A 72,089-nucleotide genomic window follows, 5' to 3' on the forward strand; every position below is an offset into this window, starting at 1 on the left:
ATCTGCCTCAATTCATTCTAAACAGTAACTTCGACTTGTTTCGTGATTAAAATAAATAGAATTTAGCGAATAAAATCGCTATTCCTTTTATCACACGAATAGTTTCTCACTCATCGAAATACAATTTTATGTTGGAAGCCTCCGATACACCGATCACTGAAATGGGTCACTTCACCCGCAACAACCCAATACATCGTGTGTACGTTAGTATGTATAGATAAAATCTTCCCCTCGGCCACGTTCGCTCTGATACGTTTTCGCACATCACAATTTCTTGGCTCGCGGAGAGCCCGTCCCCGGTCACGTTCCACGACTGTGATGCTTCTCTCCTTTATTGTGTAGAATGAAAAGGAAAATGGTCGGGAGGGAACGATAGAATCGAAGGCCCATCGTTCCCCTTCTAGATCGTGATCGCGACGTGATTGCCGCTAATCGGAGTCACACGACCCTCCTTATCGGTTATGGTATAAATAAAATCGAATCGATTGAACACTATAAACACACGTATGTACAGGTATATATGATACTTTTTTTTTAAACGAGGTTTATAGACTCGACGAGATCGTTGCTTTTAAGATCGACTGTATTCTGATCGTATTTCCTCCTTGCGGTGATCTTGTTCAACTTGTTTCTCGTGGATTTTCTAGAAGTTATGTCAATAGTTTTGTATAGATCGTAGAACTTTCTATTCTTTGTTTTATTATTAACCTTGTAAGTAGGTGATATCAGCGAACATTTTGGGACTTAATTACTAGAAAATGAGTACAAATTGTGACTAGTAGGTATTCTTGGGCAACGTTTAGTAATATTTTAAGCTGTAACAAAATATTTTTTTGGATAATATATACAAAACAAAATTCTATTTACAGTTTATAGTATTAATAAGCATTAACCAAAAATACTAGTCACAATTTGTATTCATTTCCTTGTAATTAATTCTCAAAGAAAAGTTACATTTTCACCAAATCTGACTGCCTAATCCCCTAAATCAAAATGAATAAAATCAACTTGACGAAGGTGTTCTTGTAATAAATACCAGGAAAATTACGATACAGTTATAGTTACAAGAATAATTGGGCGAATAAATAGAGAAATAAATTGTTAATGGAAAAATGTTAACTCGTGTTACTCCATTAATATTTCTGAAAACCAAAGTCAACTTATGAATTAACAATTCATCACTCCAGTTTACGAGAATCAATCCCATCATGGCGTTTCGAACATTCTCGTTTAATCACTGCCCTTTTAAAATATTCCTGAATCCTGTCTCGTGAACAGCACTTCACGTCAATCGGGGGCTCGCATCCGGAATCCTTCGAACGAACCGAATGCATCTTCCATTCGTTTGCGTGACTACTGCTCTTTTGCTCGCCTCTCCAAGGATTTCAACGTACACAACTATCCCTACCTTCTTTTCTTCCATTTTCACGTCCCGAAGCAGCCCAGTATCTCCGTCTTTTCCGTATCCGGTCGTCTGTCCGTCTGCCTCGCACGACGCACAAATAATTCAAGTTGCTACTCCAAATAGAAATAGTTCAGGAGTGATGGTACAGAAAGGAGTAGGGGAGGGGAAACAATAAAGGGAAAAATGTGAACGAGATAAGAGCCGAAGAAAACGGCGAAACACGAATCAGACGAGCGAATTGAACGGTGGTAATTGAACGAAAATTTTAAGGATAACGACTGGAAAATCTCAGAAACAAGGTATTGTGTTGAGTCACGACTGTAGTTCTATAAATAGAAATTTTTGATATCAATAATTCTTCGTGTGTTAAGTTAAAGTATACATTATCTTTTAAGTATACTGAACAATATTTTTTACAAAAAAACAATCGAAAGAACTGAAAGTTCAAAAATTCTGGATTTTCATGTCAGTGCAAATTGTTTAGAGACTAAGAAAACATCAGATATCGTAAAAAAAAATCTTGCAACTCACATGAAGCAAGCTATTACAATCGTGTTCTCCTATTCCTTCATTTTTCACGTCAGAAAATTGCTGTCAAGACGTAATCGCGGCGCGTCAAATTTCTATCGGCTAATTTGAGACACGATCATCTTCCACGGGACAGGAAATAGTTCGAAAGAATCCCGATATCCCGACTAATTAATTATTCCAGTCCGTCCAACATTCTTCCATGCAAACTATTTGTTCGTTCGAACTGGACGACGTCTGGTAGGATCTGGGTTAAACTGTCCGAATGTAGATCGCGCGAGGTTCAGATCGAGGGTTTAATTAGGGAGCGTGTACCACTTTAGCCATCGCTAAATGTTTCCTATTGCAGCCGTAGGGCAGAAGACTCTGACATGCAGGACAATTCCCGGGCAGTCGATTACAAGCTGTAACGACAGAGTTTCGATCTTACTCGTCATATACGGTGAACTCACCTTCACGTTAAATTTATCACTTCCAGTTGACATTTCAATCATAAATAAACATTGGCAATATGAAAATTCTAATTTTTTAAAAATGTTTGTAGATTTGTAGGGGGCCTTAATAGAAGCATTAGCCAAATTTCGTTTTTTGCTAATATTTGGTTCTTTAGGGTGAAACCACCCCTTAATGTGTGTTTTCCTATTTCTCTGTATACCTTAAGAATTATAGTAGACATAAAAAAAAGTGTTATATACAATATTTCTGAAAACAAATATATACGAATTTTTTTAAATTTCATTGTTTTGTTTTGGAGAGCATACGAAGCCATTAAATTTTCATCTTAACAGTTGTTTTATATCTACTGTAATTTTCAAGATATACAGGAAATTAGGTAAAGACACATAAACATTCATGGGGTGGTTTCACCTTGAAGAACCGACTATCAGGAAGAACGAAAAATTTCCCGATGTTTTATTGAAGTCCCCTGCAAACCTGCAGAGTTTAAAAAAACATCAGAATTTTCAAGGTAATAACCGACGTTCCCTTGTCAATCGCACTGCAATTTTGGAAGAAATACGATCACAGCCTTAAATAACCCAGTTAAACAACCAAGAATCTCCGCGAAGTACTCACACAACACCCCATTCAACATTCCACCACCAACAATTCCTCTTGTTCCTTTTTAACACCTCGAAAAATCACTATCAATCATCGACGCAAGACATCAGAATCGCGTCATCGCCAATATTCACATCGCCAACGAGCATCTCTGCGCCGCCATCCGTCATCGACATCCGCGAGTCGTCGCCGCGACAAAGAACACTAGGAATAATCATGAAGAACGTTCACGCGCTCTAGAGCGTCCAGCTAAATTATACTGTACAAGTAATGGCCCACTTGGTAACGGCGATCTTTTTCACTCCTCTCGACGGAGAGGAGTTGATCGCGATACATCCCACCTAAGATCCCAAAGAGGATCGAAAAGAGGATCGTTCGTTCGGTCGAATCACCGAGTCCGTCGTCGAGGATACCGATCGATCGAAGAGAGGATATTTATTAAAGGTAAAAACGGGTTTCTGGGGTGCTAGCACGCGCTCGACTGCTCGGATCGATCGGTCCAGGATCATCCGTGATAGCCGTCCGTTTCCCCTGGTCGAACAACGGAAACCGACGTGTCCAGGTTAATCTCTCCCGCCGACAGCCACGCAGGTGTGGGCGTGCGTCTCTCGTCGTCGGCCACAATCGTCGCGTTTGTTCACCCGCGATGTTACGCGCCCGCGAAATTGAATCCAGATTGCTGGCGGACCCCTCGGCGCATGCTGAAACTGCCTGCAACAAATGAAACCAGCGGGTGTACGGTTTTTCGTGTGGACTCTCTGCTGCGGATTCCTCGTGTAAACGTAACGGGGGATTTTGATAGCTGGATATTTCGTTGGTGACGAGTTTGTCGGTGAGCTTCTATTAATCGAAAGTTTATGTGATATTTCAGGTAATTAGTAGTTCTAGCCGGAACGATATTAATTTTATTAACAATAATTATTTAGCCTTTATTAACTACAGGCGTATACTTTAGGAGATTTATGACTTGAAAGACGAAATAAAGTGTGTCTGCTACTACTGCACTAAATGCACTGATTTGTATATATGGATGGGGGTTTCTAAGCATAGTATGGGTTGTTGCATTTTGAAAGTACTCCCACTTTTGAGAGTAAACCACTTTCCCCGCCTACATAGATTAACGGTAACTAATGCTTTCCATTCACATGCATGCTTCACGAGTTAAAATGATTCTGTATATCGCAATAATACATAGGCCAGTCAGCAAGTAAGTTATACTCACCACCACCCACTAACTTTTACTTTAACACAACTTTTTTCTTTACCACCTCGTTAACAAAGTCTCGGATAACATTTTTGTTACGAAAAAACTTGTTACAAATCACCTCACGAATGACCCATTTTGTTATACCCTGTAGTTGTCGCCTCGACTCGTTGGATGAGGTATGGATATTCTAATCAGCAACTCGAACGTGAGAATTTCGTAGGATCGAGCAGCTCGGACATACACGCGACCACGCCACGGGAACCGAGTGCCCGAACTATTTCATAAACCGAAGTTTCGTGCGGTGTACCGCACGCCTCGAAAACACGCTGTCGAACAATTCCTAATTGGACAACTTAAACGCCAATAATAGCCGGGGTGGGGGGCTAATATTCCCTCGAACACACCCCGACACCGGCACTCCACGAAGGATACCACCGTTCGCCTGGCATAACTGTAGGGAAACACGACGAGCTATAGGGATTCGAGGCTCGTATGAGTGCAATAAAGGCGAAACAACGTATTAACAGTGAAAACGAAAGGGCACTGGAAATGAGATTCTTTTAGCGCCTGTAGACCCCCTTTCATTTCCACTTGACGATTATTTGTAGATGGAGTGGGGGTTCGAGTAACGACGTTTCAGAAAACAACCATCGGAGAACGGAATCGTCCCTTGGGTCGTTGCTGGCTAAACTCCCGCCGAAATAAAGAGAGGAATCGAGGGAGGAAGAGATACGGGGAAGAACCAGGAAATCCCTTATTCTCCCTCGGTCGGGTAAACGTGTATTAAACGTTCGACGGTTGCCAGAAATCGCCTGGCAAAATGAAAAATTCAAGCGGTAGGTGGAAGTATTATTATGAATTTCAAGGAACTTCGTTACCGCGAGAGACGTACTCTAAAATACGAGCCGGTATCTCGGTTCAATCTACCGCCCGACCCGAGATTGAGGCACCCTGGGGGATGTAACTTCGAATATGAATATATTGAACAGAAACGCGCGCCCGCCTGTGTGCACGGTGAATTGCCGGGAAACAGGGAGTGGGCGCGTTCCATTGTCGGGTTGAAGTGTATGAAAACGAGACGGGTGAATGTAACGTCGTAACGGTTCGGGGTTAATTTGAGTGCGACTGTCACGAGTATTCTTGTAACGAATGCAGGATCGCTGGATGGAGGAATGGGCGATGAACGTTTACGGGTTGAGATTCTGTAGAGTCGTTCAAATGATAAAGCGGAGTGTTTTTTATTTTGTGCGTGGGTGATGTTAACGGAGTACAGTAATTGTTCGATGAATGCGACACGAACGACGGGGTTATTACCTCCACTGGGAGGGACCCCTTCTTGAACCAATCAAGGTAGAGTAATCAGAAGCTAAGCAGAGGCTCGGATTTGTGTAAAAAAAGAACAAATTTTTGAGGGGATGATAACCTTTCCGCCTTGCCACGAATGCTCCGAAGTAGACCTACGTTCAGAATTTAATTAAATCAAGTGTATCGTGTATGGTAGTGTATTTATTGCAAGGCAGTATCTAATTCTAAATCTAATTTCTACTAACTGCGGAAATCGGAGGAAAGTTAATCTTGGGTATAAGGTTTGGGTATTTGGTAATAACACTTGGGAAACGTTTCTTATACGTCTTCTAAGACATCACCATAGCGTTTTTAAAATCTCTTTAAACGTTCCCAAAAAATACAGGGAATGTTAATTTTAAATATTCGGGAAACGTTCTGAGAATGTTGACACAGGACGTTCCACTTTGTAAATAGGACCTTCCTAGGACGTTTAAAGATCTTAACGAAGACCTAACGGGGACATATGGACCTTTTCGGCACATCCTTCGAATGTACAGAACGTCCGGTAATACTTATTAGAGATATGATCAGTCGACGTGTGTGTGTGGATGCGTGCAATGGACATTCGAACAGACACGGGTGTATACGCGCCACCGAAACGTCTCGTCGTCCCCTCCCACGCGTCCGACGAGTGCCACTACACAGTTTAAGTGTGTTCCATTTGAATATATTAATTATTCATTTAACAGAACGCGTTAGTCGTCGCACGCCTCGGTCTTCGTCGCTGGTCGGTGGCATCGATTCGCCTAAGTATTTCGGGCACGATTGAACGTCGATGTCGATTTATTACCTGAAGCCAGCGTGGACCCGATACCTCGCCGTAATGAGAACACCACGGATTCCAGGTTGCGTTGGATTATTGAATGCGTCATTACGGGGAGGATCGTCGACCGCTGGATGGCAACTCGATTATCCGCTCGGTTGTTCAATGGAAACCGCATGAATATACTAATTACAATCTACGAAGAAAAACAAATGGGACAATGTTGTAAAGCAGAATTGTAAATTTACACAAGGGCAGGGTGGGCGAGTAATTTTCAGGGGAAGCTCTCCGTGGGAGTGTTGGTTCGACAGTTTCTGTTTAGTATTTCGAAGAGGATATATCGATGCATTAATTTTTATTTGAAGAGATTTTTGGAATGTGTTTTGTATAGTTCTGGCGAGAATGGGAATAATTTTTCTATGAATGTCTGTGGATTCGGAGTACTGTGTAAGAAGTGCCCATTGTTTTTTAGTCGTGCGTTCATTTCTATGCTTATTGCACCGATCCTATATATCAAGTCCGCTCCGTTTGTGGAGTTTCATTGGATTCTATTGAATTCTAGGCAATCCCTGCACCCTCGTATTTTTATGAATAATAGAATATGAATATTTGTGAGGACGTATATGGTGTTTCTGGAATATGTAACTCATCGAAATTTGATATGTTTTATCGAAACTATTAGTAATGCCAGGAACGTTTCAGATGACTCTTGATAGGCTTCATAGAGGATTTCAGACATACGCCGTTTGTTCTTGTCTTTACGTATTACATGAAAAAATGTTTTACATAAAAATCCGCAGTCTAATGATAAGATTCTACAGGTATTTTGGAGATGTTGAGTACCATCTTTAAAAATAGAAGGATCTACAGGAAACTAATATGAATAGGAAGGACACACACAGACTTCGATTAATTACCTTCATATCAAAATTAACGACTCAATGTTCATCTGAAGTAGACTGAAAATTGTTCGATCATCTCAACTAAACCATCGCTCAAAACTTCATTAAACACCTCAATCCCATTGGTTACACCCAGGTCCAGTTACCAACCAGGGTCATCCGTAGTTCCATAACAAACGATTCACTCCCCTCCCGAATTCGACCGCAGGAATCGATACACGTCCTTCCTGAGCCCATCCACGGCACTCATTTATCACCAGCCTGTGCCCTGGCATCGGTATAAATCAAACGAAAACCCCTGGCTCGATCCCCGGCCGCACTTGAATACCGAAACTCCTTTTTAAAACCTAACGTTCGGAACAGTATCATCCCCCCATTCCAAAATTGACCAGATCCGTGGTCCACACGGAACAAAGGGCATTCTCGGCAGGCGAACATTCTCCAGAATGGGCCAATAAAATGATAATAAATTCCGATCCGCGGCACGAGGCGACGGCGAGAAAAAAAGAAGCTTCCACACACGCCCTCCAGCCGAGCGCCACTAACGGAAACGCGGAATCCCCAGGCGAGAGTGTCCCCGTAATAGATATTTAAATTCCGCGGCCTGCAAAACGCAACGGGTGTTGCGGCCAACCGGTGTCGTCCACCATCGATATTATTTCGTTTTCCACGGGCGTTGCGTCTGCACGCATAAATAAAACGCGAGGCTGCGACCGGAAATGGAAGCGCTGATGAAAAATGTTGCTATCTATTCTCTTTTTCTCTAAATTAACACTTTGATGTTGGATGATGTAGCAGTACGTCTTTTCGAAAACAAAAACCTAGAATGGTTGACATGGTAATACATTTTTTTCAAAAACAAAAATTGAGAACCGTTGATGTAGTATTACGTCTTTTCAAAAACGGAAACTGAGAACGGTTGACGTAGTAGTATGTCCTTTTCAATAATAAAACCTGAACTTTCAATAACAAAAATTTCAATTTGACTCAAATCTCTGTAAATTAGTCTACAAACCTCGATATTCGAATGATTCCCTATTCATGGTATGCAGTTGTTGAGGTTTCAAGGCCGATGCCGTTAACGATTATCCAAAATTTATTTCTACCCCCGTTATTCTGTATTTTCTGAAAAAAAAAGAGACTGGAAAATTTTGAAAATGGTATGTATCGAAGAGAAATAAGAAAAAATATCACTTTTTCCATGAACGTCAGCCCTTGTCCACGCAACGTCACCTCGGTTGCAGATTCTGCAAAAAATTTTGCGCCCGTCGTTCCACCGATCGCGGGATTGACGGATGGGAGTGGCGGGGAGAAAAAAAAAATAGGAGAAAATTGAAAATTCCGAGTCGTTCGCAGAGAAAATCGGATGACGAAGATGAAGCGCGACCGGACAATGGAGTTATAACTCTTCCCGCGAAGATTTATGGTGGTTTGACGAGTGGCCGTCAAGCCCCCATTACGACAACCGCTCCGGACCCGAGTCGGGTGGTTCCTTCGATATTTAAATTTCCCGCGTGGACGAGACCTCGAGTGAAATATTCGGTTTAATTCATTCGACCGGATGCTCGACGACACATGACCGTAATTCTCATGGCGTATGGATGGATCGTCGAAAAATTTCACCCACTTTTGGCAATTTCTCGCTTCGAAAATTGTTATGTATTTTAACAACGTCCGGCGAGTTGTGTGCCGCGATTAGGTACGCGTATTCGAATCATTGGCCAATTTTTTTAACAGAATTTCGACGATCAATGAGAATCAATTTCGGATCGTTTTTGATCTCTTTTCTTTTGGTATTCAAAACTATTTATATCAACTATGGATGTTGATTGTGAAAAAAGGAATTCCTTTGAGGCAATTTCAGATAAAGTTCAGATGAACAAAATTCAATGTGTCTCCAGTACGTGTTCAACCCACGCCGTCGTCATTGTATCAAATTTCACAAATCGTATCTATCTATGCACGTTCATTTGATTTAAAATTTCATTTACACAGATACAGGAAATCCTTTGTCATTCAGAGCCATTTTTTTTTTTTTCATAACGTTTGTTTCGTGGATCACCTCAACAACGTTTCAAACCAAATTTTTTCCATTCATTTTCCGCTGTTTCGAACGCAGTAAATGTTGCATCGTCGACGGGACGATTGAATTTCACTCGAGCAACATTTTTTCCCCACGCGCGATTTTTATCGCTGGATGGCTCACGTATCTGCAGATTACATAAATATTGACGCGCGACCGATCCATCCCCCGTAACCCCGACGTAGTTTTGTTTTATTTATATTTTCCTTCGGAACGCGATAAATCGTCGACGAGGTTGATACGCGGCTCGATGCAGTTACCGAATTAATGAGTCCGATGAATGCGCTTGTTGTTCCATCGATTCTCCATTTGCGGTCACTTTTTTGGACAACGGCCAACGCCCAGAGGCCGGTGGGCGGAGAGCAAGAGAAACAGAGAAATATAGAGAGAGAGAGAAAAAAAAGGAAATCGGGGCGTTCGAACGCGCATGAAAAACGCGTGGCTGTTCGTTAAGCCGATGAATCCGTACGTTCGCGCCTTTGGCCGAATTAATGGTGTCCTGCTGTTCGTTAAGTCGGTTAATTGCTCTTATAATAGGCATCGCATGAATAACCGTACAGACGGGAATAATTATTTCGATGGAGGATAAAAGGAATCGACAACGTTCTAATTTTGGTCAACGTGTTCCACGACAAACGATTTTAATATGCATTAAATAATATTTATATAAGGGTTTCCGTATTGAATGGTTATTTTTGCACTGATTATATAGAATCATTGTACTATTTTGGGCTAATTTTTTTTTAAGAACGACTCGAAATTTTATTTCAAATAATAAGTAAAAGAGCGCGGTAAATAGAGTTCTAAGTAAAGTAAAAACCACATTAATGTTTGTTACGCATTTTTCAGTACTGAATTTCACATAATCGTGCATGCATTAAATGCAGAAAATCCGCAGTCTAGTTAGAACTAACGAAAGCGTAGGTTAAAAAAATCACTAAGAAACCTTTAGTATCTTGTTACTGTAACATTACGATGAAATCTGACCCATGCAGTGTCCATTTCACAGAAAAATGGTCTTGTGTTCTATGATAATTTTCGTATATTCTTTCAGGACTTCACCTCGCGTATTTTCCTCCACTTTCAGGAATTCCAATTACAACTGCCCGATCTTTAACGCGGAAGATGGAATCAATTTCCATCAGGAATGTTAAAGATACGTCGTCATCGACGTACGACGGAAGCGGAGTTAAAAAGCTGTAATGAAATCCGAGCAAAAGGCGATTGAAGGTGCTCATTAAATCTGGATCCGTGATAGTCGGGGCTCAAAACGATGTAAGCGTAAAACGTGACGTCCGGTCGTTATTTTCTCGATAGTAAAAAGAAGGCCAACCCATGTTTTATCCAGGGGGGGTTTCGTCATCGCTATGACGACGCCCGGTTAAAGCGGATTGTCAGCTGCACGAGCGACGGCCGAGGGAACGGATAATGAAACTTCCGATCAAACGGGAGCTAATTTCTGTTATGTGCGGCGTGGAACTCTCCAATGTTCCACGTATCGATCGTTCCAGCTTTTTATGTCTGAACCGAAGAAGAAAAACTTATTTCACCTATCACCTATCCTCGAGAAGCGGAACTTTCGAATCGTGAGCAGAAAAAACAAATGTGGTCGACGCTGGTGTTCGGTTTGGGCTGCTTGACTTGTCGAGAACCGGAAACCTCGGAAAAGAAAACATTCTAATTATCCAGGCATGGGGGCACGCATCCGTTTTTTTTTTGCTTTTTTTGAGGCGCGTAGTTTTAAAAGAGAGCGTAATTTCCCGCTTTTGACTACAAGCGAAGCTGCCGAAGCAGCGATAACACGCGGGCACTCCGCTGCGTGTGTGGAGTAAATGAAAAAAGAAACTGGGAACCTTCCGACTTCCTACATTAATTAAGTTCAGGCGGTTACAACGCAATTGTAAAATTTTGAGCGTTTAAATTGGAGAGACCGGCACACGCGATTGCAAACATTGTGGGGGGAAAATCGACGGTGCTTCCGCTCGAACCTGACGGAGAATTTCCGCCGCGGGGTGGAATATTGTAAAATTCTGAAGAGAATCACGGAGTTCACGGGCGGAATTTTTGTGTTTGAGGGAAACTTTGAAAGGCGAACGGGAATTCAATGAATTTACGGAAAATGGAATTTTCAGAAAATAAATGTTCCCTTTTGTCGTAGAATCCTGGTCATTCAAGATTGTTCTATATTTGATATATTTAAGAATTACCATTTATTATAAAATGAATAATATAAAATAATAGTATTAAGTTTTTTTTCCTATTAATTGTACACTTCCTCGAATATTCAGTATATTTGTCACAAGAAACCCGAGTGTACAGATATATTTTTTTGACTCACTGAATGTACACCATGCCAAAGATAAAGAATCACCAACTTTCGACCGAAAAATTGTCGATATTTGATCGACTGTAACTTCGTTAAAAAATATCGTATAATAATCTACCTGGGCTCAGTTTACAGCGTGAATCCTTGTTTAAGTCGTGAACTCGATGATCACTTTTTGTTATAGAATGAAGTGAAAAACTAGAGATGCATTTGTTCTCTTTAAATTTCACAAATTCAAGGTATCCTACAGAGTTTGAAAAATGTTGTTTAGGGATGATCATTTAATAATCACTGATGGTACAATTAAGTCACAGATTCTGTAAACTCCTGGCGGGGGTAAAAATTACGGAAGCACATATTCCATACAGATGTTATTAAAACTTTTGTGTAAAACAATGTGGCTGCAAATCAGCTTAAAGTTAAAGCAAACGCTATGGGGATTGCAGCTGTTGAAACTCGACGATTGAAAGGGGATTTATAAGAGATTTAGAAGGTATACGGAGAAAATATCGCGAGTCAGCAACGAATTATGGAAAATAAATGAACGTTAAACTGCATGAAACGGTCCACATGTTGACGTCAAGGGAGAAACGTTTTTACAGTGAACAGTTTTATCTATCCCAGGGCTTTTGATCTTCTCCCCCCCCCCTCACCGTTAGGGCGAATCTAGCAGACAGCGCGAGTCAAAGTAGACCAGCCGCAGGATTTAATGAGGAATCCGCTTTGCGCACTCTTTGCCAGGGGTCCTCATAATTGCCACTTCGCCCCGCGTTAATTGACAGATTCATTTCGACCCTTTATCGCGATTATGAGAAATTGACTGTAGAAAACGGGGTTACTGTTAATGCCACGGCCATTTTGCCGTTCCCCGTTCCACGGTAACCGCGTTAAAATTACGGTCAAAACTTTCGAGGCGCGTGACTGCCGTCGATTTCGATGGTTTTCCATGCCTGGAAATGAACGTCGAACGTTTGTTTACGCGGATGTAATACCCAGTCCGAGCGGAAAATTACTTCTGTCAAGTTTCATTATTCGAGGTGGACCTGAGGTCTTCGAAACAAATGTGTTTATGATTTTTTTTTCTTCATCAAGAGGAAAGATCGAAGAACATAGCGATATTATAATTAATAGGTTATAGTGTGGTCGGTAATGCAAAAGACCAATCGATTTCATTTGTCAATAAAAACCGTACGAACTTTTGGTTTAATCCAATAAGTTGGACAGATTTCTTTCTTGCATTTCATTTGTTTTACTTCCAACATTTGTATATTTAAAAATTTCATTTAGTTTCATACTTTGAAAATTTCATTTAGAAAATTTTCTTGTTACAAAATGAAAGTTCAATTAACATCTATCTCCGAAATGGGAAGTTCAATGTATAATAGATTTTGCTTCGGGTAACTTAAAGTGTGTCCCAGAATCGCTTAAAGATCCGCAGAACTTCGAGGCTCAACAAAGAAACAAATCAACAGAATTCGTGTAACGCGGGAACGATAAGCAACGGATTTCTATGGAAACAATATTCACGTATTCCTGAGCACAATAGTAGAAGGATTAAGGAATACTCGGCCGCCGAGAATCGACGGTGAACGATGAAAATTTATGAATTTGCCTTAAAGCCGGTCTGCGTCTCTCGAGATACCGGGGCACGCTTCGTAATTGGATTAAACCGATGAATCACGGTTGTTAAACTGTTTACCAAGCGGATCAGTGTTCTTCTGCATTCCTTCGTCCTTGTTCGGTGTGCGTGGTAACCGGAGATTCCCTCGCGGAATTCAAATATCATGCCTGGATCCTCCACTCTGCTCTTGATATCCTTAGTTACAAAGTCTGTTTAACTGCGTCGCGACGCGGAATAACTGCGAACGTTTTAACAAACTGAAAACCTTTTGATCACGTTCACAATCCGACAGAGGAATACGAACGATGTATTTTCTCTCGCGTTAACAACAGCACGGTTAACTTTTACGTTTCGAAGTCCAATAGGGAAATAATAAAGTCGAACACAATAGAAGAAAAATAAGGACTCTGCTACAAATTTAGCTGATTAAATATTCGAAAAAAAAAAATATCACTGGAATGGAAAATGTTTTATATGGTTGAGCAGGAAGAGTGGTATAATCGGACAGAAGGTAATTCTAGTTGCAAAAATAAGTCGAAAATTTAGAATAAAATTTGTTCCTATAATGTTTCGTGTTTCAGACAACTGAATTTGGAAATCTGACACTGAACATTCAATATTTCATAAACTAATGGCCATACCTCCCTGTCAATATTTTAAACCCTCGAACAATCATCGAGAATTTACTGTACTATATTCCCAACCAAACACGATTTCTAATCATTCAGTTATCCGATCGTAAAAATTCTCTGAATTCGATCGTATAAGAAAGTTTTCTGCCTACAGCAGGTCGGACTCACTCGAAAATTCTAACCGAGGGAACCTTGCCCCTTTCCCGGGTGGGCGAACTCCAGAACAGGAATAAATCACGGGCCCGTTATCACAAGGTCCTTATCAGTGCCACCGAAGCAAGATCGTTAAACCAAGTCCGGAAATTATCCGATTCGACGTAAACTCGCGAACGAACTATGAAACCGTGCCGCCGGGCATATCCTTGCTCGTTATCACTCATTATTACGTTATTACCCGGTGCCGTTTTTCGTCCACGTTTCGTCGTCGAACGATTCTCCACACGATTCTACAGGGCGGATGGAAATATATCGCGGTGTATCGGTGGCCCGATACAAGCTGTGAATTAACCGATATTCATAATTCAAAGCTTTTATCGCGCTGGGAGGGATGGGGGTTGATCCCAGTATTGCGAGGGCAGAATTTCAGGATGGCAGCGCGTAGAAGGAAGCTGGGGGTGCCATGTGACGTGTTTCACGGAAACGATAGCTTATACCACGCGCAGCTTGCAACGCGGTATCTCACCTTCCGTGCTTTCATTATCAGTTACCATAGATCACCGCGGGCGAGCCCACCCCAATGACATCGCATCCGTTCCTGCGTTCATCCCTCATCGCAAAACATCGGCCAATGATCACGGATCTGTCCTTGTTGACTTCTCCCTCGCTCAAACAAGCGTTCGATGGACATTCGTGCGGATTGGATGAACTGTACTTGGATAGAAAATAGTGAAAGCGGTGATGGTTGACTGGAGGGAGTACTGTGTTTGTCCTTTTCCATTAGGAGACTGGGGGACGATGATAAAACTGAATTTGACAAGGAATACTCTGTGAAGTAACCGATACAGATCTTGACATGTTCAGTGAAAATGAAAATTATCGTCAGAGTCTCGCGCACGTGTGAACACCACCCCGTAATTTGTTCTCCATTAAAACGTCACCGTGCGCTTGCGGAAGTCGGCGAAAGATTTCGCATTAACCGGGAAACTTCGCACGACTTTCTTACGACTCGATCGGTACTCGAGCGGCTGTCTGGAAACTCATCTAAAACTAGGATTAGGGGTGTACCGATAAAAAACAAGAACAACAAAAAAACGACATAAACCGACCGTGGCGTGTAAGGAAAAACGACAGTTCGATTGCAGTAAAAAGCAAATAGGAGCTTGTAGACTTCAAACGCGTTTGAAAACCGTGGAACGAAAACTGAACAGGTCGACGGATCTCCTTGTGTCGCAAAAAAATTTTGTTCACATGACCTGGAAAAGACAATACCCGAAATAGAATGAACGGGACGGAGGCGAAGTGAATAAACAGAAATTACGAGTGTGTTGTGTGTGTGTCTGTGAAGGGAATCCAATGGAGAACGAAGTGGAAAATCCTCTGTGTAACTGGTGAAGGGAACTGAAAATGAACGGAGTTGAAAATAGAGGGTAAACTGGAAGGGTGGGTGGGATCATAAAGTGGTGAAAGAGCCGAGAGAGAAAGAGTCGGAGACTAAAGGGGAAGTGAACCAAAGAGCAGGCGAGGAAAGGGAATAGAGACAAAATTCCAAAAAGGTGGTCGAAATTACAGAACACACGAACAAAATGTGAAAAGGAGAGAAGAATTGATTGAACATAGAACTGTAAATAGAGTACCAATAATAAGACGAAAAAAAGAGCATAACACAGGAGAGAGAGTAGAGGAAGAACGGTTGTCAGATTCGAAGAGGATTGAACCGGTCCTCGATCGTCAGTTTCGCGTAACAGTGTGGCATTAATAATTACGGAGATCGACAACGTTCTCGTGGGAATTTCCGACTGATGTAATAATACTCCAGCAACGTACTAATCATAGTTTGTGGACGGTTTTATGCGAGCACCAGCCTGTTCGCGGTGAGTTTGCACCAGCACACGCACGGCGATACCGTGGGAATCATCGAATTCGACGGGATTTTCTTCGTTCACGTGTAAATCAGTCAATTTAAAGATTTGTAAATTTTCAAAAGTTTGTCATGTTTTTCCACCGAACTATTTCCAACGGTTTTACTGTTAAAGAGCATGAAATATACTTCTTATACCTTTTATATACTTTTTTAATGGTATTTACGCAGAAGGAACGGTTTGATAAATATTTACACGTTGCGGAATCCTCGGCGGAGAGAGAGAAAACAGTTTAGACTCGAGAAATTGACTCACCTTAGTATTGTCATCTGGTGAACACGTAGCTCATCGTTAAGTGAATTAGCCACAGGTTGAGAAACGCCCTAGAGACTCCGTTCCCGTCGTGTACCGCCGCAGGCAGCTCCCCTGAATCCACAGAAAAGACAGAAAAAAAAAACACGAATTGAATAACGTGGTAGCGTTTATATCAGTCTTTTTTCGTCACGATTAAAATGTCCCCTTTGCGACGTAAACTTCATCATTTTTACTAGAACGTAAATATATCTTACATTCACTGAGAATACAGTATGTTTCGGTGTGTCTGATCCCTACGGTTAAAATGGAATTAAATCGTCCTTCCTGTTTTTCCTTTATTTCATTTCAGGATCTTCATGCAAAAGCCAGGATCATAATTCTACGAGGAAAAGAATTACGGCCTGGTTTGCGAAATCAGGACATGAATATCGAACCTCGCGTTACAAACTACCCTCATAACTGTCCTAACCTATTCCACCCTGACCCTCCGCACATTCTTCTCCCTAATCCTTGCATAGAAATGACTGTACCCTACCGTTCTACACGATCTTAAATTCTATTTCAAACTTCGTACCTGTTGAAACGCCGCTAGGCGTGCAACTCCCACAATGTCACGCGATTACACCAAAATATTATAAGAAACATTCACTCAGGTAACACATCACTGCAATATGCGTTGAAAAGAAATTGACGTCAACTGATATTCTTACCTAATTATTAATACATAATGGTAATGTGGGATTCAGATGAGCTTCGTGAATCAAGACTGTCGAAGTGTAATATAAATTAAAATATATTTACCTAATTGTAAGTATAAAATAATATGCTTTGTCCAAGAATAATAACAATGATCCATTCCGCAATCCACTCTGTATAAAATTCACACTGCTTCTCTACAACTTACTGCTTCGCCACACGAAACTACACTGCCATTCTTCCATTCGACATATACCTAGGTCACTCGCTTCTCCCTCCCTTTTTCTCATACCCTTAAACCTAACAGATGTCACCGTTGCAGCGCCCACAGGTCATCGACGCCTCGAGTGCCATAAATTACCTGAACCTAAACAAAACACTACGCCCTTACAACAGGCATCTGTAGGCCTCCTTTTTGATAAAAATAAAATACTAACAAATAGATATTCCTTTCAACATACCAATTATTTGTCCACGAACACCTATCCAACTTCACCGAAAACCGTGCCAAATTCACAAAAAAAAATCTAGCTTTCCTTGCACCAAGTACTACAACAAAGAAATTCACGATAGTTCATCGAAAATCACCGAAGAGAAATTAACAAAACAGAAAGTTCACAATCATTCGTCAAGAATCACCAAAACAAACTGTAAACACAAATTAAACACACTTTCGACCCGAAAGAAAAGCACTCGCAACCCGTTCTATACGTCAACAGAAATTCAATTCCCTACCACATCGCTACATTCGATAAATCTGCAACAAAATAAAAAAAAAAATAAAATCAACCGTAAACTCTCACGGAAATCGCCGCAGACTTCCATTTATCGTCACATGTCACGAGGGTAGCAGGCACTTTAATCGCAACGCGGCCAACAACCGTCATCGATCGCGTTATCAAATCCAATCGATCGGTGGAGGGACAGCGTCGAAACAAATTCCCCGCGTAGGTCGCGCGATCAATCCGAGCCATGGAGGGCTCTCCTCGTCGTCGGTATCATAGAGTCGGGCCTGGTTCGTAAATCACACGGTCGTATATATTTTGTTTTCCAGCGTGGCCGGCGACAGGCTTGTAAACGCTCGCTTGGTAGCCCCGGAGCCAGCCAGCTCGCGCGCACGGTTGCTCGTGCCGGCGACAAGAACACATTTGTCATTTCATTAATGGTTGTTCCGTCTATAGGTTTTCTGTCAGGCGCACACCGCCGCAGCTTGACGTATTTTGGTGGCGTCCGTTTAATCGCACTTCGACCGAGTTACGTTTCCTAGATAATAGTTCCGAAAAGGGGAGGTGGATGGGGTGGGGCTTCTCCGTTGGCTTTCATGAAATTAGGCGGTCCTTATTAATGGCACTTCACGCGGCGGTGGCGGCGCCCGGGCCTATCCGTTCGCGCTTCTTCCTCTTGTATGTTCGTTCAACCGGAAAACGCATCCTTCAGACCCGACTTAAGTCCCGACGCGCGGGTTAACATCCGGCCACCGTGCAGCTAACGTTCTCTGCTAACGTTCGACGAGTTTCCACGATTCTTGCCTCGTCGACGTCGAACTTTCACGAGAATGGAGTGTGGTGACGCTCTTGCGCTTGTGTATTGTATCTCTACGAGATATAGCGAGTTCGTGAAAACAGCAGGTGTTTGGGCCCTTCACGTATTTTTAAGTATTTTGAGGGTAGTGTTGTTGGAGACCTAGATGTACATTTTTTGTCTTCTTAAATAGTTTTAATTAGACCTATGAAGAAAGAAATATTTCAAATTTGAGGAGGATTAAAAGTATTGTCAGACATATGGGAAAATAAAGTAAATAGGATTAAATAAGTACACGTTCAGTGGCTTGTAACCTCAAGGAACAATAACATAACCTAGTCAAAGGGTTATCGGAAGCGATAGGGGCTATTTAAGTGATTAGAGTTTTTAGAGATTTATTAAAAAAAAGGGCGTTATCTTCCGGCACCCCTAATAGAATTCTTTCGCACCGTGTATAGTCGTTCGTGAGATATCCAACTTACTATTAGCTGTGTCACCGTGATCAAGATCAGGATAATAGAAGATTGATCAAGATAAATAGAAATTTTCCTCCCAATTCTACCGATAAGTAGGTCGTAAGGAACCGTATAAATCTCTCCAGAAAGAAGTAACCAAAAGCATACCACGGTACACAAAAATAAAACTGTACCTAAAAACCGTATGTGTCACATTGTCCTTTTTAAGGAACTACATAACATATCGGAGACAAGCAACCGCGCGGATAAAAAGAGACTCAAGCACAGATTGGAATGGAACTTAATCACCGGTGTCGAGATTCCCGCTCGAAACAGCGATCCGGCCGCATTGTCGAGCATTCGAGGCTTGGCCCCTTCCCCGTGATTATCGATCATTCGATTCTTCCGTGGGGATCGACGTACGGCACGTCCTTCCGGTTCGACCGGTGAGATAGAAAACGTGCCTCTGGCCGGTGTCCAGGATAGCTGCGGAATTTGTCTCTCTTGATTCCCTTTTCCGGGGAGAAGCTTCTCTTCCACGACCTTTCCTTTCCTTCCACGGAATTTTTCAATTCGATGCGCCCCCCTCGGTGGTGTCGTCTCCTCTTTCATCGGTTCCCGCGACTTATCCTCCCCCTCACTTCCCTTTACACGTCTACTCAGTTTTCTTTTCTTCTCTGTGAAATTCTTCCTTCCGGCGTTTCATCGGCTGCTCCCTTTGATCTTTCAATTTTCCACGGCACCGTCTGGTCCTCGAATTCGCGATTTATCCGACCGATTTCCGTGACATTTGTTTGCCGCGGCACGTCTTTATTTACCTCGATTCCCGTCGCCCTCGGTTTCAATACTATATTTTTTGTTTGCTTTTTTCTTGTTTTGTTTCGGCATGATCCTTTCCATCCTTTCGATCGATTGGCCCATCCAGCTACTAGCCTTTCGTCGTCTTTAAATCTGTCACAGTGACCCCACACGGTTTCTTAAGATTTCCCTCGGACCGTTCCCGTCCTGACCCCGTTAGAAACTCCACAAGTTGACCTCTTTAAATTTGACCATCGTTGCTTGGTTGGGCGAATTTATACCTGGTTGTGGTCGATGATTAATTTTTCGTTGGATTATTGATTGATCTCGTGATCTGTTTGGTAGTCGTGGCACGAAAGGAAAGGTACGTACTTTGGGTACAGACCGAATCGATCGACCTAATTTTATTCTCGGCACCTATGATATGCGGCAGAGGTCGATACTTTCGTTATATGATAGATCACGTATTTGAAAATGGAGAAAATTGGAGAAATATGATGGTGCAAGCGGCATTGGAAATTCCATCTAATCGACCGAACTTTACGGTACCGCATCAGTGGAATTGAATATTTAAAGGTTAATGAACCGATTGCCGGCTAATTTCATAAAATTTCTACGGGAAAGTTTCAGTTTTCAATATATTCCTTTGACACGTTCTGATGTTGCGATTGATTAAAATGTCACATCTGAGAATGCTGTATCGTTTTTAAACATCCGTGTGGGACGCCTGTGTATTTTACATTTGATATTGTTCCGGATGGTGTACCATAGCATGTAATTATTTACACATATTATTTAAGTTTATCAGTTTGGAATTATTTAATTCTTCTTCAATTATATTTAATTCCATTATATCAGATGACTCTCCTTCATTTTTGATAACATTAGGTTGACTCATAAATAACTTGCGCTTCGCTTCTTTAAATTTATCTCAATTCAAGGTATTTTAACAATTAATATCAATCAATCTTCCTCATTACCTGTGAACTTAATTATTGGTGTCCAGTTTACCTGAATTCATTGACCATTGTTACTTAATTGCTTTTTAGTAACTCAGTGTCCTTCACAGAAGTTATTTGTTCAATTTTCTCACTTCCTGCATTTCTGTCCTTAATCTCCACTGCAATTTCTTTTACTTTTACGCGAGTTACTTTTATTTCAGTACTTGAAACAAATCTACCAAGTGGTAGGAGGTCCTTCTCCTACGTCACTTTTTCCCCTAGTGTAAGCAGAGTCTGCTCGCGAGAGTATATATGTATGAACGGTTTGCATAATATTCCAGAAAACAAGAAAGTCGTGCCGGGGTCACGGCAATTGGGTGCAATGAATGCCCCGCTAATCAATGGACAACAGCCCCCTGTTCATGGGAGCAATGTATTCGCAGCTTGCCGTCCCACCGGTTCGGCCCATTGTTATTTCGATTCGGCCCGGTTGGATACATTTCCTGCACGCAGTCGAGTGCGCACAGCGGGGGCCGACCGGTGAGTGCACGTAGCAGAACTTCCTATTGACCACTTCCTCCGCCGGAGTCAGGAATTCCAATTCCCAACCCTCGTAGCCGTGTGTTCGCAGCCGCAAACTGCGGATCGTCCAGCTCCCTTTTTCGAATCCGCGACCATCGTCTCACGCCTCGACACTTTTGCGTCCCAACCCCTTTCCTCCACCGCAACCATTTACCCTTAACTGCTGGTACGGAGAAATTTACCCTTCGCGCAGCTTTGTTTCCAACTACTTTGCCGGAATACTTTTCGAAACGTACATACCAGTGGGTTTCGTTTACCCAGCCGCGCGTTATGACTATTCTGTTGACTCCTCCTTTTCGGAGGATATTTGGTTAAAATCTCCCGTAGACTCAGCACGTGATTCTTCCTTCTAGTCGGCAAAGTTTGCACTCGTTTTTTTATTCCGTTTATGCGAGGGAGAGACTGGTAAGGCAATTCGTTTCTGGGTTGTTTACTGCGTTATGTAGGGGTGAAGGTGGAATAAGGTAGATTTCAGAGGTGAATTTTGCCAACGAAAATTACGGTGACCGCCGAAATTCAATTCTAGCTATTTTCATATACGTTATTTTGGTAGTGTCCTCTGTAAACGTTCCTCAGATTTCAGTGAAAATAACCCAGACCGAACATTCCGCCGCTTCTGGTTCCTCTTCAGACCCTTTTTTCCCTGATAAAGAGGACGGGATCCTCGTCGTCGACGTTCCATCATATCCTGGCCCGACGATAAACTCGTCAGAATGACGTCCACGAGGGTAAAAACGGAAGGTCCTGGGTCAAAAGGTCCGTTTCGGCTCGTACACGCGGCCACAGTCTTACCGTAGACGAAATCCTCGTTTCGGAATCACGCGGCGGAATTTACTATTGGTCACTTCCTGGCCTCGTAACTTCTGCCTGGGGAGCCGAGATACACAAGGAACACGGAGCCCTCCCGCTGCTATCGATTCCATTCGAACAGAATCCTCTTTCGAAACTCGAACTCAAGCACGCTGCACGCCCGCCGAGACAGAAGTTTCTGGCTTTCAGAGAGTTCTCCGGTACCTGTTCACACGGCCTGTTTTTTGTCGTTGTTTTCTACAGGTGTTTGTTCCACGGAAACAGAACTTCCCGTGTCTATAGTAGCCGTTAACATCGGTGTCGGATTAGGACGCTCGTCGCGATTAGAATGGCTTTGGGAGGGCGAACTATTTGACAAGTTCTAAAGTGCCTTGCAAAGTTACCTGTGTACTACCTGACACTGTCACTGACATTACGAAGCTTCCGTAGGATTGGAATCCTTGTTTTCTTGATCCTAAGATTGTATAAACCAGAGCTTATCAAAGTCTCGATATTTCTAACCTTGTCGAGTTTCCCGAAATTTAACCAAATTTATTTAATTTAAAGCTAGAACCACGATATTAACACATTTCTATTTCGATCGGTAAATCGGAAAATTTATAAATTAATTAAGATTTCTGCACGTTCGTATCGTAATAAAAATTGCAAGAGATCTGAGAAAATGTAATGTTATAATATTTTAATTATCGTTGTAAGGGTGTACTGAGAAATTATTTTGACTTGTTTGGTAGTTCTAGAATTAATACTTTTCTGTAAATATTAATCTTTTGTTGCCAGCCAAGCGATATCACCTAAATATGTTTAATGTACCAGTAAAAGTGTTAAGTGAGCTTTGTGGAATAATATTGGAGCTACTCTTGTAATCCCCAAGTCTGCAATTAAGTTATCTTACACCGGAGTTTAGATTCCATTATAAGATAATAAGTTTAGATTACAGATCAACTTTTCTTATTTCTTTTTTCTTGAAAATCTGCTCGACCTAATGGGGCCACGAACCAAGGAGAACGCGAGAATAAATCGTAGACGGAAAACACCCTGAAAGCCTGTCCACGAATCAAGCTCACCGCGATTTAATCAAGCGGGACACGAATTAGGGGGAAGGGTCGAATTATCGAGAGCCGGGTGTACTTTAATTAGACCCACCGTGTTCTCCAGCCTTTGATTTACTTCGTGGCGGAGGCCAAGAAAGAGAAATTAGTAGATTAAGTCGCGACGTCACGGGCTTGGCTTCCTTCGCCGTCGAAGGGATCCACCTCGAGGTTCGAACGTCACCACGGAAAATGGTCTGGAAAGCTCCTGGTGTTTCTCGTCACCTCGTGAAGTAAACCAGCGAACGGGTAGTCGTGATCGAAACTTCATCCAGCCCTGGTTTCTCCTTCGATTATCGAAATTCCACGAAACCGAGGCACGTAGAGACACTCACTTATCCGATGTCTGAAGAGTCGACGTGACACGGTCGTTGCATGTTTCATCGTGGATCCTGGACGTTGGTTGCACTCGATTGAGAATTTTGAATGAATAGAAACCATTCTACTTTTATATGTCACTTTACAATTAGACGTTTGGTAATTTAAAATGAAGGATATTTAAGATATAGGCGTCGAGCTAATTTCATTCATTGATTGCGGAAACAGTAGTAATTTAATTGGTTAAGTTAGAATCGTTTGAAGATGAGAAACGGAACTGTAATTGCGAATATCTTTCGATCTATGAGGTCGACAGTGATTCGAGTAAGGATAGGGTAGAAATCGTCCAAATCGTTCGCGGACACGAATACCAGTCGATTTAACCCTCTCCAGTTAATAATCCATCCGGTTCCCAAATGTCCAATCTGCGTCGTGGCTTCGAACGATCGTCTAACACGAGATTCGCGAACGTTTTAATCACGAATTTCCCGTGCAACAAATGGTTATCGAGTAAATTATGGAGTCGTTTCGGTCTATGCGAAGAAACGTAACAGATTCTGAATCAGTATCGAGTAATTACCGATCTTCTGCCTGGCAATAATTAATCTTCTTATGCGGTGCACGGTTGACTCGGCCTGAAATTGGTGTAATTCACTAATTCCATAAATTACACGAGGAGCTTTGAGCAATTAGGGTACGTTTGACGTTCAGCAAATTATAGACGCTGGTAATCCACGTTCTATTGTCTCGTTCCCGTCTTGTATACAAGTTACAGCCAGGCATGGGAGTAATTAAGATGATGTACGATTCATTGAGGTTCATTCAAGCCTTCCATGCGCTGCTCTCGCGAAATAATCGCTCCCCTTCAATACCGGGAAAATTTCAAGTTCCTCGGAAATGAAGCTTCAAGTTACAAAAATTTTATTCTACATTTTAGACTTATTTCCTTACGTATAATCACCCCCCCCCCCGGTTGTACCACCAGTTACAATGTATCAATATACAATCGTCTTCACCTAACAATGACACAATTTTCCATCGGTCACGTTTATTCTTCCCAGCGAAAGCTTCCAAGCATCCCTCAGAGGCGACAAATGGTCGCGACTCGAGGGTCCAAGATAATGCAGATTATCCAGGCACGGAAGGGGTTGGCACTCAGGGTGGGGATGTAATCTTTACGCGCGCAGCCTCGTCCCGCCGTTAGAGGGTCGTCGTTCCCGTCGACGACGCACGTTTCATGAAAATGGAAACGGTCTAATGTGACACGGCGCGGCGCGGAACGAGAAAACCAGACCACGGGAACAGGAAGAAGAACCCGCTTGAAGAGGCGCGCTGAGCCGTGTATAGGGGATGAAAGCGACGTCGACGGACCAGGGGATGAGGTGAGGGGTGGCGTTATCGTGCGGGCCAGTTTTTTCTGCCATTTGCAAGCGTTATCCACGGGAGCACGGTTCCGCGGGATCTTTGACTGTTCGTGACTGCGCGGCCTCTGGGGTTCTTCTAATGCCTCCTGACCCGGGGCACCGAGCAAACCCGCCATAAGAACACCGCTTCCACTCGGACGGGCGTAATAAGGTGCTCCTGGAAGATGGACGATCCCACGGCACGTTAGATCCCTTCTACAGATCCTCGAGACCGACTCGTGGCTAAGGCGAACACCCGAGGGAGGTTTTCTTTTGGGAACGGGGGAAAAAACTACGCGGCCACGGTGGAATGAATTTTGATCGAACAACGGAGGGGTAACGTCGCGTGTCGCGAGGCCGAGGAATACATATGGCGGTGTTGGATTAATGAGAAGCGATCCGAGTGACTTGTGTGGTGTCGATTATGAATCTTTCGATTTTTCTTTTTTCTTTTTTATCAACAGACAGATGTACACTTTATTATTGATTATTTCGAGCCCATTCAAGCTTCAGCAAATAATTTTATTTCTTCGTTGAACATTGCATAAAGATAACTAGATTTGTTTCAGTGAAACCCAAACCGGTAAAAATAAGTGGAGTTTGGAAAAATGTTGGGATCGGAAGCCCAATTTTATCCAGTCTCAGTCGATTCTAAAAACCGAGATTCCGGTTGTCGATAAACTCTTCCATTCTGATCTCAGTGGATCGGATCTCCATCGTTTACAATCTCAGAGGTCGGATCTTCGTTCGAGATTTCGGGGGGCAAAACACGAATTTTTCTGTTATTTCTCGGATTAGTTTCGCGACTGAGATTTCGTATCAAGGAATGTTTGTTATGTTTATTCAGGGTCCGTCCAGAATTTTAGAAGTCACTCGACACGATTTCGATGAAGGAATCGATAAGAAGCTGATGCCTCTGGAGACATTTTCAAGGGGTTTGTACGTGCTCCCTTCGGTCGTGGCAATCGATACCCGACCTCGCTGCGATGGAAAGACACGACGTGCACTTCGGACAGGGTTCTTTTATCTGCATACGGTACCGATCTGAAGTTTCGAGTCGCTTATTCGACAGGAAGTGAACTGGAATGATTGAACGAAGAAGATTGAAATGAACTTCGTGAGGAGTTTACTTATCTGATATTATTTTACTCAAGTCTGGAATAATGGTGATTTGGAGTTAAACGGTATTCAATTTTGTATGCCTTTGCTTCACGTCGAAGAGACAACAGTGTCCGTTCGTCAATATATTTAACATATTTTCTACCAGATATACACATACTGAAATTAAATTGCTAGGTACCGTGTTTCGAATCAATCTCAAAGGATCACGAAGTTCGCCAGATAATTTCACTACAGATTCCCTTCCACGTTCCAACTCACTGCGCGATATCCACGATGACTTCACAATCCCCAGGGATAGGCAGACTGAATTTGTAAGTCGGGAACTAAAGAAAGAGGTCAAAGTAATTCCATCACGGATTACCCTTCTAACGATCAGATTAATCTCACGTTATCCTTCGGTTCCTCCAGCGATGGTGGCCAGAAACGATTTGTAATTCCAACGAGAGTGAGGGACGGTAATTAAGAGCTGAGTCGCAGAAAAACAAGGAATCGAGACGTGGAAACGTTCGAGATCGTTCAAAATCATTAGACGGTCCTTTCCTATCATGACAGATCTTCGGGTATACATATATCAATGTATAAATACATGTACAGGGTGATAGAAAAAAAAAGGTTCATAACTTCTAGGGTAGATAGTGCTCGCCAAATCATAAAAAATAGTCCTAATAAACATAGGTTGAAAAATGATTATTTGCAGAGTTATAAACAATTTTTGTTTCGGTTAAAGTTAATGACTCTCGCTCAAGGAGTCATCTTACCGTATAGACACTAATAAAAATTCTCGAAAATCTTCTGTAACCAGAACAAGAAGAAATGATAAGATCATTTGGCCTATCTATCCTAGAAGTTACGCATTCTTTTTTTCTATCATCCAGTATATAAAAAAAAAACGGATGAAGAAGCCGGACGTCCCTACCGAGGGCATAAATGTCTGTTATGTCTAGGATCGCACAATCGAACGGAGGACGGGCGAACTTCTTTTCTGCGACGAAAAGCGGAAGGATTTCTGACGAAAAAGCGCTTTTTCGTGAGAGCTTTCAGCTCCTTTCATCCTGAAAACGTGAGCCCCGTTATAATGTCGCGACAGAACGGCACACGCTGGGTTCTCCTCCTCCTTCACCTCCTCTTCCCACTACCTCCTATGCTTTTCGGGATTCACGTGACTCCCGCTGATACGGAAGAACGTATTGTCGTTTCTTCTCGCGGACCTTCGATCTTTTCTCCTGTCACCCGTCGTCGCCGTCGTCGTCGTCGTTCTCGCGCTCGTCTTTTCTGCGGCCGTTTTTACGACGACGTTTATAGCCTTTGAATCGGTAAGTCGGCAGACGGTTCTTCTATACAAATTGCTTTTTACGATTCCGATAGGTCGCTATTAACGTCCGTCTTTCCGTATTTTTATGTGTCCAAGGATTAATGTACTGCGGACTAGTAAGAATAACAGAACTTTATAACTGTTGTTCACCTTATCACTTGTTCTGCAAACAAATTTCTCAGGATCTGTTACGGAATAGTGGATAATTCTGTTCAGGTATTTATACTGTTGCGCAGAAGTTTCGAATCGTTTTATAATTTTTCTTGAAATTCTTCCAGACATTTCCTTGAGACCCTAATTAACACTTCCGACAATAATTACAAAATTGCTTACATTTTGCTTGTACAATTTTTCTTGAAATTCTTCCAGAGATTTCCTTGAGACCCTAATTAACACTTCCGACAATAATTACAAAATCGCTTACATTTTGCTTGTACTGAACACGATTTATAACTACACGAGTTCATTTCTTTTATTATGATCAATCGTTGTCGAAAAACAGAGCATTAGTTCTTCCATAAGAATATCGTTTTGTATATTTTTATAATAATTGTCTGTAATTGTTGTCCAAGTAGGATAAAGCATTAATTTTCTCTGTAATATTTTCACTGCAATTAATAATTGTTTCCTTGTTTGCAACACTAATTTCTTCGTAAGTATAACGTTAAATTTTTGTCTCTAGAAAAATTCCTCGATATCCTGATAACCAGCCAAGAATAAAGAATTTCGAACCACTGCATGGCCGAGATGGCCCACCCTAATTGTAAGAGAAAAACTAGACACACGATAAATCGCGACCCCACCCCACGGAACTGGCCCATTTTTTACAAGAATCGCTTTTTATCATCTTCTCGAGCACTTTAATATACGATCGCGCGATTTAAATTAATGAATTTTTCAACGCGACCGCGCCACGGCAAGGACATTAATTTTCCCCCGCGATGGTATTCGACCGCTCGATGGTAATTAATATCCGTTCGCGTGAAATTTCATTCGCGGAAGTAATTTAATACCGTATCGGGTCGAATATCCGACGGGTCGCGGGAGTTAAGAAACAGAACGTAAGTATTAACGTCGATGATGGATCTTTCTTGGAAATATTAGCCTCGATAGAGAGCTCGTTGGAAAACGGCCTAGGAATGAAAGCTTCACTTCCTATCAATATTCCTGCATAGCTTCATTCGAGTGTAGATATTCGCGGACTAATTTGTGAAAACAAGAATCTAGTATTCTTTATGTACATGTGAAGTACATACAGTGTTATAAAAAGATTATCTCGTTATCTGGCAGAACCGAGCATAAATCCTAAACAATTGAAAAGAAAATAAACCCTTCTGTCTGTTTCTCCATAGATGCATTAAGCCCTCAAACTAGTAATAAAATTTACAAACAGAAGATCGATATGACACGAACAGCATCTACTTTGAATCTCAATATTCGTTTCCTTCATATGAAACAATCACAAGAACCCACCACGAAAACCCTTCCAACCATTCCTCGAGCCTTCGAACCACTCCGACACAGAACCTCGTGAACATCAATCTTCTTTCAGAACCTTCGTAAACACACTCCTTGCTTGCCTGATCTCCAGCTCGCTAGGGAAAAACCGTGTAAATTATTATAAAAAGGACAACTCACCGTTGAGCACGTGCACAGCGATGGTGGTGTTCGCTTTTCCTGGCACCACGCAGCTGTAGTTCCCCGCGTGTCTCGGGCTGGCCCTCTCGACGACCAGAGTGCTGACGATCACGAGGACATCCTTCCCGGCGGATAGTTCTGTGGTTCTGTTTTCGCTGAAATTAAGATACCTCGATTTCAACCCACATAAAATAGACTCTTGATAACTTTCCACAATTGGGGCTGTCGGAGAGGGAATTTCTGGGTAACGGAAATTTAACAAATGCCTTCGAATCGACGAAGGATTAGTAGTTTGGAATAATTGATTCTACTGTGTGTTTACTGTTAGTTGAATTTGAATGCAAGAATTCACTTTAATGTTGACTAATGAAAGATAACGTTTGCAGTGATAATGTATTATTACTTAGATTCTATTCCTTACTACAGGAGGAACAGGGTTTAGATTCTGATTTACTGAATTACTTGGGCCATTGGTGATTCTTATTTTTTAATTCAGAGAACACAAACGTAAAGAAACATGGCTACCGTGCCTTACTACTTAAATTAGAAATTTCTACAATTCTTGCTGATTTTTTAGCTAGTTATTTAAGGTATTAAAAAATTTAAATGTAGGCAGGGTTTTTGTTATGGCAGAATCTAAAACAGCTCTAATTCGATCTTTTCGAATCCCGAACGTTCGATTTGGAAATTCCGTTCTTTCGGGAACCAGGAACATTTGAATAACGTTTGGAATTACAAGTACGACATTAGAGAGATTTACCTAACGTCGTTGGTGAGCGTTTCATCCCCTCTGGTCCAAATAACGGTCTCCTTCAGAGATTCAAGCACATCCCTCGCCTCGCACCTGAGCTTGAGAGCACTTCCAGCCTTTAGGTGCCTTTCTTTAGGCACCACTCGACCGGAATCGTCGGTTATTGTCAACTCCGGGGCTGTAATGAAAAGTAATTTCTCTGTGAAACGCTCAAATTTCCGCGCATAACTTCCTTATTAAAATTTCTCCACACTAATAACAATAATAATAATCAATAGAGCAATCATTGCTACGAATCATTTAATGACCAGAGCATTCAATCGTTATTTCAAAATTACAAGATTTATGTATGTTGTTACACTGTTCTTACTTGTTACTTTAAAGTAAAAAATATCTATATTAAGGCGACCTATTTTTTAATTCTATTTTATTTTCAGAGAGAATACTTGAATTTCTACACTGAAAACCGTGAGATCCACTTCACATCGGTGAAACTACAAATCTCTGCTGACAGAAGTTACATATTAATCCTCAAAGACATCTGTTTCTAAATTTTTTTACTCTAAAAATATTTTCTTTTCATCCATATTGTCTACCATGAGAATTAGAATATTATTAAATTAATAGATAAATAAGAAGCCTGCTATTGCTTTTTAAAATTAAGAAAAAAGTTACGTATTCGCGGTCCCTGTTCTTAAGGCTTAACAAATTGTGATCAAATTTGACGATCTTTCAGAATGGGAATTAAAGGGTTAAAATTTCAGTCAGTTACGCTTCGAAGCATTTCAAGGAACACCACGATAAATCTTCCAAAAGTAGTCACAGCCGTTTATCCCGTTAAACTTCCCCCGTCAAAACGGGCGAATGGTCGTCCGTCGAGATAACGGTGTAAAATCACGTCAATTCGCATTCAATTGCTCCCCGACAAAATGCATTTATACTTGACGCTTGTAAAACCACGTCGACACGCTCAAAACTTCGTTCCAGTGGATTTACATAGTCTAATTAAACCGTCTCGTGAATCTTCCTGCGTGAAATAACAAAGAACGATCGACGAACCGGTACCAAAATCGGCTATCAGAACCGTTCTTCTATCCGAATGCCATTCTTTTGATATCCCAGAAAGATCGACGTAAACGTGACGATACATCGCGAAGGAAGCCAACAAATTGTCGAGGCCGAGCGGTATCTTTCGATGGAACGGAAACCGTTGGGGCTGACAAATGGGGCGCAGATAGGAGCGTATCGGCGCGTGATCACCCATACGAATTAGGATCCGAAAAAAGAAAGGTGTCGGGGACAGAGAGGCTTCGTCCCGCGAACGAAAATCGACGTCGAAAGATCGTCCGTGACCGGGAGCGCAAACAGGGTTCGAAACAAGTAAATGTCGATTCTTTTTCGGGGCGTCGCGACGCGGTTCTTCACGTTCGACGCTTCGAGCACGGTTACTCTCCTTCTCTTTCTCTGTCTCTCCAGGTCGCCATTAGGATTCAGTGCAACTATCCGACTGCGATTCTCTCAGTCGACCGCTATGCAAATTTCCATCCCCCCTATCCTCCTCCCTTCTCATCCTCGTTTACATACGGATAGACGCGTATCACCGTTTGAACAGAGGTATCTTGTCTGAATTAATCTTTTTATCCCGACTCGCGAATACCCCCCGCCACACCTCCACCCGTTTACCTGTTGGCTTTGCTGCCTCGAGACAACGCGCAATTGTGATTTTCTTTCGTTCGCGAGTATCCTCCCGGCTCGTCTCGCAACGAAACGTTGTTTACCGTGAGCTGCTTTGATCTTCGTTCATCCAGTTGCTCGAGGGGATCTCTAGGTGTTGTTCAGTTCGTGTTCATTTCCAAGCACCTTTGCGTTCGTTTGAAAGTTTCTTTCACTAGTGGCGAGTCAAGACGGTATACGAGACTTCGTAAAAATTGAATTGAAGTGTCTAGATGGACTTTGACTCGCAGTCGGTAATTATTATGTCGAGAGAGTTTCTGAACCTGTTCCGACGATTTCTTCTTTCTTCGGTGCCCAATGCTACGACCCAGAATGGACTCAGTGATGGCCTTGTGACTTTGTCCCTGTTCCACGAAGATCTACGATTCAGATTCACCGCCCACACCCGATTCCCGACAACTGTCATACCATTTTGCCGGCCGAAGAACTGTTCCGGCGGTGTTCGCCAAGTGGAGACAGTTTCCAGGACGGAACGACAGTTTCGATTTTATCGACGACGATAGTTACAGGGGAGCATAACGATATACGACTGGAGTTTAAGGAAGGGAAAGGAGAGGGGAATATGTCGTTTCTTCAACGGTACCGCCCTGCTTCGCCACGGATCTTGTATAATTCAACGATTTCCTTCTCCCCAATCCACCTTGGATGACCAATGTACTAGTTCTTGAGACGTGGAAAATGCACTATATCTTCCTCACTCGTCTATAAAATTAAGAAATCGAGATTCAAGTGACGGTGACGTGATTACAAGTAAAATGGAATGAGAGTGTTCCTTTGAAAAAGGTATTATTGTTCCCTTAACAACTTTCCAATAAACATTTGACAATTGTAACCTTCCGAAGTTCATTCAGGGGCGTGACCTTGACAACATATGTCAAGGGTAAGATCATCGGTCGTTTTGCTTATCAATTTTACTAAAGTACGATACTAAATTTTTTTTTATATTAATTATTTTACAAATTGTGTACCCCAACTAAAATCTTTACAATACTACTCAGGGTGATGACCTTGACAATATATTAAAAAATAAAAAAAATAGGTGGTAGCTCCTTTATTGTAAATGTTTACCATATCGAGGAGTCCAGCGTGCGATATTCAAATGATTCGGGGTACGAGCTTTCACGAAATCGTCAAAAAAAAAAAAAGACTGTAGCCAGTGAATGATCCTTTGAATCGCTCTTTTTGAACGACATTCGTACTCAGGCGTATTCTAGTGGATTACTAAACACGTTCGCCCTTTCCCAGCGACACCCAAGGTGTTTCAAAGGCGCAGACATCATTTGCAACGCGTAGAAACAAAAGGACACGCGCGTCTACTCAAAATTTTATTCCGACGAGAGGCGGTGGCGAGGCTACGCGGTTTCTGGCTGGTGGTCTTTTGTGAATTTCAGACACGGGTAACGCCCGAGAATTATGAGACGACGCGAATGTGAATGTCCGTAACGTCGGGTTAATAAAATTTCTATGCGAGCCGGCATCTGCGTCCCTCGGGCGGGACCCTAATCCGAGACCTGAAATTTTCGGGAACACCACGACCGACGTCGTCGTATTTCAGACAAAGGGGGGCATTCGTGGTCCTTGGTGCGGATTTTCGACACCCAAAAATTGTGTTCTGAGACGGGAGAGTTTACGTCGAATTTAGGTTTGAATGAAGAAATATTTCTGTGAACGTGAATAATAAATTTGTTATCTTTGAGTTGTCGAGGTTACGGTAACTGATACATTTGTGCAGGCAAGACTGCAGTATTTATTTAAAGAAATTACACAGCAAACCGTGAATTTTGATTGAAAGTTCAGAAGAATTTGGTGGGATTGAAGGTGACACGAATAAATAAATAAGAATCGTATGAAAATTGTTTACACTTATTTGTTCTTTTGAAACTGTGAACGAATCTGTGAGTCACTGTATATTCCGAGGAGTTTCAACGAAATTTATATTTACAAATGGTAGATAAGTAATGATAGTTTAATGGTAATTTATATTATTGTTGGATAGTTGTAAGTTTAGTTGGGAATATTCTGAGGAATTAATGTTAACAATTATATAGTTTGTCACGTCAATTAAGTAGAGTCAGCTAATTGAATGCATCTGTCAGTAGTTAGACGGCGCGACAAGTAGAATAGTCCAACACTGGGCAGACAGCTCGGTTGGTGAAATAGGTCTGTCCTCGGGCAGATATATTCCCGTCTTGGCGGTACGGATCGCCAAGTATCACACGATTCTGTTGATTTTCATCCGTCTCTTGTGTCAATTGACCATTTTTCTCTCCTTAGAAATGAAGTTCTTCTGTCGTGTGTAGGTAAATTTAGCTGAGATTCCGTAACTTTTATTTCAAAGAATTTACGAAAATAATATTTACCTCCGCTTCACATTAATTTTTTATCACTGTGTCAATTTGACACTGAGGGACAAATTATGTTGAGAAAATGAGGGGTGGATGAGGATTAATAGAAGAATTTTCTAAGTAGAATCGGACCGTATATGATCAGACGATAAATTCCACAAAACTTTCAAAAAAAAAAAAAACAAATTACAACAGATATTCGGGGGTTCACACATAAATGAAACACCCTGTATACTTCAACACGATACATTATTCTGTTAGGCCAACAAAATCCACAATTAATTTCGGCACAAGCCGTTATATCGGTTAATAGAGTTACCGTCGCGGATACGTGTCCTTGGACGTGCAAGAATCGATCGAAAGGATCGATAGCGGTCTGGTCCTCGACCCTTTCACTTAAATACAAGTCAGTCACCGGTCGAGGTGGGGGACTTCGTGGCACTCGAAACAGGGCGGCCGCTGATTAATGTCCCCAATACAGGCGACGATGACACGGCGAGAAGTCACTCTAGGATTAAACGAAGCAATTTACTACGAGCCTCTTAATGCTCCTCTATCGGTCCCCCTTCTGGAGCTCGGATCGCGAATTAAAAAGCCTAGATACGCCTCGATATATTCCCATCCCTGCCGCTCACTGAGAAAAGGGGATTCGTGCGCGCACGAAACGGCGTTGCGATCAATCTTTTGCAATATTTACGCGGCTTCCCCTTAAGTTTTCGATTTATATGCAGCGGTGTATTACTAAGGAATATTGAAAGCGGCCGGATACCCGCGCCTCTGTGTCCCCGCCGAAACGTAAAACGGGTTGGGACTCCCTGTTTCCCCCCACTGCTGCCCCACGAAACCAGAAAAATCTGTGAAATCGATCGGTATCGGTGGTCTGTCTGAATACTCGGTACAGGAGATTGTATGTTGTGGAGAAGGGAGTGGGGGGGTCTCGATTGATCCGGCTGTCAGCCACTCGAAACGGAAAACCTTGTAATGCCGATGGATCGGTTAAATCTGAAAGCTCTCGTATCGCTTGACCAGGGAATCACGGCGTCCAGGATGTAGGTTTTCCGCGAGCAAACGTAGACGACCGAAAAAATATATCAACCGACCGCGCCCCCGTTGTCCAGGGATCGTAAGGTACACAGATGGATCACTTAAACAGATGGCCGCGGGCAATTCATCATGTCACGCGAGCCCGCCGATATTCGTTTCCCGATTGATCGCGACGGATAAATAATTGTACTACGAACCGCTACGAACGAGCGTTCTAGCCTTGATGGGATTTCGGGAGGCTTGGTTAACCAAGAAAGAGTTTAGCCCTTGTGCGCTGTTCGAGGCAATTTGATCCAAACTCGGACTTTTGTTTCTAATTATATTCTTTGTTAGAGAAACTTTGAAATTAATTCGACTTTGTGTAGTTTCGTTATTTGATTTGAGCTTAGACCAAGTTTAATTTAAGGAATAGTGTAAAAGTAGGTAGCATGACCCGGTGAGGGCCGAGGAGCCATCGAACATTCATCGATGATTTACTGTATTACGTTCGTTCCAAGAATATATAATAATTTTGATTATCAATAAAGCAGTAGTGAGGCATTTTGTAAACCGGAGTATATTACCTAGTTTTACCCTAGTAAAGCAACGATTTATTGAAGAGTACACTAGGATTGAATCACCTGTAAGAAAATCCTCATGAAAACTGAACCACGTTCTTCTTGTAATTGAAAGAGCAACCTACTCTCTCTCTGATCTAGATTCATTTATCTTTACCATTTAAAATACCTTCCTCAGATTCTTTCGTTCGATAGGACGAATACTATCATCAATAGGGTGTCTTCTTCGAGGAGTTACAGATCCCATGATCCTCCATTTTTCAGCTATTAAGTGTACACTCACAGATGACAGAAAAAAATCTAGAATACCAATTACTATTCTTCGAAATTGAACAGTTTCATTTCACTCTGACAATTAAATACCTGAGAGCTCGATGAAAAACAGAAATTCAGATTCCAGCCACTTCCATAATCACCACACTATCATTCTTCTGTCTTGATAAGCCCTAAGTAGGTATCCTCTATAAGACATCTGGTATATTTTCCAGCTAGCAAAGTCTACGATAACAGCGCTGGTTCTTCGGAATATTGGTAGGATCAGGACAGGTAACCATGGCCAGGACGGAAGCGACGGATCTGCGTCGTCGTTCGTCGAACAGACACTAGCGGAATTCAATGGAAAATTTAATCCTGCGTGACGGAGCCCTACGAACGGGGCCACGTTCGAAATTTCTTTCGACGGATCATTTTTTTAAGCTTCTTTCGGGGCAAACAGACGAGGTAGGGGGAGGAGGACGTGCATCCAACCGGATGCTCTCACAGGAGGACATCAGAAGTCACGGAAGAAAAGAGGGAAGAAAGGCAAGTATTATTTAAATTGGATTCCGTGATTCCGTATGGCGGGGCTTCCATTCCGTCCGCCAACTCCCCTCCTCCATCGAGAATCTTCGACTGCCACCCCGGTTTCGCGAATTGATTCTCCATCGATGCTGAAATATTAAGCTCCTTAGATTCCCTGCATTCCGTCGGCCACTCTTGTGACATCGCTCTGCATGCGATCTCATATTTTTTTTCCAGGATTTCAATCGCCGGAGATGGTATTTCTGTTCAATTTAACAACTATTCTACAGTGTTTCAACTTTAATGGTTTCTCAAAGACTTCTTCAGTAGCCAATATCATTCAAGGTCGTTCATCTGAATTCTCTCAAACGTTCTCGAAAGTTTCCCATAATGGCGAGTGGCCCCCGATGCAAATCAACGTGACCGAGAAATCTCCATATTCACGAAAGAAGTTCGATTAAGTACCTTGGCGCAGCCGGACGTCTCTTAGCCGAAGGCACGCGAGCTATTAGCTTCCCTCCCCCGCAAAGTGTCCACCGTGGCGAGGGATTGTTTAAACTACTAGCGTTGCTAAGTATCACCCTGGTGGGTGTTCATTACGCAAATAGAGTTCCATTAAGCCCCAGGTAGCCGCGCGTAAATTCTTCGACGTGACTGTTCGAACGTCCCGAAGAAAAGTTGTTTCGACGACCACCCTGGGGCTTTCGAGTCATTGTACGTCCAGAACGGAACAAAGACGGTTTCACGAGATTCTCGAGATCCGAACGATACCCTGTTCGGTCATTTTTATGCAGTTACGAGTGGTTAAAAGCCAGGGGGAACCGTGATTCGAGGAGCTTTTAATTAGAAGGAGTCTCACGTCGACGTGTTCAGGGGGAAACAGAGCGACGAATCTGTCGTTACCGACAGCTCTCGAACGCAGAGTTTACGATCGTTTCGATCCTGTTTCACGAAGGTCGTATCTCCGACGTCCTTGGTTGGTAATTAAATTTAGTCGTGTACGTCAGAATGACGTCGTAATTGTCACTGTCTGTTAATCGTTAAGGGTTGGAAATTTATTTCGTAGTTACAGCGGTTGATGAAGAAATTATGCAGACACTTCTGGTACTATTTCTGTTTGACTCTTCTTACAGTGGCTATCAAATGTTTCCGGCTAAACTGTTGTTTAACCATATTTTTGTCATAACTTTTGGCAGAATTGTATTTGTCAGAAGAACAGATTACTCTTATACAAGAAAATTTTTAATGTCATCGAATTTTAAGGAGCAATATATCATCAATATACATAGGTATATCAAGAATTTATTCCTATTATATATTTATAAAAAGATGTGTTGAAATTACAGTTTGGCCGAAATCTTTTGGTAGTCACTGTATACATCTTCTATGTTCTTTACTGTATTTCTAGACAATGGATCATTTGAATTAACTGTTTAACGTACCGTGTTCTGCAATTGTGTTCTATTGGCTTCTTTTGACAAGTACGTTTTAAGAATTCGGCGTGAACAACGCAAAGCAATCGCATGAAAGCCATGAAAAGATGCCGGGGAATCAATAGACAACAATGAAACGTCAACCGTCAGAAGGTGGCGGCCGATAGTGGATTCATGAATATTGAATGCAGTTTTAAATAAATTTAATTCAGTATTCATGAAGCTTGCATATTCATGCGGCCGTTATTGATGAACGTCGTGTTTTATTGACGCAGTTTGTGTCATTTCCACTGTTTCCGATCAGACGTCCTCGGAATTAATTCTTCCAGCGTACAGTCGGCTCGTTTAAGTCACATTTAAGCTCTGCAACTTACATTACATTATTACCAGTCCTGGATGCATTGTATGGATTCTAGATGGTTTCACGTCCTCTTTTCAGGTTTTATATCAACCTTGAGGAATCCGTAATAAAGAGAATATAAATTTCAGAAATATATCTATTTATGAAAAATAGTGTAACATAAAATAAATTTAGTATTTATGCAACCGATTCTGAAATATTACATACATAATAAAAATATCAATATGGGTCACCCAGTAAACCGGTTATACGATCGTCTGATCAGAAATGAAAAAGACAGTAACTTGTTTTACGGTAGCATCCACGTCAGCTCGAACGTATCGTCTTCGCCGAAGAATGTGATCTTTTCCCTAGCAGACGCAAGCGAAGAGGAACGTATCACTCCCCCCTTCTCCATGGGGAATTCACGACAAGGAGGCGACGTAATAAAGGGTTTAATAAATTGTCCCGAGCGTCGCGCGTACCTATCCCATGTTGCAGCAAATATTGTTGCAGCTCTCACCACCTAACAAATGGAGCCTGATGAACGCGTATCAATCTTCGCATTAATCGTATCGATGATCGATGACCCGATGACACTGCCCGTTCGTTCGTTCGTTGACGCATGTTGTACGTTCCAGAAAACCGTTTCCATACGTGGACACTGTCGAAACGTGACAAATATGCAATTTCGAGGATCAACGTAGCGTCCTTTTAATCCTTTTTCGGTCGTCATTCGATCCATCCCTCCCTTTTGCTCCCCCTGAACTACAATACACCGAAGCGTTCGTTGCGCTCCGTGGAAAGATAAAAGCGTCTTCGTGAAAACGCCACTTTGTTTTCAGAGTTGTTTACTTCGTGGTTGCATTGTCGGGCGGGACATAACACGGTCGAATCGTCGGAGTTTCTTCCGAGTTTCGAGCGCACCCTTTTACCTCGATTTCCCCTGTTTTCAAGCGTCTTTGTGGCGACCAGCTCGGAATACGATTCCTCGACCTTTTCCCGCGCGCTTCGTTCACCGTGATCTCCATAGGGGAGTTTGAGCGTCACGCGAACCTCGTCAGTTATCGTTTCGTCGGGGACAATGGGCCCCTGGCGGCGTTTATCGACCGCCATTTTTTCCCTTCTTCTTCTTCAGAGCCGGCGATTCGACCTCCAGCCGCTTAGCCAGCGGAAACACCGACGGATAGCGATGTTCAAAGGAATTCTTTCGACTCGGAAAAGTCGCTGGACGAATAAGTGGAACGAAACACAACGTACGTTGCTCGGCATTTGTTTTGACCTACTTCGTCCGTGTGGCTTCTATTCGTTAGCCCCTTTTGCTAACCGTTCTCTCATCGAGAACACTCGAGCTACCGTGGCTGAGAGTTCACGCTGATGCTGTAAACACGAAATCCCAGTGTATTTTGTAGAATTCGTTGCTTGCGAAAAGGTAAACGTGGAATTGATTGTAGATTCTTCGAACGAGCCAATGAGTTCAGATTACCTTGAGTGAAATCAGTATTCTTGGATGCAATCCTTGCGATCTTTTTTTCTTTGAATCACTTTGATTTGAAAACAAGATTCTATTAACTAAATCCATATACCTAAAAAAACTAAATACAGTGTGTCCGGCTACGTGCAGACTTTGTCACTGTGGCAGTCATCATGTTCACCCTTTGCTTTACGATTTCTTTGATGACATTGTTACCGTAATTACTTTATTATAAGGCAATGGGTTAATAAATCTCCAAAAGAAGATCCCACTCGATCTTTCCTTTCCTTCTTTCTTTAAAGAACAATATCACTGTTTTCATATAAGTAAAGTCTCGTTGTTTCCTGCTCCTTTCAGTTACCAGGTAACCTAATCCGTCACCTAGATAACTTTGCAAATCCTAAACGTACGTGAAACCAGGACAAAAAATGAATCAAAATGAGTATATGTATTATGCTCCACAGGATTGAGGCGCCACGATACAATTTTCCGCCAGATTTCTTCGGCAAATGAATAGAAAAATGATCGACTTACAATATTCTCTTCCCTACTCCGTACATTTCCCCCTAAATTCCTCTCTCTATCCGCATCAAGCCATCACGAATAAAGAACAAATTTACACGAAAATCAGTCTCCCATCGTGCACTACATCATGAACCGCCAAAACGGAACATTCCGAGCAGTGCTTATCCTAGCTTCCACCAATCAGTCCCACCGAATTAAGTAGTACGATCAATCATTGGACGGTCTCCGGGGGTTTGCGTATTCCCGTATCAATCATCCCCCGCGGGCGAATCACCTTCACGTGAAACTTATTTAATCGACGAGCAACGAGTATCGATTACCCCCTCCTCGAATCCCTGCATCGCCACGATCTCTGAATTTCCCCTGGTTCCTCGAGGCTCGTCGATCCGTTGGACCGATGCAGCAGCCATCAGGAGGGTCAAAGAAATTCCAGAGCAGCCTCGACGTCGCGAAAGACGAGCGAACGATTGATAGGGGAAGGATGGAAGAGTGACCTGTCCTCGAGATGGACGCAGAGTCGGTGGAGTGGAGTCGTGTAACAATGTCGGTCTATCCGGGTTTGTTCTGCCCTACTTGGTCCTCACAGCGGCTTTTGTTCACCGAACGGCGGCCCTCTTCGGATCAGATCAGATTACCGGCCACGGGGCAAGGCGCGCTTTAGCCAACGAAATGCGGGTTTCCATTGCGCCGAATTGGCGGCGTAAGGGGATTGGGGGAAAAGCGAGATACCTATCCCTTCTGGTAACCCTTTCCATCGAGCATCTGGCTGGGCACGACCGTCCCTTTCTCGGTCTCGAATGTCATCCTCCGTTGCCTCTGACCGATCCGTGCGGCGACTCCCATCGTCCTGACTTCGGTCTAACGGTGATGGGATCGTCTTCTGGACGGAAGGAGCTCGACGAACGACACGGAACGAAATGAGATCGGAGCAGCGGGACCGTAGGTCGACGACGTTTTATTCGGGCCTTGCGTCGTAGTTTTGTTTACGTTCCTTTTGGTCAGAGTTCGTTTATTGAAACCGGGTTAAGTGGGGCCCGGTGAGTGGATTAGAAACGATTGGTGGACGGTCTGAGGTACTTTTAATTGCGTTAGGGATTGTGGTCGGGGAGGATTCGGGGAAATAACGGGGGCTCTTTGGCGATGTTGCATGGAGGAGACTGGAGCTTTTTTGGGGAAACGGTTCTGGATTCTTAATGCAGTTGTTACCGTTCGAAAACTATTGGTGAAAACTTTTTAAATATGTATAAAAATCGGAGGTTCATCTGTTAGATTTAAATTGATTTCTCTGATATGATACTGTTCTCTTGACATACAGATTTAGTGGAATGGGACAGAGGGTTTTATTTTATGATTTTAGGTAATGGGGTGTGTAGAGGATTTAGGTATAATAATTCTGTAGTGCAGCTGGTCTAGAAACAACGAACGGTGGAGACCCACATGTGGTCGAATTCGTTCGATAAGTAGCGGAACAAACATACGAGCGGCCATATTCTACAAGTAGTTACGAGGCAAACACTCGGTCGACAAGTAGAATGGGACTGTGCGTGGTCAGACGCCTGATAACCGACGCAAACCAATATTGTTTGGAAAAATGTAATTCAGGTCCTGTATGAAACGTTAGTTTAGCGTTCTTATAGAGTAATTACAGTTGTTACAATTATTGAAACCAAAACTGATCAACTGAATATTCTATACACTTTTAAAATTTAGCGTTTTCAATATATTCCTTGAAGGGACTTAAACATTTATATAATGTAATATAGAATCGATTATTTAAATATTTTTCTCTATCATATATTTCCAGTCATTTTGTCGATCTTTTCGGTTTCAACAAGGCAACGATATAAACAATACACGAGTCACAAAAATTCACTCACCAGTGACGACCACGTTAATCTTCTTAACCAACGGCGGATGCGTTGCGATTTGGCACTTATATAGACCGGAGTCTCTCGGGGACGCGTAGAGTATCTGCAATCTCCAATTGCTCGGGTACCTGAAAGATCAAACAGACAGAAAATTTCATTTGCCTGCGATCAAGCGCGTCGACGGTATCGGTGACGACGTCGCAGCCCCAGAGAATGAGAGTGATTCGCGTCAAAACGGTCGGAAAATCGAGTTCACCTCTATTCTCCGGCGCCTTACATCGCCGTTCTCGGAGCTTTAGTCTCCGAGGATGAAACTTGATTGATGTGTGCGTCGATCGAAATCTCGCCTGGATGGAATATTTGTCTTTTGGATAGAACAGCTTGATGGAGACGTGTTCAACAGACTCCTAAAAGTGTTCAATCTTTCCATTTATAACTAATGCTTTTTATCCTCATTGTATAGATTTTTTTCACACTGTTTCATAAAGAACTACTGTCATTTCTTTAAACTCATTTTAGTCCGATTGTTTTGGTAGTTCTGGTGTTAAGATTTGACAGTAGAAAAATATTAAAATCCTGACTCTACCAAGCAAGATCTACAATGACGAAAGACTTTAAACTGTGCACGAATTTCAAGATGTTTACAGTCCCTCGTTTATGCATAAAATTAATGCAATTAATTATGATACAAGTGAACTGTAAATGTACAGAGTAGAGACAAGAATGTTCAATCTAAGGTAATAACGTTAACGAATGAATTTCTGTCTTCGAACGATCGAATGACACAAAGTCGCTCTTACCGGAAGTTCAGGCTGATCCTTTGGTCCACGCTGTATGTGGTCTTGCCGATGGTGAGCAGTCGAAACGAGTCCTCGCTGTGTTGTTGCACCCATGCCACCTGATTCGCGAAGCACAAAATATCCTTCGTTATTGCTTCATAAATCACAGATTCCTGGACTCCTGGAGGGGAGACGAGAAGCGGTCCAGCCATTGTTTCTCGGGATCTCGTCGAAAATTAATAATTTTACGGCGAGCAATCGAAGTGGCCATCGCTGAATCCGCGAATGGAAGTCAATAATTTCTCGATTTCTCGTTCGACAGAGACTGGCTTAACGCTTCTCTCTACCCTCTTGTTGAGTCGCCGTTTTCAATGCATTTCTCGCGAGTCTATCGTCATTATTTTTTGCTTTGCGGTGACTCGATACAATTGTACGTGTCCAGTGTCACGATTGAGGGATACTGACGCTGGTGAGACGTCGACGAGTTTATCGTGCTTTGTCTCTCAGTGTTCTTGCTTCCTTTGTACCTATCTTTAAGGGGCTTTCGTTGTGAAATACCTGTACACCGCAAGCTTTGTGCCGGACCATCGATCTATTCGAATTGATACCTCTAATAGATTAAAATCTACCTCTTTACACTCACGTCTAGAAATCGAACATCTCATATGCCTCATACTATAATGTATACTGTCGAAAACAGTACGTATATTAAGTAGTATAGCAACAGATATATTTAGACTACGGTATAAAACTCCAAACTTCATTTAAGTCTGAAACAGTCCAACTGCAAAGACTCTTTGCCATTCACCTCCACACACAAACGTCTGAAACACAGTCCTTCAATATTTATAATGGTCCTATTACCTTTGTTCTTTACGCTTCTGTGAGTCGCTTACGCACATTATGCAGTCGGAGATTACTCATTCAGTTTCGAATAGAAACCAAATGCGAAATTAATATTACCATACGGATTCGTGACTGCGCAAAGGAGAATTCTGGTGTATTCTACGCCACAAGGAGATTCAATTTTGTTAACAACTGTACAAGTCACAGAATGTATAAACTAGACAACCGTTTCAACTACTCGTTCCCGATGGGAATTGTATCTTTATCGTTCAATCTCCCGTGAAATAATTAAGCTACCATCCTATATTTTCGTTCCAGAGGGAGGTCAAACGATTTTGTCGAGCGTGCACCCTGTTCAATTTAATAGATCAAACAACACCTCGCGTCCACGTGATAACGGCGTGTCTCCCCGCTCATATATGCTCAATGGTAACCACCCGTTTGCTCAGTTACGCGACATCACGGGGACGCCTCACTCTGAACGCAGGCGGGGAAAATTATACGGCATTAAGCGGGCCACCGTTTTATGCAAATGTCCCCGTAGAAGCTACCCCGGATTTGTTAATTAATCGACTGCGTACCGGCCCACTGTGGCGATTTTAAATACAATACGTTACACGATTACCACCGCGCCCGAAACATACGATTGTTCCGTAGGTATTCGCGTTATTCGCGGCGAGTTACACACTTTAATCGATCTACCAAATGTGGATTCCATGCGTTCATGGTGGGCATCATTGAGCACGGAACATAATTTCCGTGTTTCTTTTCAATCAATTAAATCAGTAATCAAACAACGGGAATTTTATTTAATTCCTCCTGTTACTGCTCTGTATACGAAATACGAATCAACGATTTTAATCCCTATTTCAATAGGAATTTTTATTTTTTATATCTAGTTATTAATCAGATGTCGACGAAAAATTCCCCTGTTCTGTTAAGGGCTTTCGATTCAGAGTAAAACGAGAACCTCTATTAAACTTGTTTTAAATAGAGTTGAAATGAACGGAATTAAAGGAAACTATTTAAAAAAAGAAGTCAGTCGACACGAACTCTATTTAAAACAAGTTTAACGAGGTTCCCACTTTTTTCCGACACACTGTCGACGCCTGACAGGAAATCTGTCAAGCACATCACTATACACACTATACTGTCACTATACATACACTCTACACTATAAATGCATAAAATCGTATCTGTCCAGATTCCAGAATCACCGTGACTCGTGAAACTTCGTATCGACAATTTATCGAAACTTTCCTCGTTCCCTAGACCCTAGTTTCCACCCTCCCCCCTATCAACGTCCACGACAGAGCTTCCCTGGCCCGGGAAACAAAGAAGTTTCGCCGACTGCCTCGTTGTTTCGCGATTAAATTCCCGACGACTCGAGTCTCGCGTAAACTCGATTGATATTCCCGGGTCGTATCGGCGCGAAACGGCGACGCACACAGGCTACTTTTCGTTCCTCAGAAGGGGGATCGGTTTTGCATTACGTATTCCGTGGGATATGAATCCATCTGGAATCCCAAGCGACCACCGTCGACATCCGCGCACGGAAGAGAGATGGACGTGGAATTCGTCGAGAACCAGGCGCTGATTACCGACCCGCGAAGTTTCACGACGGGATCGGCGACGACTAATAAATCGCGTTTGCGATCGTTATTGGCCTCGTTTCCGCGGTGAACGGATAAACTGTGGATTTTCAGGTGTCTAGGGAGTTTCTGGTAATCGTAATGATTATAGTTAATATCTCGATGATGAATTTGTGTACTTTCGTAGGGAAAATTGTCGAGGAATGTTGGAGATTTTACAGTGACTTACAGATTTGTTGAAGATTAAAATGTTACAACAATGCATTTTTAGTCCCATTATAATTTGAAAATGAAGATATTGGTTAATTCGAGAATTTGAATATATTTAAAAGGTTTTCATGATTACAGATCTGACGGAAATAAATATACGTTCATCGTCGATAGTTCTAGTGTCAATTCAGCGTCAATTCATGTGTAAATAATATGTATATTGTTAAGAATTTAGTTAATATGTGAATTGTTAGTACTGTAACTGGGTGACGAATAATAGTAACCGGTAATGTTATTTTTTGGTGTATAAAAATTTTGAGACTTGTAACTTCGAAGAGACTGCATATTTTTAGTGTAAAATATTACCACTGCGCTGGCGGTATCTGTCAGCCTCAAATATATTTCCATGCTACGTGACAGAAAAAAATATTGCACCGTACAGGGCCATTGCCACGCGAGAATAAGAATTACGGACAAGGTCGTAATTGCATCGTTCGATGCGCTTGCATCAATCTCAATATCTTCGTTCGAATGAAACCGAATATTCCAGTCACCGGGAGACACAGGAAATCGTAACTTACGATCTCATCTGTCATCGTTACATTACACTCCGGCTTTCCTGTCCGATGTATGAAAATAGAACGTCGATAAACGTCGACAGTGCGAGAAAACACAACTCTACCATTTGCTGATACTTACTTCACTTTAGCTAATCACAATCGTGTATTATTTTCCAGAACATTTCGTTCATTTTATCGATAGAAATTTTCGAATTACTTCTCTGTACTCCACTGTCCTACATTGATACTATTTTTTCTGTTTGTTTTCCTTATAAAAACAAATAGAACAAACGAATGATCATTTTTCTTCCATCTGTTATTAGCGTCCAGGCACTAAAGAATTGTCCCAAACGTTTTTTCGTTCCCCAAAAGAATCGTAAGGGGGGAAAGATCAAAACCGAAACGGGTTCTCGCTTCCCGCTTCATCATCCCGAGATCTTTTTATCGCGCGGCGCAGAGATCATAAAAATATAACAAGACCGTTGCAGCCCGGTTTTTCATCATGTCATCGCCCATCCTATTTTCCGACTTGCATCCAGACGCCGCCCTCATAAAAACGGCAGAATGATAAACGTGCCCGAAAGAGACGGAGATACGGACAAAACAAAAAATGCATAAACTTTTGCGACGACAAAGGAAACTACTTCTTTTTTTTTTCTCTGGCTGGAAACACGACGACGGGCCGCGACACAATGATTGAATATTCCCCGTGGAATGCAACTCCGTTCTTTTAGATAATGCACGAAACACAGATGAGGCTACAACTTCTATCAAACGGGACCTTCAAGGGCACTTTCTTTTTAACACGACCTCCCAGATCAATTCAAAAGAAAATCAGTTACACAATATATCATCAAGACTATCACATGATTTCTTTGCAGTTTTCAATGATCCAGTCTCCTGGGTTATCGAAACTGTCTTACACAATCTAATGTAACTACCATAGAGACTACAGAAATCACGTCCAATAATAAAAAAATTATGAAAAGATATAAAGCACCTACTACAATGAAGAATTCCAAAAATACACGAAAGAAAAAAGGAGAAACATCTCACCTCTTTATTACCAAGCATGCCGATCCTGCAGTCGAGCAGCATAGTGCTCCCGATCCTGGCAGTGATATTCGTCTCCTTATCCCCGTCCTGAAAGTACGGTCCGAACTTGCCAAACGCGCTGTCGACCGTGGGCAACACGAATTTCCTGCCGGCGAGGGTTCTCAGTGTGCTGGCCAGGTACAGCTGATCGTTCTCCATCTCGGTCTTGATCGAGGGTTTTATCTCGTAGAAAGCTTTCGTGGACTTGCCGGCGCCCAGTAGTAGATTGTTCACCGGTCTGGAATGATCTTTCCTCGTGCCGATCCTCGGCTCCTCGTCGCCCAGCTGCCTGCTCTGCAGCAGCTCGTCGAGATCTTCGACCGAGGACGGTGGCGGCGGGACTGGGAACGAGATCGACCTGACGTCGTCATCCCCGTTTTTCTGCTCGATCGCCTTTGCCTCCGTGACGATCCCCGTGATCCACGTCACCGCACCGTCCAGGTACTCTCTGTTGTGTTTCTCGAGGACCGACTCGATCGCTTCCTCCTCATTCTCTGTTTCCAGAACATTCGACAGACCTTCGTCGTCCACCTGGACGTCCTCGAACTCGCTTCTCCAGGGGATAGGAAGCTGACCCTCCCACGGGCTGGTGCTCGACGCCGTTTCCGTTCGACTGGATCGTGTCGACATCGGGTAATCCCTGCTAGTGTTCTGCACCTTGTTCCGTGTACTGTCGCGCTCTGGTATCCTCTCCGTCCCCGCGAGGCCGTGCTCCTCTTTGTCCACGACGTTGTCCACCGTCAGGGGACCAGATTCACTCTGATCCTTCTGCGGCTCGACGTCCTCCGCCAGCTGAACTTCGACTGGGAAGCTGGTCGTACGGTTGTGGTTCACCGGATCACGGATCAATCGAGGCTCCGTGACCTCGTACGCGGTGTCGTTCCCGCGGATTTCGAGTGTCACGGTCACCTGGCTGCCCGTGGTCCCGTTCGTGGTATCCTCAGCCTCACGGATCCCTCGATCATCCTCGTCGACCACGGGATGATTGATGCTGTGCTCGATGGCGCCGTTGTCCGTTTCTGGTGACACGGACAAAAAGAGGAATCGGTGAGATGGGATGGCTTGTTATCGACCTGAGCTCTCTCGGGGTGAAGTGTCGAGCAACGGGGAGAGGGGTGCGGTTGGCATTCGAGAGAAGTTTGTTCAGGATTTTTTTGGCCGATTGGGAGGGAAGGAGAGAAAAGGATAGATTGTGTTCCCTAATCAAGGAAAAAAGGGGTTCGTTTTTATTTTAATCAGAATGCATAAGGATTGAAAATTGTAAATTCTTGCCAGCAGCATTTAAGAAGCTACTGAAAATACCGATTGATATTTCGTTTGATTCTGATTCCCTATTAGTACGAACGACTTCATTGCACAAAGTTCGAAACCTAGTCTGCCTTCTATATAGTACTAAGCTGAGATCAAGTATGCATTTTTACTGTTCGATTCGCATATATCCCCTTCTTATCCTTCGCGTCACAGAATTCTGGAGACTTTACACAAGCTCTACGGTTCGAGATTCACCGAGGAGCCTTTCAGATCGGGACAGAATCGCGTTTCGTCGTCGACGTCGCCGCTTTTGTTCACGGATACTCGACGCCGAATTTACGACGTCGCGAGGAATGCATCCTAGAGATTTCCCGGCCGCCAGGTTTCGCTATCGATGCATCTTTTAGTATCCATCGAAAAGTGATGCTATATCATCCCATGAAACCTGTACCTGCGCCTTATGAATGTGTAACACGCTCTTTCTCTCTTCCTAGATCTTGGCTGAACGAGGATCGACGGGAGTGAAGATAACAAGCGGAGACGAATATCGTGGCCCTCCGGCGACCTCCTGCTCTATACTTTTCAGGACTTTCGAGAGAAATACGCGTCATTTGTAATTTTACGTCGAACAGAATCCCACCAGAGCGATATACTGTTACAGAGCTCTGTCCTCGTATTTTTCTCTCCGACGCGACGCGTGGAAAGTAGGTTCGAGGTATCGACTCGGCTCTTTTTTCCCTCGTCTTCGAACACGTACGAGCGATTCGTTTCTCTGGGATCTATATATTTTATTTCGCTTTTGATACTGTTCTTTGTTTCAACAGTCCTTGTGTGAGTGCATTGTACTGGGTCGATTGGAAAGTTCTGTCGCTTTTCGGTTCGTCGTTTAACTGGAAGGATTCTCTGTTCAGGAGGAATTCCAAAATTACGAGAAAGAAGAAATACCGTTATAAGAATTGACGATCATTGTGTACCAGGTTAGTGTTACGTTAATTGTTAAGTTAATAGTTTGTACATTCACTACAAAATTGACATTTGATCCTATAGATTTATCCGTGTTAATACAACGGAAAGGGTGCAAAAATCGAAGAAAACGTACCTATCGTAAATCGAAAATCGTCTTTCACTCTCAAGGAAATCCCCACGATCTCAATCGATTCTACATTTTAAACACAATCCATCTTAATTTATCGAAACTAAATACAGCGATGCTTGGCTCAGCGATGTTGAAACACGAAACTGGTATGTTAAATCAGAATGACGTGAAAATGGATCTTCAACAACCGTTTCCCAATAAAGTCCTCCGACATTCGTCGAAAAAGTTCTTTCGTGTTTCAGCGATACCGTATTGAATGCATTTCCCAGCGCCGTTTAAAACGGAATTTCCTCGTTGGTACGTTTTTTTCCTGCGAGGACACGTGAGGTCTCGGAACAAAGAAATTAGACAGTGGCATTGTAACCGCGCACCGGTCGCTTCCGGAATTTTTCCGGAGGGAGGCGAGGAAGTAGATATTTCGTTCGTCCGGCGGAGCATTCCAGCGCGGCCGACTCGCGGAAGAATGCGACGAAATTTTAATCCGCGTTATAATTCCCCTGGTAAATGGCGCGAGTTTTGCAGCGCGGCCTCGACGTCGTAACCGGAACCGTATGGAAAGAATGCGGAATGAGACCAGACGCCTCTTTATAGCCGGCTTTCGCGGATTTATGCGTCATTTTGCCCCCGTTCTTATTTATCTTCGTTTTTGTCGTATTTATGGCGGTCGGCGGTGGATGTAATTGTTTCAGAAAGTGGTAAAAAGCGCCGCTGATGAGGGGAAAGGAAACTGTTCGGAGTTGTAAATAAGTGAGTTGCTGTGGGAGCTAGTAGTATAGGACAGTGTTTGGTCAGACACGAGAAAGTGAAGTATGTACGGGTTATACAGACGTTTATGGTTCATTATTTTTGTAGTCGGTGCTCTGCCAACGAATGGAAATTGTTAATTAAGGCAAATACTTCGACATTTACAATTTTATGTTCGAATAAAGTACAGGACATTTTAGTAGAGGTACTGTATGCATTGTGTCTACGGGAAAGTGTGAGTAGTAGTCCGTAGTTGGTCAGACAAACATGACAAAGTCATCTTGCCTTTTATTCTCTGAATAAATATTTTAATTTCACATAATAATTGCCTTTCTTAATAACAGAATTGGTATTTTGACTAACTCTTATCTTGTGTGACTAATAGAAAATACTGAAGTGTTATTCATTTCAATATTCAAAGACATCTCTGATTTACTAACTAAAAGTGTTTTCTCCTTCTCAAATATTGAGTTGTAATATCGTCACTCCAGCGCTATAATTCAGTGTCCGCGACTTCTGTTCCAAGAGTTGTTAAAGCGATAACCATATCCGTCCGCATAAACAGGCTCCCCCGTTGCCAAGTATCGCGCGGTACACCGGATCCTCGAGACCTAATACGTTTGGGTATGGTATCTTGTACCGAAAACAAGTGCAGTTTCGCATCTGTTGGAAGACCAGGAACGTGAACGGAAAACTTAGTGGCGAATGAAGCGTGGTGAGATATTCATCCGAAATTTCGAGCTATGATATTTTTTTTTATACGGTAGGAATCGTATGTCAGTTGATTTCAACGAATCAACGCACTGCTGCTGTTGTATCATTGAAATATGAGACCTTCGAATAATTAAACGCGAAATGAAACTTCTATATACTATTATTTTCCTATTGGCTGTGCCACCGAAACATTTCGAGGGCATCACTTAATTGAAGACTGAAAATATAGAACGGTTTATTTATTATTGCTGCAACTGTAACAAGAGTTTCATACGAAACTGATTGTTAATACTATTAACTGATTGTTGAACTGACTGTTCATACGAAACGTAATACATATTTATTTGTATAACTGTTACTGATATTCAATAAATCGGCCAGAAGAATCTGTATTTTATTACCAGCTGCGAAATTGAAATTAATTAGTCACAGATAGAGTGTGTTGTTTACGCTGACAATTAAAGTTTAATCAATAAATAATTACATATGAGTGGGAGGATTATCGGGCAGACTTCGATGATATTTTACAGCGATTCAAAGCGTCTCCATTTCATTTTTCACGTTATTGTTTAAACTGGATATTCAATCGATACCCTGTGACGTCTGTTCTACGGGCCGATCGACATTACAATACATAACGTTAGCTCCACGTCGATTCTATTGGCTCAACCATCCTCTATGTACCCTTTTATTTATTTCGAACCAACGGAACCCCTTTCTGTACCGTTTGCAATTCGATAGAGACTATATTCTGCATTCAATCCCATGAATTCCTATTTTACCGTTAACCAAATAGAGCCGTCAATACCAGAAACAAATATCTCTTTCATTCTCTTTTTGGAAAATTTGTGAAACACCCATAATTTCCTAATAAGAAAAGATAGAATATACCTGAAATATTATTAGAGTGACTAACCGAGACATTCTCTGTCTCATGCAAGAATTCCCTTGTGTATCATTGAAATCATATTCACCACCTGAAACTTTTAATGACGCCTCTTGGTTCCATAAATTATAAAAAATTATCTTCTCAGGGATCTCCCACTCACGTCGATGGACCGGAAACTAGTCGAAAACGCGTGCTTCCAGGCCGAGCTCGCAATTTCCTCAACTCCCGAGATTAAACTGACTCGCAGGGGATCACAAAAACGACGAAAGGTGCGGGAGGCAACGAAAAAGTTTCGCTAATTTTTCCGTAATTACAGACCGAAGTGCGAGCGACGGGTCACGTAACTTTGCTTAATTGTAGAACGCGCGCCCGTTCATCGATCATAATTTCTCGAACCACGGGTCGGGATTTTGTAGGACGTGCCGTCCGGCAGATTCTATAGATTATTTTCTGCGATGCCTGTTTTGCGAACGGGCTCTCCTGCTGCTCGACACATTGTTTCCTCGTTCACACGGTCCTCTGTTCTTCGTTTTTTGTTTCCAGTACCACCGCTGCCGGCAGAAAGTTCGTAATACGCCGGCAGATGAAGTTTTTACAACGGGGAGACAATTTTCAGAGGAAATATCTAGTGAAACGTGTGAGGTATTGATGATAGTTCGTTTCTTGGTTTTGGATTTCGTGTTCGTTTTGTATTGTCATATTTTCTTTTTATCTCGTAGGGGGATCGTTTAACGCGTTCGCTATTTTCAGTATTCACCTATATTTTATTCATTATTAAAATGAAAATCTAAACTGTATCCATGTATGAAGTATTGTATGGAATGATGATTGCCACAAGTAGAAACAGCCAACAACAGACAGACACGATAACCAAGTGTCTAAGAATATTATTCCAAATTTTCTATTTATTTTTTCCTTCAGCACCTTCTCTATGGTACTATCAATTATTAAAACAACCTGGATATCATCCTAACAATGTTAATATCAACGTTCACTAAAATTTAAACGTGTAAATTTCAAGTCCAACGAATCCAAATTTCATCCAGAAAGAGGTACATCACGGGGTACAGGATAGTCTAGAGGGTAAATAAAGGGCTCAAAAGGGCGCAAAGAATGCACAACCAGTGGGTTACATTCACAGCGCTAGAGTAAACTTTTTTTTCTAGCGCTCCATTGCTATCGCCTTCGTCACAGAACATCCATTTTCGACTGCGGCCACGATTGACCTTCGGTATGCGCGTTGTTTGCGCGTAAAAACGATTTTCAGAGATTATTTCCGGCCGGTGGGTCGCGTCATAAAAAGCGACGAACTGTGATCTCTTCGTTGCGATGTGTCTGTTTTTTTTTGTGTGTGTACCTGTGGGCGTGGGTGTGTGTCTGTATATTTTTTTTTTTGGTCCGACCGATCGAGCACGGTAAACGTTCCGAGCGTTTATCGGCGGGGCCGAACGGAATCGCTTACGTGGCGGTACGTGGGAACGGAGTAAACAATCGCGTTTCGTTTTGAAAATTCGGTCGACGTGGAAACGGTAGCCGATATAAGAGGACCGTTCATCGGGGCAATCTAGCGACAACGGAAAATTAACAACGTGAACGCGGCTGGTTTCCGTGCTTATATAGCAAACTATTCCACTTCGAGCATTGCTCGTTGGATGGAGATAATTTTCTTATTTTTTCAAAAATTTGACTTATTTGGACAAAATTCGTGGATTTGTTCGGGTGTATTCCTCGATCAGATATACCTCGAATTATGCAAAATTAGTAATATATAAAATTGTTCTCTACTTTTATTTATTTCCTTTTCGTCTACTTTTTTTTTCAAATTTTATTTTGGTATTGGTGTGAAAAATTAATGTTCAACTTTCCTCAAAATTTAGTTGAAAAATGTAAATTCTTTAAAAAGTTGTAGGAATTTTTTTAGCGTAACACGATTACCAGAAATCGCATGAAATTCCCCGGGTCAAGCGCACCTTTAACAAAAAATTTTCTTTACGTTCAGAAGCAAGCCATTAATTGTGAAGGTGTGCCACTGATTAATGTAATTTCTCTTGGAACCTGCCTGCCTTTTAACGGTTAGTATACCAAGAAGACTTTCAACAACAGAATCGCGAAAGCCATTGTACAAGAGAAACCATCGTACAAACACGTTGTCAGAGACTCGTGAAAAGGGGTTGGAGAAAGGAAGTAGGATAAAAAAAGAGAGAGAGTGAGAAGAATATAACCGCTTACCCGACGCCGTGGCAGTGATCATGACGGAGACAATGGCGATGACGCCGAGCGCCGATGCAGTCGACCGCATTCTCCAGCCGGTCATGTCGAGGATCCGCTTTCGTCGGGTCTCTCAGCCTTCAGGAATCTGCTCCATCTCGTTCATCTTCCCTCTGCGCAGAAACGCGAAACAGCTCCGTTAAACCGTTACGATCGTAGTCGCCGTTCTATCGCGGGCTCGACTCGTTAACAGAGAGAAAGAGGCCCTCCTTCCCCCAATTTCTAGCTCGTATAGCGTCGAGAAACTTAGTTTCCAGGAGGTTCACCGAGATTTAAGACTTCGGCCTGTAGTTCCGACGATTAAGTTCGTTCGTGCCGACTTCCGCGCCGATTATTCCCGCGGACGATCTCGCTGGCCGAATACGCGACGCGTCGAGATTCATTCGGTCGATTGAATTCTTTCGCTGCGAACTCCAGTATTTATGTCAACACTGATTTACGAGGTGTGGATCACGTGGCAAGTTCTCCTGATAATGGGATGAACGGATAAACGACTGACCCTCTGCTCAGGGGCTTTGACTAGGTCGTTTGCTGATACCGAGTCTCGAAACGGAGGAACGGTCCTCGAGGTGTCGTTCGCGAAGTAGTTTGATAAATGCATTCTTGGACTTCTTCAGTTAAGCACCGTTCTTTTGTTTTAATGTCGTTGGGACAGTCTACCTTCGTGACACGATTTCAAGTTTTAAGGACTCGTGAGCCTGATGCTCTTGAGTGTTCATCGTTTTGTCTGCTGTATTGGATCGTTCTGGAAGTCTTGATACGTTTAAGTCTGTTTTAACGAGATACGATGGTAAAATGCCTTAATAGAGTTTATACCGTTAAAGAGGTTGAAAGAGTTCGTTCAATATAATTGAGACAGTATAATTGATAAATATATTATTTTCTACGATAATTATTTTTCTGTAGTTGATCGAATATATTATTATCTACGACAATTATTTTTCTGTAATTGATTGAATACATTATTTTCTATGATAATTTCTTTTCTTTCCGTTTTCGGAATACTTTATCAAGATTTTGCTAAAGACCCAAGGAAATCTATTGTCTGGTGATATATTGCATTGTTAAATTTCGTTGTTAATTGTCTATGATGTAGTCTTCGGTAGTTCGGTTAAAAATATGTTAACTGTACAAGAATGTGTCTAGAAATTCGCACAAATGACCGTGCAGTATTGAATTTACAACGTGCGGCAGAATTTCTATTAAAGCCTGGGAATTGTTTCAGGTGGCACTTGAAACACCTGGGAAATAGTCAATCATGGACTGTCAAGCGTGATCGACAGGCATACTCGATCGTCTACGAGCCACTTTAGGGAACACAAACTGAATACTGCAGTGTTCTCAGTGAGAACTTCTCACCCTGATGTGTATTCAGTGACATAGACAGACATTTGAACGTGCTATCGAACATGAAGATTACTATTAAAACTCATACGGACACGTAGTATTAATTCTATTAACAAAAATTAAACTGTAGAACGTCAACATGCAAACCCAATAACATCTGTGATAGTGATTGCCAGAAGAATGCTCGGCCCATCTCTAGACATTCGAAATACTTCAGTGTAACGAAAGTTTTGGACGTCAATTAGCAAGCTACGTTAATGAATTAAACTGCACAAGAAAATTGTCTAGATAACCGTCTCTATCGTTGCGCTGGAGATATATCATTGATCTCCACCAATGAACCAAGCAAGATGGATCGAAACGTATTGATTAAAAATTAATTAAACCTTTACGGATCGTAGTGAACGAAAAAAAATCTAATATCGCCGTGACTGACTGAAACAAATCGTTCCATTTACACGATACTCATTGATCGACTATCGATACTCGATTCCCAATCGGCGAATTTTTTCTCGCCTCCAAACCCGATTCAGAAAACCGCTCGGTTCGTCTCCTTGCGCGTGGCAGAATGTTAATTAAATTCCGCGGTATTTCCGCGTTTCGACGCGTTCCGAGCGAGCGTTTAATTGAGAGAAACTTTTCCGGTTGGTTCTCGACCGCTGCTTTTTAAATTCTTCGACGAATAGGAACACCACGCCCCGTGGAACACTCTGTGTACCGTATTTTTGGACCAGTTTCCGCATCGATTGCATTCCTGGCCCTCTTTCGACGAGGTATATACGAAGATTATTTGGAATCTTTCGCATGAACGTCCAAGATAGAACGAATTGAATCGAAGCTACGTACGGGCACGCCTATTGTGTTCGATATTTCAATTTGATACTTCATATAGAAATTTCATGTGTCTGCATTGCGAACAATACAGCTGAGAATGCAATTTCGACGAATCATGGGTTTCATAGTAGAATTTTACAGTTTTTACAAGTCGCAAAGGTTCGTATCACTATTTTCACTACGTATATTCATTTAAACTCGCGATATATACAAGTGTAACAAACTAAAAAACCGAATTCCCCCATTCCCCGACTTTTAAATTCACGCAGACTGATCTCCATCCCGCGCGCAGCTAGATACTGGCTCCAGGGTCTTTCTCGTGCATAATGCAGCCGGCTGGTGTATAACACGCGTGCAGGCAATAACGTTACAGGTGTCCGACGACGCAGAAACGCAAACGTTGTCGCAGCGTCGCCGGCGTTCATAAACTCCCGAGGGGGCTTGCGGTTGAAATTTTCGGGACGAATACACATACATACAGGGTGTCCCATTCGAATCTATAGACGCAATTATCTCTCAGATTATTCGTTATTCGAAAATAATGTTTCAGACTTACTTTCTTTCGAAGGTCGGCTCATCTAAGTATGACCCCCAGAATATCTTTTTTAATTGTGACAATACTAAAAATCTTAAGTTCTGGAATTAGTTCCAATTTTCGTCACCAAAGTGGTGGGGGGCGCCAGTAAATGTCCCATAAATTCCCAAATTTTTCCGGCACGTTTGTGGCGCCCTGGTGGGGGCCTAGAGACCCCCACAAACTTGCAGGTTTTTCCGTGTCAAATATTTTTTGTGTTTTCACAATTAAAAAAATGCAGGGTTTCACACTCAAATAAGACACCCTGTATATGCAACTCCGGGTCAGTGTCACCTAACGCTGCCGCAATTCCCTGTCCCATCCAGATATAAACGTCGTGATCCGTACGCTCCCGTTTGTCCGTCGACAGATGTAATTTCGACGGATCGAGGGAAAATGACGGGGCCGGAATCGATCGGTCTCCTGTGGAAATCCGCCCCCCCACCCTTCCTCTCCAAGAGTAGCGAATGTCGCGGGCAATGGGGGAGGGGGGAACGAGGGTGTTACCGACGCGATTCAATTACCGTCGCGCCAGCGATCCCATCGTTTGTAAGTTACACCGGGATTCGTTTTCGGGCCGGAACGCGCGACTGAAACTGCTGTAACCCAGGCGAAGATTGATGAGGATCGTTTTGATCGACGATCCGCCCTCGCTACATCGCGTATTTTCGAGTGGGATTTCTCACGGCTCGACGGTGCGCGATTGAAGCCGAGGAAACGCGAAGGTGTGTGCCCTTTTTTCGAGATTCTTGGAGAGGCTGGCGTCGATTCTAGGATCCTTGGAGAACACGTTCGGAAACGATGAACGGAGATAAGTTTTCTGATGCGGGTGATACGTATGGAAATAGAGGAAGTAATCTTGGTGAGCGTGAAGTGAATTCTGGAAATTCGGGAGAGGGATTAAATCATAAATGTTTGTCTTTCTGTGGTTTAATATGTGTGCGCGTGGGCAGGGAAAGATATGGGAGGATGCTTGCAGGGAGTCCAGGTGAATAGTGTATTGTATACGAATAACCGTGTAAGAAATTATGTAAATGTATACTGGTGTTTAGTACGTGTGGAGTTTCTTGCTGGGAAACACTTTGAATTTGCATTGTTACAGAATGCAGTACATCGTCATTTCTTATTACGCCGTTGCAGTGTATTTTAACAGTTGACTACCACGTCACCAAAGAGCCTGACTATATTTAACACTGGAATTATCAATCAAGTCAAAATGACTCGTCAGTACAATACTTGTCATATTTATCGAACTGTTAACTGTCTTAAATACCGTTATAAAATGTTGTCGTCGAATTAATATCGCCGTACAATTTAAAACAAGATCAACAGCCTCTATTAACTAAATATATCTTCGACGATTTGTGACTCAAAAACGAAATAAATCGTGTCTGGCTACGTACGGCCTTTTTCACTGTGGCAATCAACGTGTTAATACACGTATGCTCCAATATACTTCAGACAATTTCCATTACCCTTCGACAAAACTCCAAATTAGATCGATCCAGAAAAAAGCCTAGCCACCTCAAGGTCGAACTAGAAAAAAGAATCGAAAATGGAAACTAGGTCGGCACGATTCCTCTATCGAATCGTATATCCGCAAACGACCCGGTTTTCCTCCCACTCTCGATCGAATTAACGCGAGTCGTTCATTAACTGGATCAATTACCGATTTCCACACCGTAGACCGTTACCAACCGTCGTTTCTTCCTGACCGAATTACAACGCGATTTGGATTCTAACCGAAGGGGGGGAGGGGACCTGGAACAGACACGTCTGATGGGCGACCGCAAGGCCACAGACGCTCGTGACAAATCTCGGCTGACTTGCAATTGTGATGTTTAATCAGACGTGTAATTATGTCTCACCAAGCGTGGTGGCATAGTGGCGGCTACGGTGGCGGTGGCTGCTGCCACTTGCCAACTGGAGACGAATGAAATTTCCCTCGCACGGCAAGTCAAATATTCGCGCGAATGCGATTACACGATTAAGCACGGCTCCGCACGCCGCTTCCGGGACTTCCGTATAACGGGCACACTTCCGACCGCTCCGCCCTTTTCCCCTACTATCTCCTTCGTTCCCATTCTCCGCGAAGTAATAAACGTTTATGAGCTGCCCGGTGAACGTTCCCGCGTGCAGACACTACGGCTGATTATTCGGTTACCGGGACGAGCACTTTAATTGATAACCACCTGTGCAACGCGTTCTCGATCGTTTCTAGCAAGGGATGGCACTGAGTCTTTATACAAACTTCATATGTCTGTTAAGCAGTCAAAAATAAGGGATATGTATTTTTTTTTATCGGCTGAGACGCGACTTTAAAGGGGTCAAACCACCCCTCGAAGTTTCGATCCGAAAGTACTATCTTGAAAACCAGGGGAGATACATGAAAACTTCTAATGGACGAATTTTTGCGGTTTTTTATGTAGAATAATATGGTGCTAATAAATTATCCAAAGTTGTTTATGACAAAAACGTTGTATATATCCATAAGTTGTTTATAAGAAAAAAAATTTCGGTTCGAAACTTCGAGGGGTGGTTTCACCCCTTAAAGTCGCGTCTCAGCTGATAAAAAAAAAATACGTGTCCCTTATTTTTGACTGCTTAACAGGTATACAAAGTTTCATCAAAATCGGAGTGGGACATTTCCGTGGCATTCTTTGTAAGTTTTAGTCAACATCATGGAAATGCCAATTCGCAATCGATTATCGCGAGATTCTTCTAAAATTCATTTAAATGATCTTTCGATATTTTTCTTATTAAATTGATCCACGATAAGATACGCGAGAAATGGATCAGCTGACCACTGAAGTCGCTCCTCCACTCTGTGCTCGGTGATTTATTATTAAAAGGACGAGAATCTTAGCGAGTGTTATTAGAAAAGTTTAAAAAAGTTCCGAAGTTTATAACGTTTTCTCGCCGAAGGTCGGGAACGGGGCTCGAGGTTTCGAGCCGTTTTATCAAGTTCGTGGACGAACAGGGGAAGTAAAAGTCGCTGGTTTGTTTTTTCAGTAGCGTCAAAATGGCGGTTGCCCTCTAATTTAAATCGAGAGAAGCTTGTAAGGTATCTCGTTAAGTTGTCTGGTTACGAACACTACTCCGCAATGGGGGAGGAAAACTTTTCCGCCCGTTGCATCCTGTCTTGCTCTCTGGCTTCTCCTCTACACACTCGAAACTCTATCTCGAATGTAAATAAAGGAAAACAGATGGGTAAATTCGATGTAGAGGATATCTTCGATCCTCTTTCACATCAATACTTTATATTCTTTCCTATTCTAATCGTAACAAAGTCAAAGTATAAAGTTCCAAGTTGATTTTCTGATGGCAAAGAAAACAAAATTATTTATCGGATAATCTGGACCAATTGTTTCATTAGCACATGTTAAGTTCATCGATCGATAAGGTGGGAAAAGTGAAGAGTCACTGATAAATTCGTACAAAATATGTACAATGGGAACATTATTTACATTCCTAGGCTTTCTTCAAAGTCTACCTGCAGGCTTTCCCTGAAACCAACGTCGTCGACGTTCCGCAAACTGCATTTTCCAATCGCGCCAATACTTTGATTGCGCTGCGTCGAAGAAATCAAAGATCACTCCCTCTACTTCCAATTCCTACCAGCAAGTTCTCGCTATACCGGCACTTTTCGCGACACTCTGCGCTCGCGAGAGCAATAAGGCAACCTTTCCCGTTCGTTCTCCGGGGACAATGCATCCCGAAGAACTCGATCGAAGTTCAAACCTGGCCGGACACAATAGACGTTCTGTGCCTGGCAAATGAGGACGATCGTGTTAAGGAGATCGAGTGTGACTGCTTCTCGACAATACTATTTTGCAGCGGCGTGTCTTCACATTTGTGTATTGGAAAGATATTCAGTATAGAGTATTATATTATAGACTAATTCTGCAAGGTATTGTAAGTATATGACTTAAAGTTCTAACTGTATAACGATAAATATAATAAAAATTTCATTACATGTAACGTTTGAAGTCAAGCTTCGTTTTCAAAATATTTAAATGGTTTAATGTACCATATTGTTAAAAAAGTATCTGCTTGACACTTTAACTTTCACGTCACTGAGAAATATGGGTGATACGTTCATTGCCAAGAGACTGGATTATTTAAATATCGTTAAAAAAAAAGACCACGATTAAAAGATCATTCTCTGGGTTTCTCTAAAACTTCGTATACACACAAGTTTCATTTCTGGCCTGGATAAAAATTGCACCTCCCTAGAAGTACACCATTCCAGCGCTTCTAATATTCCTGAATAACACCGAAATCCTCTGTCCAGTGAATATTACAGTGACCAAAACGAATCAGGACTTCTCCAGCCACATTGACGACCCGCGAACCGTCGTTTCCGAGTTCGCAGAACCGCAACTCGCGTATCCCCGTTAAATAAACTTGCTCGGGAGCACGAATTTTGTAGTCTGATAAATCAGCAAACATTATGTCACATCGTCGAAAATATCCAGCGTATAGCGACAGGAAAATACCATATTCCGCTGCCTGGGATCTCGTTAAATCCCAGCCGACCCGTTTAAATCACGAGCATCAGAAATTCCGGCGGCGAACCGCGGCAAGTTTCGGCCCGGGGTCTGATCCACGCGATCGCGAATGTACATCGAGTTATAGGGAACGTGTGTCCCGGCAGAGATATTAGTTAAGACGATTCGAGGGGGTAGAACTTCTCTGATCGAGTTTACGAGGAAAGGGACGGGGGACTCCGATGTTCCGAGGTAATCGTTAATTCTCCGAGGAGCCAGAGTCGGAGACCGAGTGGCTGACTGATGGAAATTACGTACAAGATAATCGAGCATCAAAGGGGGTGTAATATGTAATACCTGCCCGCAATTTCGGGGCCTGTGGCGGTGCCCCGTTGCCAAGAAGTTTCCCGCGAGTGCGTGCCATGCCTCCAGCCGGTAAATTACGTGCCCGGCCAGCCTTGGTGTTTCCGGCGGTAATCAGGAAACGATAAGTGCCCGTTATCAAGTCGTTAAACTGATTATTTTAATGCTTAGAATGTTCAAGGATGTACAATGATGGTTTAGAAATCGTTCAAAATTCATAGTTGTGTACACACAGTGGATTTAAATGGTAACTGCACGGACAAGTCCTTTATGGTGGTTGTATTAGGCACAATAAGAAATGTATAATGGATCGTAATGTATAAGTACATTTAATTAAATAGGATATCGACAGCAAAATTGTAACAAAACCTGTACAAGGAATCCTCCATCTTTTTTTAAAAAAGATCACAGTTCGTATAAATGAGCTCTTCTATTATTCGTCTGTAAAATGCTGCGCTTCGTTTCGAATGGGGCACGCGAAACAAAAGGGTTAATCAATTCGAGGATGGGAAAAGGCTCGACGTGGGACTCCATTGCCCCTCCCCCGCCCCTATCGTACTGTTTCTAATTGATTACACTGGCGATGCTTTCAGGTTCATCGTCGATTCATGGTCGTGAAAAGCGACTTGGTCGGATAATTCGACATTTAAACGAAGCTCCGTCATTCCGTGGCGGTGGTTTAATAGCGGGAAAACGCGTTGCTAAGTGGCCGGGGATCTTTCAAGCTACCCTCCCGCGGCTCGGGCACAAATGAGCTGTAACGATTTTATCAGCCGGAGATTATGGCCGGTGATTCGTTTAAATCTCCGGCAACGGGAATTTTCCCTCTGGGTTCTTCGCCATGTAACTACAGAAATACAAATAAATACTGATTCGAGGATAATTTACTCGAAGCCTTTTCACTGAAAAATCTGTGGAGATGAAATACATTATTTTTATTGTTTTTATTCAGGAAATAGTGGCGCGATGAAAGTGAAATTTTCAAATTTCACAACTAGAAACATCATATCGTTGCTCTAGTTCTTAATTGTTCTATCTCCACTAGTTTCTAAACTGAGAAAACTGACTTTAAAGTTTACAAAATTAAATACTATAGAAGCAGGAAAGTAGTGAAATAATCAAACGTACTATAATATCATCTAATGGATAGACATTCGTTACAATATTTAATATAATTTTATTCTATTATGGACATAAATTTGTAATTGTTTTTACTATTTGGAGATACAACCACTAAAGAAAAAACATTAAAAGTTTCGGAGTTAGGACCCAAAAAATATTTGTTGTTTTCTAGCTTTAATTTTCTTGATATTGAATTTATATTCTTTCGACCAATACATTTTTCTGAAAAATGGAGTTAGAACGGTTAAGAACTCGGGCGACGATACGTTCGTAAAATAGCACCGTTTATGATAAATGTTCACTCTTCCAGCGTTTAAATTCATTTTCACAGGTATTGTTCCTCTAATTTCTCTATCAAATTCCCCGAGTTCGGGTTTTCGACGCCGAAAACGCATCATCGTTGGACGTGGCCGGTTTCCCGAAAGAACTTCGAACCGAAACGAAACAAAAAATGGCCTTCCTTCCCTCGCGATCGTCGATATTCCCGAGCACGTCGAACGATCGTAGCCCGAACTGCCAAATTGTCACGGGCAGCGTGACGGATTTTATTAAATAATAAAGCCTGTCCAGTCCGAGGCGCTGACTTTTTTTCTCTCTGTCTCTCGTTTCACATTCCGGAAGGGAACGAATCGAAATAGCGACGCGAACGGGTCCGACCGGAGGAAATATAACCGAATTCGTCGACTGTCTCTGCAGGGTTCGACGGCGACAACAGAGGCGGGTGTGTCCCAGGTTGAAAATTCAATTTTTAATTGTGTTCGATCTATTTGACGAGCGGCAGTTTAATCTCGGCGCGCGTGCACGCCTACCGGGTACTGCAGCGAACGTTCTCGCGATGGAATCGAGGATTTGCGCGTGATGACACAAGGAAAATGGGACAGTGATTGCTTGTAAAATTGTATACCAGAATAAACAATAAAATACACTACTACATATACATTTCCTGAAGATCGTAGTATAGGATACATGTGAAATACGTCCAGGGATTCGAAGGTATGTACCTGTATATTCTGTACAAAGTTAAAAATTCGTGCTTGCAGTAAAATTTTAACTGGTATCGATTGGTCAAACGTTAAATCAGGGGGAGGAGAATAATCAACAGTTTCGGTAACTTATTTTATAAACGCAGTGGACTCGCATAATTTGATACGCGTAATTTTTTGATAGGTGGACGCGTAGAGGTTGTATGAAGGTCAACTTCGTTTTTTAATTGGAATGGCATGATTTACTAGACGGCACGTAATACAACATGTCTTTTCATTACAAAAAAACGAAGTTGAGTCCACCAACAACCTAATCACATAAAATTATGTGCGTCTCGATACAATGCAAGTTTAGTCTGACGCATTTTTTCTATCACCAATAACAGCCAAGATATTCAGACCAAACTATCGAATCAACGTCTACCAAATAACCTTCACATAATAAACTTTCGACGTTTCTCCGAGCCTCTTCAGACGCCCAATTCGAAATAATCAAGTCCTCCTACGTAATTCAGTGGGATCCTGTTCGACCGAGCGGGGGTTCCGTTCCATCGTTAAAACAGAACGCAGAGTAGTCCACGCGAGTATTTAACGTCCCCTAACCCGATCCTTTTAATCCTATTTGCCGACACAGGGAGAGCGCAACGCTCGCACTCCGCCCGTACACGTTCGGTAGGGTAACGAGTGCGTTCGAGGCACACGGCTGACGTCGTTCGCCTAACGTCGTTTTAACGATTCATAAATTTCCCGCCCGTTCCCGGCTCGCATTTGTTGGCCACGTTATGCCGAAAGTTTCCCCGCGAAATCTGGGTCGGGGATCCGAGCGTCGCGCGACCAGGCTTCAGGATATTCCGGGATTAGCCTGGGGGATCGATTTTCGAACGTTGGAATTACGTTAACACACGCACACACTCACGCGCGCATGGCGAATGAATAATTCATGCAACTCCTCGTTTCACGGTCGATAAAATTTATACCCCGCCCGCAGGAAGGACGGACGATTGTAAAAAATTCAATTCCCCCTCTGTTTATAGCCGACATCGGGATGCTTCATAATGGACAGCTTTTGTCTATACCATCGCGTTACACCTTCCTCGTAAGACACCCGGTACGGGAGAGGCTCGGGTAAGGTCTGGAAATTGCACTTTAGAGACTGCATGGGAGAAACGTTACCTTGTTCACTTTGTATATTGGAAGAACTATTACTTGTTTAACACGTTGACTGCCACAGTGAAAAAAACCGTACGTAGCCAGACACAATTTATTTCTATTTCGAATCATAAATCGTTGAGAACATATGTGTTTAGTTTATAAAGGCTGTTGGTCTTATTTTAAATTATATTGATTATTAATTTTACGTGAAATTTTGTAATTGTATTTAAATAATTAAACTCTTTGAAATGTATACTTATGAGCATACTCCTTCCACTTGGTAAATTTATTTTACGTACTAAAATAGATCACTTTGCGTATCATTCACTGTTCAAAATTTTAGATAAAAGTGGAAAACACTTTAGGAGTTAACAATAAAATTTGTTGGCAAGAGAATACTGTTACACGTTAGTCTAAAGAATGTTATTAATGAAGTAACAACAATATTCGAAAGATAGCATTCCGTATTTAAATTGTTCTAATGCATTTCTTCACAATCAAAATTCAATATTTTCTGAAATTTGTAGAAACTTAACGAACAATCCTAATGTACCTAAAATTATCTTCAATTCAACGTAATATTCCTACAATGAATTACTGCCCCATCCTTCGAATACTCAATTTCATTAGTCTATACTTATTAATCCACCTGGTTCATCTCAACTGGGAAGCAATTTCCGGAAAAATGTGTGCCACTCACCGGGAAATCCATATCGGTCCCGATTAATCCAACCCGGGGACAAGAATCGATGAGCACTTCGAAACCGGAAACAAAAAGAACAGGTAGGAACCGAGCAGACAGGGTTCGAAATTAAGTTCTTAATTAAACAGACCTGGACCTCTAGAGCTTCCCCTCACCGGTCGGTGTCGTCGTTTCCAGGGATGGACGAAATGCCGGAAGAAGACAAGAGCTTGACTAAATTCACACAGAGGAAGGATCTAATTTTGCCTAGAGCTGGGTCCTGCACGTGTACCCGTTCCGCAGACGTGTTCTGGCGGCGGCTAATGAATATATTGCGGCAAGATGGAGCGCGGTAAAGTTTTTTTTTAACCGTAACGACGAACTTGTAACGCAAGTTCACCCCCGACGAAGCATTTCTGAACTTCTATTCCAAGCAGATCTCCCAATGTTTTAAGTTTAAACCTGTCCAACGAGACGAATTAACGTCGTGAAGTTTCGGAATTCCCGATGAAATTAAAATTTATCGTTACGGTATATTCGCAGCTGTCGCGGGAATAAGCATAGTTTCTGGAAGCAAAGAAAACCTTCTTTCTCGACGACCGCGAGAGTCGTCGGGTATTGTCTTCAAAAATTCTAAACGCGAGTTTTCCGCAGTTCAAATCGCCCACTTTCCACGCTCACAGTTGTGTCCCCATGCCTCCACCTCCCTGTTTGCGTTACACGTTCCCTAATTAAACGTGATATTTGAGTTTGTCCTTTGTCCAAAGTTTCGTCTTACTGCTTGAAAAGGGGGGCATGGAGGGGTACTAGAGACGATGGCTAAAGAAAACTAATTTCACCGGGACCTCGGTGGCACGCGTATTTATTTTCGAGAAGTGGATTCTCCGTGCGCTCTAATGAATATATGGGGACAGGCTGAATACGTCGGGTCCCGTGAAAAAGTTTCACCTCTCCCTCGACTCCGAATAATACCGGACGGCGTTTCTGTTTTCGTGCGACGAGTCGTAAAAATGGGAACTGAAGGCGCTCCGCCGACGAGAGTAGAAGGAGCATTCGAAACTTATGAAAATTCGTGTCTTAACGCACGAGGTAAATCATGGCACGATGGAAACAGCGCCGAGAGACGGCGGTCGAGTATCGAACGAAGATTAATTTCTAGATACAAGCCGCTTTTAAAATTGACCGGCTGATTAAGCTTGTTTACTCCGCTCTGGAATATTAACGAGAGGCGTCAGCGTTTCTCGAACCTCTTCGTCGTATCGGGCACATTAAACGCGGGCTCTGCCTTTTTTATCTCGCAGGCTGGGGAGAAATTGGCTAACTCATGGCTAGTGGAAGATGTTTAAAAAGACAGCTAAGACTGTAGAGATGATTATTATTTAAACTTTTATATTTCACGATGGGATTTTAAATTGGATTATTCTGTTTAATCGTTATATCAGATGATTCCTGAAAACTACTATATTTCATAATATCAACTCCAGTCAGTGTTTAGTTTAATAGGTTTAGTAGACCTGACGATCAACAGCCAAGGAACTATTATTAAACAGTTCAGTCACAGTAGCAAATTACATTCATAAAAGTAGCAAAAACTGTAATTGAATAACGCAACAATTTCTTGTTTAACCCCTTTTACCACTTTACCCTTAACGGAAGCCGAGTTTGTTCGTCAGGAAACGATGCTTAACTCTTCCTTACCTGTATAAATAAAAAAAAAACAAATTCAAACTTAAAAAATCCCCTTCGTAAATACCGTTCCACGCCCAGTAAACCACATTGAAATTACAATAAACACTTTTTTAGATTCTACGAAAAAATACGAATTTCCCAATTCAATCCTCGTCATTCGCGAAAGTATTCCGTGAATCGAACTAAAAGGAAGTCTCGCCGTCAGCCAGACACCGATTTCACGGTTCGAACGCGTTGAGTTCATATACGGTGGAGAAGTTGGTCAGCCCGTGAGGGAGAACCGTAGCCGAGCGGCGAAAGAATTCAAAGTTTCTCACGTGCGTGCTTTATGGTGGATATCTGGGTGGGGACGGGCCGGCCATTCAAGTGCCACGCGAAGGTACCTTTTTGTCGGGCGAATAACGATAGACCGCTTTTATTCACGCGCGCGGCTCGGTCCTCCCCCCGTCTCTCTCTGGCTTTTATTCGCCGAGCGAAGTGTCTTATAAACTTTCCGGTTACCGTGGTGACGGTGAAGTTGTTCCCGTCGAATATACGGGAACGTCGGATCTGGAAGCTCGAAAAATTTATAGATGCGTTTTACGGTTCAATAGCGGCCGGGAAATGCAGGTGTGTGACTCTTGGTTTCGCGAATCTTTGTTTATGAGAACGGGATCAGCCTCGACGCTCGCGACTGTTTTCGTTCGCCGCGTATAGCCGAGAAATTCTTGAGAAATAGAAGACAGGATTTAAAGCACGAACTGGTCGATAACTTCCGACGACTGTGAATATTTTCGACTACAGAGACAAGGATGATCTTTCTTGCGGAAGACTAGAGAAACACAAGAGATGCAGATAAGTCAGTGCCAAAACGCAATGAATTCTATATCGAATGCAGAGGATACGAGAAATACTTGCTCGACGAAGTTCGATGCGATACATCCAACGATGTTCCTGGCAACTGTTCAAAATACACGTTTTCTCAGCAGAAGGAGATCAGATGTAAAGTTTTTGAAGCATTAACGGAGGAGAATTTACGAGGAGACTGTTCGGTGATCTTCGATTCTACCGAGGGATTTTAATTCTTGGATAAAGTCAATGTCATTTGGACGTTCGATTCAGTTGGCTTCTTTGCAGTGATTACGTTAAATACGCTGATCGAAGTGTCGTTGGAATAAAACGAGCACAATTAACAGTCCCAATGTGGCCGTTTCTCGAGCGTTGATTGGGTTCCGTGCGTCGACCGGCTCGTTTATTAATCCAAACGACGGTCGTCCGTTAAAATCCGTCCCGGGGAGTCGATTGGTCGTTAGGGTTACACGTGACTGGGAAACCGACCACGATCACGAAGCCACCGCGATTTCACCTGTGCGCCGCGAATCAACTCGGAAATCGTTCCCTAGAGGTGTCGACCAGATGGGAACGTGGATGCAAAGCTTCCTTCGGCTTCCTGGGAGTTAACGTTGATCGCTCGGTGGACGGGGAAAGTTTGGTTCGAAGCGGAAGTGCTCGTTACGTTCTACTTATCACGCGTTAATGACATGCAATCAATGTTGAAATACTAAATTTTAACCCTCAGACATCCCTTGCGTCAATTCGACACATTTTTCTCCTTAGACATAATGTTATTCTGTTATTTGTAGGTAAATTTATCTGAGGTTCCATGACTTTTATTTTAAAGAATTTGCAAGTTTAACCGTTTATCCATTCTTTATATTATTTTTTACCACTGTGTCAATTTGACACCGGTTAAAATATAATTGCGAAAATTATGGTTGGATGAGGGTTAATAAGAATAAAGAATTTGAGGATTGTGTTTGTAAACCATTACTGTATGGTGAATTGATTTTGGATGTTTTTGAAATATATAGAGAATTTTAAAGTAGAAACTTCTTTACTGAATTCGCTTCTGAATCTTCCATACGATAGTTAATTAAGAAATTCCTAGAAGCACAACAATTTATAATTAGACTACTAAATGTATCAGATTGTTCAAAAGTGGAAGTTAACGGACCAGTTTCCAGTATCACCGCAACAAGAAGACGATCATTCAACATCTGGCTCGCTGGAATCACCAAAGAAATGGTACACGAAAGCTGTTAGCGGAATCACATCGCTCCATAAACTATCGGCTGTCCAAGTCGAAGAAAAAATTCGACCACACCACGACGGACGTTCGGAAGTTCGGAGCTAATGCTTGGCGACGAGCTCGGCGAAATGTCATTATCGAAGTTATAAACCGGCGCACGAGGAGCACACGGGTTGCACGCGATGCCTAAGTTTCCTGTGCGGAGCTTCTGTAATTGGTAGTGACGGAGACGGAAGCGGCTACGGGGCAGCCAATTTGGAACTATTGTATAACACCGGGACTGGCTGTACATATTAATCCAACATGGCTTAAAGCTGTATGACCCGCTGATAATCGCGACGAAGCAAAATCCAGTCGTCGACAACGATTTCCTGCTTTACATCCTCGCAAAGACAGCGAACGACCGTTGCAGCGAGGTCGCTGTGTGTACAAGAGAACTTCTGTGAGGATATTGGACAATATATCTGTCCAACGTGAAATATTTCTGTAGACGGTTTAATGCAGACGTAGACAACGGTTGTATAGGGAGCTTAGAGCTTTTCTGGAATTGCTACTCCGTATCCGCTGTTCGGACGACAAGAATGAGTATATTTTCTGTTGCAGAGAATATCGGGATTAACCATTGAGAATTAGGTCGAAAAAGGTTCAACGATCGAGTCGAACGATGTTGTGCGAAGAAATTATAGTCTCCGGAGTTTGCAGCCCTCTTTGTGAGATTGTTGAATTGGATTTACTTATGTGATCGCGCAGACAATGTATTTCCCTTTTATCGGTGAATAATGCATCTTCTATTTTTAGAACTGTAGAACGAAAAGGATGGAGATTGAAAGTCTTGTAATGGGAAAATGTGACGTGCTTCGGGTATGTAAGGAGAATAACGTTCAAATCTCTTGGGTCTGTCTATGATCTTTGCGATGCTTGACACTGACGTCATTTAAATGCAGCAAACTGAGAAACTATTGAAACGGAAGTTTTCCTTGTGATATTCCAAGTTTATATAAACAGAATTCTGCTGTATTTGTACACTCAAATCAGAAGTTTTACGTTAGCTATCTAGGTTCGTGCCTGCACGAAGTAAAACTGTAATAATTACAACAAAAGCACAGAAATACCCAACAAAGATTAAGAAGTTTCTCGAGAAGAAGACTTGGCATAAAAGTGTATAATTGCGTTCTTGAGTAAACTACGTTCAGCCACAGAATCGTAATCAGTCTTTCGAATTAACCCCCGCCACCGTTAATTTTCCGCAAACCAAGTGGGTTCAGACTTTCCTCGGGGAAGGAGGACCGAATGTTTTGCGGGTTTCCGGGAGCGTCCACTACGTGCAAACGTGCCACTAAAAGCAACCGTGAGTGCGGTTTTGAAGTTTAACGACTGAAACGGGACGAGGGTTAAGCGTTGTTTCGGTAATACGTGTCCAGCCGACGGTTCTGCGGCGGGAACGGTGCCCAGACAACCCTTCAAAATAAAAGCTACGGCCCTTGTCGATCTTCTCGACGGTCGTCGAAACAACCCAACTACCCCAGAAAACAAGAATTTCACCAAATTGGTAATTAATTTCACCAAAATTGTACATACGCTAACGAAACACCACACGTTCGCCACACGCAAGGAATAACTTCGTGGTTTCTACATCGACGTAAACTTCCAACTTGGTCGGTTTTTTTCCCCCAATTTTCCTATAGGAATCAACTGTAAGAACTCTATGGACGGCGCGTGCGGTTCGAATAACGCCGCTGACCCACATAGAAACATCCGAAAAGGCGGGAAACGAAGAAGGAAACACTGCTGACGCGGCGTCTCGACGCGTAAGGCCGAAACAAAAAGCTGACCCACTTGAATATCTGGAAAAACGCCGCGGAAAAATCCTCCCCCCTCTCTCGACGACGTGAACAACCGTTGAATCCACCGCATTCCTTCGGGCTAGACGAAACACACGGATTCTTCCGTTTATTTTGTATTTTTTTATTTTCTATTTTTTATTTCTGCATCATATTCGTAGGCACGCTCGATGGGATGTTCGAGTCTGGTGCAACGATTTTCAAAATATCCTTCGACCAACCACCGTGTGGATGTTAAAAATTTTGAGTAAATATTATCGGAGAATTCGTTCAGGTTTCTTTGTGTACTTTTTTTTAAACAGACAATGCGTTTCACCGTCCCTCCCCGTTCCGGTGTTACGTTTAATAAACGCGCGACCGCGCATCCCCGGCGAATCACGGAGCTTGTTATTAAAATACACGCAGCGCAGAAAAGTTTAATGAAGGTTCCTTCTGTATGAAAATTCACGCGGAAAAATGTTTCGCGGCCGGGGCTCAGGGAAACGAGAACGGCACGGATGTATGTATGCATATTAAAAGACGGTTCTGTACAAATTTCCTAGGGATCGTTTCTTTATATTGGATGCCTGATACGTTCGGGCACGGGGCTCCTTTATCTCACACGCATTTTTTTAACGTGGGCTTTTTAAATCTGGAGTATAAATTTTGTAGCATGAAATTTGTGTTCGGCGGTCTTGTTCGTTTTTGTGCATTATGAAAATCCACACAGAATGATAATATGGATTTTTTTACCTTCGTTCTCATTTCTAAATAATTTTATTTGTATTAACTAATCCCGTCCTGTTACTAACAGTTCCTTTATTTGTTTCTAAATACTCCTGACTGTTTTTAGAATGCAATAATAGTGATATTATCTTGATTACTAGAGAATCATAGAAATTATTATACAATGGATCGAAATCACTGAAATTCAAAACATGGAATACCTCCAGCAAATCTATGCTAGTTTTAATTCCAGGTCAATAGGACGGTAGGTTTCAGAGGCTTAGGAGAAATTTCAGGCAAATAGAATAGCGACGGTCGAATATCATTCAAATAGAGGCGTGGGTAAGCTTATTATCAGACAGCTGATGTTCATGCATTTATAACGTAACTTGCAGAACGTAGCAAAACAAAAATTCCAATAAACTCAATCTTATATATGCATTATTATTAACGT

The 72,089-nt window shown here is 42.4% G+C and overlaps 1 protein-coding gene across 1 annotated transcript; it reads right to left on the bottom strand.

The window, feature by feature from the left end:
• Positions 1-16,216: 16,216 nt before the first annotated feature.
• LOC107188935 lies at positions 16,217-53,831 on the bottom strand. Its single transcript, XM_015577335.1, has 7 exons — positions 53,747-53,831; positions 46,785-47,842; positions 42,542-42,639; positions 41,751-41,869; positions 29,651-29,819; positions 28,891-29,045; positions 16,217-16,317 (listed from the first exon to the last, which is right to left on the bottom strand). Exons 1-7 carry the CDS (start codon positions 53,829-53,831, stop codon positions 16,217-16,219), a joined length of 1,785 nt encoding a protein of 594 aa, XP_015432821.1.
• Positions 53,832-72,089: the final 18,258 nt, after the last annotated feature.

The sequence above is a fragment of the Dufourea novaeangliae genome, unplaced genomic scaffold, assembly GCF_001272555.1.
Source record: "Dufourea novaeangliae isolate 0120121106 unplaced genomic scaffold, ASM127255v1 scaffold125, whole genome shotgun sequence".
NCBI lineage: Eukaryota > Metazoa > Arthropoda > Insecta > Hymenoptera > Halictidae > Dufourea > Dufourea novaeangliae.

Coding starts and splice junctions, on each gene's coding strand:
- LOC107188935 (XM_015577335.1), bottom strand. CDS start 53,831: ATGACCGGCTGGAGAATGCGGTCGACTGCATCGGCGCTCGGCGTCATC. Junction 47,843..53,746: donor GATCACTGCCACGGCGTCGG/GTAAGCGGTTAT, acceptor CCGTGTCACCAG/AAACGGACAACGGCGCCATC. Junction 29,046..29,650: donor ACGCTCACCAACGACGTTAG/GTAAATCTCTCT, acceptor TCTTAATTTCAG/CGAAAACAGAACCACAGAAC.